This window comes from Haemaphysalis longicornis, unplaced genomic scaffold (genome assembly GCF_048455015.1).
Source record: "Haemaphysalis longicornis isolate Haplotype H1 unplaced genomic scaffold, Haemaphysalis longicornis Haplotype H1 scaffold_1, whole genome shotgun sequence".
Taxonomy (NCBI): domain Eukaryota; kingdom Metazoa; phylum Arthropoda; class Arachnida; order Ixodida; family Ixodidae; genus Haemaphysalis; species Haemaphysalis longicornis.
This window is the reverse complement of record NW_027526203.1, coordinates 394,149,608-394,221,414: the sequence shown is the minus strand read 5'-3', so window position 1 is coordinate 394,221,414 and position 71,807 is coordinate 394,149,608. Positions and strand designations below refer to the sequence as shown.

General features: G+C 50.0%; 1 protein-coding gene across 2 annotated transcripts; it reads left to right on the top strand.

The window, feature by feature from the left end:
• Positions 1–44,103: 44,103 nt before the first annotated feature.
• LOC144155310 (protein argonaute-2-like) lies at positions 44,104–67,838 on the top strand. 2 transcript variants are annotated; one of them, XM_077686658.1, is made up of 3 exons: positions 44,104–44,259; positions 53,746–53,869; positions 65,078–67,838. In XM_077686658.1, exons 2-3 carry the CDS (start codon positions 53,749–53,751, stop codon positions 67,717–67,719), a joined length of 2,763 nt encoding a protein of 920 aa, XP_077542784.1. In that variant the 5' UTR covers positions 44,104–44,259; positions 53,746–53,748; the 3' UTR covers positions 67,720–67,838. The 2 variants fall into 2 exon arrangements, with proteins under 2 accessions (XP_077542784.1, XP_077542785.1); XM_077686659.1 differs by lacking the exon at positions 44,104–44,259 and adding an exon at positions 53,534–53,552.
• The last annotated feature ends 3,969 nt before the right edge of the window (positions 67,839–71,807 follow it).

Sequence of the window (71,807 nt, the reverse complement as noted above, 5' to 3'; positions counted from 1 at the left end):
TGTTCTTGTAGGAGTGGCTCCCTCTTCACAGGAATCCATGAGCTGTCTTAGCAGCGGCTGCCCTCTCGATGAGCAGGAGCTGGTCCGAGAGGCAGGGGCTGGACAGCAGTGTCTCCCACTGCTCTGGGGGATTTGAAATGCGGGGAAGGGGTGGTGGGTGCATGTTTTTTCGACACTCTAGGATGATATGTCGTAGTGTACCAGGTTCTTGGCAGTATTTGCATTCTGCTGGATACTGGGTGGGGGATATCCGGCGAAGCCAAATTGGATGCGGGAAGGTGTTGGTTTGTAGGAGTCTAAGTGTTGTTTCTTGAGATTTCGTGAGGTTTGGGTGAGGTAGCGGGAAAGTCCGTCGATTAAGCTTGTAATGTTGTGTTATTTCGTGGTACGTTAGAAGAGGTACAGGTTTCTCCACATCCTCCGAGGCCTGGTCGGCAAGTTCTCGGGCCTTTTGGTGGGCAAATTCGTTGCCCTCCATTGAAGCATGTGCAGGCGTCCATACAATTCTTACTTTTCTGTCAGGCAATTTGGTTGAGAGCATGCGGTGCGTTGCTGGTGCCACCCAACCCGACCTGAAGCTCCTGCACGCTTCCTGGGAGTCTGTCACGACCACCGTGGCTTCCGTCTGCGTGAGGGCCAGTGCCACCGCTAGCTCCTCCGCTTCTTTGGTTGATGCGGTTAGTACGGTGGCACTGACAAGAAGTAGTCTCGGATGAGTATGCATGAATGGCTGCAGCCACCCCTCGGTGACAATAACCCAGTGATGTGGCCCCAAAAAGTAGTAGTACGGGCATGGAAATAGGGAGACGAATTCGTTGTAATGGCGTGGCAAGGTGACATTGCCCCATCATAGAAAAACCGCGGCAGTGCTCTGAAGTCTCATGTTCACCGCAAACAGCACATCGGGCGGAGGAGGCGAGACAGCCCGGTGCATATAAAAGTTGAGCTGGTGGACTGTACATCTGAAGCTAGTTAATGTGACCTCGCTTGACGAGGTTTACGAGAACGGGAATTCCAATTATGTTTCGATTGGACATAATCCTCAAAATTAGTGGCGACCCCTTCCTGCGCTCTTTCTATGTGTTGATAGGTACGGAGCCTTGCTCCTGCTACAATAAATGGAACAGGTCATAGGACAACCGGAAGGCCATGCGACGACAATCGCGCCAAGAAGCCCTTAGGGACCGAAAACAGAAATGAGGCAGATGTGCCGCAAATGGGAAGGTACGAGGGAGTTTAATGCTCGAATAAAAGCTGAATTTTCGGGTGCTGACAGAGCAGAACTCGAGCAGAAGTCGAGAACCCGTAATTGCAGCCATGTTTGCATTGAAATGCTGCGGAGGTACTTCTTTTAAGGACAGAACTATCGCTCGTAATTCGGCTTGAAATATTGTGAAATCGGGCAAACGCCGCGAGACAGACCAATTAGGGTGCGGACTACAGATTCCCACATCTGCTCGCGCCTCACGTTAGGTTACATCTGTTGCCACCATTACATAATCATTGAAGCTTGCCAAATGGTCGTTCAGTAGTCCTGTTAGTAATCGCGACGTAAGCATTTTGCCGTTATTGGGAAAAAAATATTATGAAAAGTTAGAGGAGCAGTAGTCACAGTGCCTTGTCAGTATTGTGGGAATGTTTATATTCTATGGAGAGTGTGGGTGTCAACACAATGTGGGCGTATTGGTCGAGGCCACCAAGGGCTGTAACAGAGTGCCGCCTGAACATCCGTCAATGAAAAAAATATGCACTGAGGTGGCGAGCACGAGATACCACGCTGCGATAACACGCGGAGACGACGATGACGATAATGATGGCAGTGATTATGATGATCATTATGATGACGGTGAGAAGGGGTCATAGGAGACCACGACAAAAAACTATTTTTTAGTTAGCTGGATATGCCAGGTAGCTATTAACTACTCGAGTTAAATAAGTGAACCGATCGTTACATGAAATGGATAAGGCAATAACATAATTAAACTCAAGTTTAATTATGTTACATGGTTTAGTGCATGGTTTAGTACATGGTTTAGTGCAACCATGTAACCAACCAACTCAAGTACATGGTTTAGTGCAACATCCTCGAATGATGGTACACGGTTCATACCGAAAATTTCACTGTCAGCTGTTCGCAAACTCGGGATAAGGGAGAGAATGTCAACACAGATATACAGCATGTAATCGGTGACAAAAATGCCCATTAAGTGCGCCAAAGGTTAAATTATTGATATTTTCCTTGTGATACACAAAAGAGTATCCTTATTTGGGAGCTTTGTTCAGCTGCTTCTCCTTACCGGTACATGATGGGGATAAATAAATTGATGCAATGTAAAATGGAATATTTGCAATCTCTTAGGTATCCAGTGCGAGATAACATGCCATGGCTCAGTGACTCCACTTATCTGGCGCACCTTTATCGTTTTACGGGGCTAAGTTGATTTATTTATTTTTAGGTTTAAAGCACCGACGCTACACAAGCCATGAGGCGTGCCGTAGTGGAGAGCTCCTGGTTAATTTTGACTACCTGCGGAGCTTTAATGTGAGCTGAAATCTTGAACACACGGGCGTTTTCGCTTTTCGCGGCCGCCGCGGCAGTAAAGCGGTTGCTGCGGCCGCGAATCGCACCCGGATCCCGAGTCTAAGAAGTCTAACGCCATAGCCACTCAGCCACCGTGGCGGGTACGTCTTATAGGATAATTGCGTGTGGTATAAACTTTTACAAAACGCCCGGGCGATGTGTCAAAACAAGTAATCTGGACACCTGCTTAGCATTTTCTCCTGTCACGGAACAATGTTAAGGTAAAGTTATAGAGTTACTATTTCGGTTTTTCCTGTACAGCAACGTCGCAATCTCTCTGTCTCTTTATTTTCGACCTCAGTAAAAACTAAGAGAACAGAAAGTAGAGAGAGAGAAAAAAGAAGATCCGCCACACTGACTGACATTCTGTAGAAGGTTCAGTTTTAGTACAGCGTTTGTTGCCTTTGCGTACGCTAAACGCTAAATTTTCCCGTCCCGCTACGTAAACACCGCGAGCGGAGTTTTACTAGAGCGTCTCATCAGTTTTGCGTAGCGGCACGCTAATGCATACGGCGCCATCTGTCTAATGTTTTGCGAAATGACTCGCCAGCTGATCTGCGAGCGGAGTGCCGGAGTGCTTGGAGATTTTACGACTTTCCAAACAATTGTAAACAAACGCTTTCTCGTTAGTATTGAATGCAACACGGCCACAGCACGGCATGAATATTCTCTAACCTGAGTACGTTCCATAAAGACACCGTTGAAGTCCAGCGGAACTTCTTTCGTGCAATCGCACAGAACGCCATGAACCGAACGCCCGGGTTTGACGCATACATTTTATTCAACTTCAAAACAATCCAGAGAGGCGTTTCGAACGAACACAACGTCACGTCATGCGTTGCAAGTCTGAACTGCGATCGGCCGGCGATCGGTTGCCTCCTCCTGCCCGTCGTAAATTCGGCACTCACCTCGCGCGCGGTTTGCGGGGTGGAACAGCAAGTCACTTAAGCCGAGAGGGCTTTTAGCCACGCACACTGTACATACCCGATGCGAGGTTGAGTCGTACGTCGCTCGAGAAAGATAATCCAGAGTATGGGAAGCACTGTCCACCCGCAGAAACACAACGTCGCATTTCATCGCGAACGCGCCCACAACACACACACACACACACACACACACACACACACACACACACACACACACACACACACACACACACACACACACACACACACACACACACACACACACACACACACACACACACACACACACACACACACACACACACACACTCACGCGCGCACGCACGCACGCCGCTTCGGTCGCTGGCCTGGCTACAAAGCTTCGTTCGTACAGTCAGCGATGTCAAGACGATACGAAGCTGCGCGAGGGGCGATGTGCTAAGCACTCGACGTATTTAAAAACACAGGGGCAAAGAACTTGGTTCATCGGGAGCAAATTACTGTCGACAGAAAAACGGAATCGTGGATGCTTGCCGGGCTACTTGCCGCAATGTTGGAAACGCGAGCGGCCTCACGTACGCAGGCTATTTCGCTGAAATAGCGTCCGCTCGGCTTCCGTCCGCTAAACGCAGAGGCGGCTTTACGTACGGCACATTCGCAGTGAGAACGACGCAAAGAAATAGAGTTCGCTAACTGTTTGCGTACGGTTGCGTTCGTTATTCTGAAGTTCTCTAGTGTAGCGGATCCTTTTCTATCCACAGGACACTCTCTCCCGGCTCGGGACATTCACATCTTGCTCAAGAAAACGGCCCTCATTTGTTATCTTGGCGCGCCTGCTTAAGGCCGCGGTCGCCGAAGAACCCTGTTTGCCTTTTGCACTCGCGTACTGTCACGGTGACGGGGTTGACGGTCACATCCGTGCAGGTGACTTCGTCCACCGCCGGAATCTGCTTCTGCCAGAAGTCGGGTGGGACAGCTGACCCGCTTGTCTCCGGCCCGGCTACGGATAGCTCCGTGCTGGCTTCCTCGGTCGGCGCCTCCGTGGTACGAAACGCAGCCTCAACATTGTGACAGGGCAGGGGCTTCTCTTGCGTTACCACCGGTAGGACCGGCTTCGAGGCTGCCGAGCCGGCACGCCCTCGCATCTGTTTGGGAGGACGGCGGCCAATGGTGCCGGCCGCGGGGTCAAGCGGACGTTCGGCAGACTGGAGCGTTGGGGGCTGGGGGACGGCATGGTGGGTACAGTAGGGCCATGGGCGGAACCCACACTGGCGGCTGGATGGGCGACCGGCGAGGACGTAGTGGCGGGGCTCCCAAAGGGCGATGGCGACGGGGACATTCGCTCATCCGTATCCGGCCGGAGCCGTCCAGCAGCCAAACGGACGGGTGAGGGCTGCAGCTAGAGGCGTGGTACATGGACGTGGTAGCTGTGCTCGACGGTGTGCTGAGGCACGTTGCCGGCTGCCAGTTTCATAGTAATAGTCTTAAACTTGACGGGAGGCCTTGGCCGCGCAGTAGCCGTGTACCCTTTGACAAAAGGCGACGTCGCAGCCACCACCGGAACGGTTGTCCTCGGATCAGTGGGGGCCGGGACCTGGTCAAATGGTATCGACAGCCTAGGCACATTGGTTGGAGGCTACTGGTTTGTGGCGACGACAAGATCCTGAGGAGTGAAATTCGATTTAGCTGGGCACGTTTTGAGTGGAGGCAAGGGCGCTGCTTCGGGCGTGTTCTCCAAAAACGGAGTTGCGAAGGCTAGTTCCTTGCCAACCACAATCAATGGTATGTCATTCCCGTCCTGTTGCTTCTGTTTGATAGGGTGAGAAGGCTGAGGAGTAATATTGCAATGCAGCACGGGGCCGGGCGACTTATGTTTGCTATGAGGCTGTCTGCCGTCAACTGTAGACGGCTTTGCTATCGAAACTGAAGCCTGCTGGGTGGCCGGCACTTGTGTTTTTTCGGGCGCCGCTGCACATGCTGAAATCCGTGACGTAGATGGCGTAGCAGAGTCACCATTTTCCGAATGTTTTGAAGCTCGTTCAGCAACAGAAGACGGGGCGGATGGAGGTCTGCTTGAGGGACAGACACTGGAGTTAGTCGCCGCACTCGAACTGCCACCGTGGAGCGCATCCCGTGTATCATTGCATGCGCCATCTGTGGAGGTACGCGTGAGCTCAATATGCTGGCCACAGTTTTTCTGATTTCTTTTTTTCTGTTCCTGTTGACCTCGCTTACCGCGACCTGCACCTTTTTTTCTACTCTCGAACACTTCGATCAGTCGCACATCCAAAATCTTTTCCTGAGGCTCCCATGTGTTGTACCTTTGGCTCCAACCACTCCACTTGACTAGGTACTCCACCTTACCCTTGCGAATTCTTTTTCTCTGGATGAATTCGGCAGCGTATACACCTTCGCCGATTGAGGTCAACTCCATCACATGGTTGAAAGGCGGTGCTGCGTAGGCCTGCGCTGTTTGTAGCCCCCGGCTTGTTCGTGAATCCAGCCACGCTTGACGTACTCAGGCCATCTCCGAGGCCTGAGGAACGGTGCGTCCCAGACCCCCTGCGAGCGTCCTCCTCTTTCTCTGAAAGCCTACGTGCCGCTTCACTTCCCGGTCATCGCAGTGGCACCTACCCGCAGGGGCGGAGTTTGCCATATGAGAGTAACAGGCAAGTCTGAGCTTCGAGAATCCGTTCTCTTGTGGGTTAAAGTGATGCTTTTTATGTGCGCACGCGGCGACATCTACTCGTTTACTTAGAACCAGTAGATGTTTTGAACAACCACTAATATAACTGTGCTGTTCAGCCTCAGTATCCTAGGACACTTAACGGTCACTGTGTATATAGCTCCTTTCCTGGAGTATGGGTTATCACGAGTCAAGAAGATGGCTGCACCAGCGTCCGTGAAAGCCTGTTTTTTAAACTACACACCGGTACACCACCTGTTAAAGCATGGATGCAGGAGAAAGGCTTATTTGTTGCCGGTATTATAACGGTCCCTTTGTGGAACAAACCGAGAACTGTTGAGCATGCTTGAGGGAGTGTTGGGACGCTATCTTTTTATGGGTGTGTTCCAGAAGACCTTAAAGAAAGGCCTGCCCGCTTCACCTAGAGGTATGAGATTTCTGTATGCACTTAGCGACAACAGTGTATTATGCGATCTAATCATGGCTCTATTACTGCGCTCATTTGAAGGTCGAAGATGGCGGTTCGGCACGCTGACCCTCACTGTGAGAACATACTTTGCACGTATTATAAGTTTACTCTCTGAAGACTATAAGTTGCTAGAACCTGATTTTGAATGGTTCCTAGTTCTAGACCTGTGTAAGAGAGACAGAGAGAGAGAGAGAGAAAGAGATAGCGAGAGAGAGAGAAACGTTTATTTGAGCTTTCTGAAGTGGGAGTGGTTCCCTAGTGTAGGAATCCATGAGTTGAGCAGAAAGCCTTAGCCCTGGATGCCACGTGGTTCCGTACGTCCAGATGGCTGCTGGTCACCAGGTCCTCCCACATCTCAGGGGTGGGAAGAGGGGATCGGAGAGGCGGAAGTTTGCGATTGCGCTCACACTGTAGTATAATATGAGGTAGAGTTCCGGGTTGTGAACAGAACTGGAAACATGCGATGCAGGCGAACTGGGTGAGAAAAGGTATTAGTTTGTAGTCTGCGCAGTAGCGATTCTTCTCCCTTGGAGAGTGCAGGGTGAGGGGGAGGAAAGTGTAGTCTGTCGAACCGGTAATATTGCGTTATGTCCTGATAACGTACGTTTGATGGTGTTATTTTAAGTTCTTCCGTCACCTGAAGTTCACACGACGATTTTTAGTTGTACCTTTGACGTGACTTCTGTGTGTGTGGAAAAGAAGAGTAATAGAGGAACACATAAAAATTGGCGCAGCTTGCACTAGTGGTGCAAGGCTGGTGAAATGCAGAGTCGACCTAGCTTCTCCCCAGACTGACACGGGATCCCAGGACAGAGGGAGCAGCCGGGGCCCAGCAGTGCAAAGCCGATTTAGACGGCACAGTAAAGCAAAGACTATTAAAGTATGTACATTGTTTTATTCCGTAGCAGTTGCCGTCACCCCTTTCGTCGTCGTCTCCCGACGGCACAGCCGCGCAAGGCAAATTTTCTTGTAGCGCGTCCTCGCCTCGGTTCGGTATACATCCACTTCTTCGCGAGCTGGTGAGGTGACCGTCTGCACGCCATCTTTTTCGATGCAGCGGACCCGTGGCACGCCGGCCGCTACACGATGAAGACAAAGGTGGGAGATCACTACGTGGCGCAAGTCCGCGCGCAAGCCTGAACGACGCCGGGTGGTTGTCGCGAGGCAAGCGCTCACGTGCGCTTGGTATTTTTTCTTTTGCTAAAGCCACTGCGCGAAGGTCGTGTCCGGAGCCTTGCGCCGGGGATGCTGGGCAGTCGCCGCGAGTCACGCGCTCACATGCTCTCGGGGTTTTCGGTCTCCGCCGGATGACTCTGTGTTTGCCCATACAGCACTGCTGTTAAAAAGCCTCAGTATCCTCGGACCTCATGACTGGGGAACGCCAGCCACGCCAAATTTTTTACGAGACCCGTGATTTTTTAAACGTAAAATGATCTCTTAGTTTGATTCTTGGCATTGTTTTCGTAAATAACGGTAGTTTTGTATCTTAGAGGTGGAGTGAAGCATATCAGCCCGTTTAAGTAACGCTCTGCCTCACACCGGAAGTGTCGGATTGGTACTTATCTTAAAATGGAACGTTGCGTCTGAGCTCCGTCACTCATAGCGTCACGAAAGGACAAATGCTAGTGAGTTGACCCGTGACGGCGAAGATGTCTTGTCGAAGCAAACGACGGGAAATGCTCAGTTGGGAGCTGGTTGCGGAGTTGTAGGGCTTTCGGCGTGAGGCATGAACCAGGAACGACTCGGAATGCCGAGCTGAGGGCGACAGCATGGGCAGCCTAATTTCTTAGGTCATCGGAATAACCATGCGGGCAACGCTCTTGGCCAGTTCAACACGACAGTAGTTTTTCATATAGCCCAACGGGGCACGAAAGGGAGAAAGCTGTGATAGCCGTAAAAAGCATGGGGCTGAGAACACCCGCAACATCTGGCTGTGTGGATTGATGTGCCGTCTCATCGTGGTTCTTGTGAGAATGTCGCTGTAAAGATTAGGATGTATCCTTAAGCACCTGTCAAGTTAAGCAGTTTTGTGAGGTTTCCGTTCCTGGAGTGCTTTCGCATGCGACTTACTGGTTGGTGTGCCTTGAAGTGGTGTGTCTTTCGATGAGGACGTCACCGCTGTAAAACAACCTCTTGGTTCGGCGGAGGATAACGTCATGTGGTACTTTTGCTCTGGCTTTGCTCGTCCCTGCGCGCAAGAGTGGCAGCCTTTTTCTACGGCCAGCTCCATACGACGCGGCATGTAAGCTTTCACAATTTGCACACTGAGGTTGCGTCCAGGATATGCAGTCCTTTTGTGACGGAGGACTAGAGTATATATTACAACGCACTGGGCTTCGAGTTCTCGACGACGTGACCATGTCTCTGGCATTTGAAACATAGCCTTGCTGACCCCATATTATCTGTGACCGGAAAACAAAAGAAGCAAAGGAACATATGTTCCGGCTGGGGTGAACCTGATTCCGGCTGGGGTGAACCCGTCGGCGAGATTTAGTGACGCCGCTGTCATCATAACACAGGTAGGAAACTTGCTTTTTGGTGGATATCACGCTTTGATCGCGTAGGTTATCTCCAGGGTCCTCGTCCACATACTCGAGCGGAACACCTTGCATTTTCCCCGTAAGTAGCCGTGTAAGAGTGGGGTTCACTTGCTTCGACAGCTATGCCAACAGGAGTAGAGCTCTGAAGAAGGCGGTTCACTGCGGCAAGAAACCATACTGTGACAGTGAGAGTGCCGCCCTTGTTCAGTCGATGCGTGCAGACTTTCTCCTGTGCCGTCGCCACGACGTCTATAGACAAGACGTTGTGGCGAACTTTCCATAAAGTACACATTGCTACTGTCGCTTGAAACACGACCAGAATTCCGGTAGTTCGCTTCTTCTTGAAAGTGACAGGCGTGAATGGTATCTGGCCCATTTCAGTCCCATTGGAATCAGGGTCTGCAGAGACCTTTGGAGTGAAGGGTCCGCAAGAAAACTGATGTGCCAGGGGATTATGTACACACTTTGTGATGCTGAACATATCCTAGATTATTGGGTTCGTGTGATGCCGACATCCTGGGGCAGGCATCCATGTGGACAAAACCAGCGCGGACGAAGGCGTCGCCACCATACTCCTACTCCGGTGTCAGCATCGTCTAGTCAGAAAACGCTCTCCTCAGCGGCAAGTTATACGTGCACGAACAAATAAGGATAAAGTAAAGACAGCTATTGCCAGCGGTGTCGAGGTGGTATGCATTGTAGCCGAATGTAACGTAAGGTTTGGTAGGATAAAATGCACCAAAAAGGCGGGTCGAGCAACAATAATACGCCAGACAGCGCAGGCTAAGAGTCTTTAAGTTTATTTTACCCTCGCACATATATTACTATCCTTTCGACACGCGGAAGTGAACACGTGGAGAGAGTAGTGTCTATGCGCGTAGAAGCAAGCAGCCCACTCGGCTACACGGGAGGGAGTGTATAACCTCTAGGCCTCCGCTGCTACCCGACCTGTCTCCTTCACCGCCTGAGTCCTTACCGCCAGCCATACAGCTTCTACGGTACAAAAAAAGATGACTGCCTCGAGGCCGTCACTCCAATTGGATTTTTATCCGCTCTGCCCCCACTCCCAAGATCAGCCAAAATTTTCATAAATATTTTTCCAATGCTAGCCTAACCCCAGAGACATTCCGTAAATGGTACACCCCATCACTACCACCTCGACTTCCCTTCAGCGCCTCCTTCACACCCGCCAATCTCCAGCAGCTACTTTGGCACTGTCCGAAGTTCGCGCAATACAGAACCTTCAACCCTCCTACAAATGCCTCCTCATACATGGACCGTCATACACTGGAACCATCCATGCTGATTTGAATTGCGCACTACTCTCTAGAAAGCGGTCTAGCGGGAGCAGTTTAAAGCCGTGTGCCTTCTCTCCTCACCCCACACAGCTTCTTACACCTTCTCAAGGAGCCTACCAGTTTCGGTTGGAACTGTCCGTTGTTAAGATGTCCCAAGCCACAAACAACCCACCCACTACTCCCACTCCCCCCACTTGACCTACCGTCTTCCTGCTGTAGTAAGGGCTATCTCTCTCTATTTCTCTCTTTGTCTAAGTTTCAATGATGCCTTCTTAAATCGCATTAGGTATACTAAAGCTTCCGCCAAAAAGAGGGATTGGTAAGGGACTTTGAGGCTTAAATAAGCTTCGGCAAAAACTTATCATCTTTTTTTCGATTGGGTAATCTGGCCAAAGAAAGCTTGTTCAGGGGGTGACAGCCGGGCAACGTGCATGTTTATTTGTACAGCCCTATAAGTCCTGCGGACTTCAAGTGTCCCAAGCCCAGTGTTTCACGTGCAGTTCAAAAGAAGGTAGCTTTTGGCGTGCGATGTCATCTTCATGATTAAAGAGTAGGTAAAAATGCCAAGTTTTTGGTCCAAAGATGTCGACCAGTTCCTTGAGCAGTTGTCCCCGCGAATCAACCAGAAGGTCAATGATTCACCATTGTCTACCATCCTACAGCAGTGCCGCAATCTCTCTGCCTTTCTAGCGTTGAGGTGAAAAAAAAAAGAACTCAGGAAAAAGAAGGATACAACCGTTAACGAGATTATAACGTGGGGTCGCCCGTTAAGCTATAACCTTCACATGCATAAAACCCTGCGACATTCTCCCAGCGCCTCATTCTCGCGCAACAAAAGACAGTGCTCATTCATTATTCCCCGGGACTTGCTCCCTGCCGCGGTTGCGGAAGAACCCCACAGGTGTCTTACACTCGCGTACAGTCACCGTGACCATGTTGTGGGTCACATCCGTGACGAGGACTTGATTCCCTTTAACGTTCGGTTTCCGCGACAAGTCGGGAATGATATCCGACCGGCTGTACTCCGCTCCGTCTACGGCTGGTTCGGTGCTGGGTTGTTCGGGCGGGAGCTCCAAAGGAAGAAATGCAGCCTGGTGACTGTAACTGTGTAGGCGTTTTTCTTTTGAAACCATAGAAACTGCCGGATCGTAGGCGGGAGACCCACTTCGAATGCCCTGCAGAGCCGGCGTTCGGTCTCGTCCGTTGGCGACGTCGATGCTGACGGGCTGTTTCAGCGGCGCCCTCGCCACAGACCCGCCGATAAAAGACGGCGTCGCAGGCCCCACTGGAACGGTTGGCGGCGGAGCTACGTGGAGCAACGGCGTATTAGGCTCTTGAGACAGCCTAGGATTTTTGTTAGCAGGCTGATTGTTTGGTGTCGTGACCGGATTCTGGGCACTGGAGGCCGGTGATGGATACCGTACTTCGTCGAAATTGCGCTTGGCAGCAGCGCGATGTTGGTTGGTCTCTTCGGAGGCTTCCAATACAGGTAAAGCCGAGCTGGATTTAGCTGGGTTAATCTTAGGGAGAGGCAAGGATGCTGTTTCGCACTTCTTATTTTCGGGCCCGAAGGGTGCTCTTTGTCCAATGCCGATCGCTGATTGACCCTCTTCAACCCGTTCCTTGAGCATGGTGTCTGGCTGTGGCCCTTGTGGAGGACTGGCGGTAAGCGTAGCCTGGCAAGCGGGCTTGGTCTTGGTGAGAGGCTGTTCGAGTGCATTTGCTTGCGCCGTGGGCGCCGTGTCCAGAGCCTGCTGCAGTGCCGTCAACTGCGGTGTTATGGCGGGTCCCCATGTAGGTTCCGAAAGCTGCGACCCAGTTGGCGCCGCAGAGCCCTCTTTTCCTTCGGCTGTTCCAGGGACGGCAGCTGGCATGGGTGGAGGGCAGCTCGGAGAGCACACCACGGAATGTGCCGCCACGCTTGAACTTTCGCCGTGTAGGGCAGCAGGTGCTTCTTCTGACAGGACGTCCTTACGCGCTTCTCGCGACCGAGCTTCCTGACCGCGCTTGCTGCGACCCTTCCGGCGACGGCTCTCAAATGCTTCCAGTAAACGCTCGTCCAAAATGTTTTCTTCTCGTTCCCATGTGTTGTATTTTCGGCTCCATCCCCGCCACTTGACGAAATATTCGACACGACCACGGCGAATTCGCTTCTTTTCAATGCAATCGGCGGCAAACACGTTTTCGCCGATGTGCGATAATTCCATTATCGCACATCTTTGTCCAATGCCGATCGCTGATTGACCCTCTTCAACCCGTTCCTGGAGCATGGTGTCTGGCTGTGGCCCTTGTGGAGGACTGGCGGTAAGCTTAGCCTGGCAAGCGGGCTTGGTCTTGGTGAGAGGCTGTTCGAGTGCATTTGCTTGCGCCGTGGGCGCCGTGTCCAGAGCCTGCTGCAGTGCCGTCAACTGCGGTGTTATGGCGGGTCCCCATGTAGGTTCCGAAAGCTGCGACCCAGTTGGCGCCGCAGAGCCCTCTTTTCCATCGGCTGTTCCAGGGACGGCAGCTGGCATGGGTGGAGGGCAGCTCGGAGAGCACACCACGGAATGTGCCGCCACGCTCGAACTTTCGCCGTGTAGGGCAGCAGGTGCTTCTTCTGACAGGACGTCCTTACGCGCTTCTCGCGACTGAGCTTCCTGACCGCGCTTGCTGCGACCCTTCCGGCGGCGGCTCTCAAATGCTTCCAGTAAACGCTCGTCCAAAATGTTTTCTTCTCGTTCCCATGTGTTGTATTTTCGGCTCCATCCCCGCCACTTGACGAAATATTCGACACGACCACGGCGAATTCGCTTCTTTTCAATGCAATCGGCGGCAAACACGTTTTCGCCGATGTGCGATAATTCCATTATGGTTTCTGAAGGTGATGCTACCTGCTATATCGCTCCACGTTGCCACGGGGTCGAGATCATGGATGGATGGTTCACAAATAAGCAGCTTCCCCGCACTTTGGCAGGGCCTCACAGGTCGGCAGCCACACCTGGGAACCTGGGAACCTCCGAGCTCCGACTGCGCGCAAGCACCCCTCCTAGCGTCTTTTTCTTCCTTCCCAAGGCTATGTGTGGGCCAGGTTCCCGGTCAGCGCATTAATGGCGCTCACCCGCAGAGAAGCAGTTGGCCATAGCTGACTGGCCGACTAATCTTAGCTCGGTCCCTGAGGTCTTTTGCGAAGGGACTATAGCACTGTACAAGATCCTCGGGTGCAAAACCACCGACCAGGTGCGAACAAGGGAACGAGCTCAGGGGCAAGCGGTATGACACGGGAGTGAGGCTCAATTGAGGCAGAAGCCGTGCACATATTGCGACATTGGTAGCGGTTATAACAGCGATGGCGTGACCGGACCATTTTTGTAGGTGAGAGGAGTAACCTAGCGTGAAATGTGGTAGGGGCCTACGAAACAATACTATAGTTTGTGTGCTAGCCAAATGATGTTTGAAGGGGTCTGATGGAAGAGTAAAATGCGAGATGAGTAGACAAAGTGCGATAGAGCTGATCCTAGCGACACTTCTCGGCTACTTGGGGTGTCGGAATCCTGGCGCACGAAACCTGGCGGGCCAAAGCAGCAGGACGATGGCGTCGCCTACATATTCGGTTATGGGTGGAGTGTTGTCCGAAAAAACTGTATACAGCGGGAAGACCTGTTCCCGGACAAAAAGGGAAAGAAAGGAGAGTACCGGGAGCGTAGAGACATGAAGTGTAGGTGAAAGTACGGTAAGGCAGTGGAACGTCCCTGTCACAAAGGCTAGAAAACTAGTCATGTTCGAAGATATTAAGTATGGCTATGTTATTAAGTTAAGTTAAGGCCGGGGAGTGTCCTGGCCTCCAAACACTTCTTTTAAAGTGTCTCCCGCCCGGAGTCCAGTGGCGTGAGGACTGGTCAACACCGCTGCAACGCGCAAATACATGGCAGACGCTGCTTCGTCTATGGGAATCCGCGCGCTCCTCGGGTGTCGACCGCCGAGTGTAAACTTTAAACCTTTACCCCCCACCACCCCCAATTTCCTTCAATATCCAAGCCGAGCGACGTGTCCACCCTCTCCAATAAAGTTTTGCTATGTTATTACACGTGACCCGATATTTATTTTCATCAGCCTCCCAATTTCACCATCTCGTAATGTCAATGACAGCCAAATGAACTCTGCAAACAAGTTATTTGCGACGCAGCTTTTTCAGTTCATGCTGCATTTCTATAACTGCAGACCGACGGTAGCGCTCCCTATCATGTTAGGGGTTTTGTTGTTGTCCCCTCTCTCTCCTTCAACATCTTGATGTCTGATCTTCTCAGGGTGCTTCGCAAGGTTCCGTGGCTAAGAAATACTATATATACCGATGACGTGGTGCTCTGGACGACAAAAGGTGATATCATAACACAACAACGAACCAACCAACAAGACATTGACGTCACAGTGTAATTTCTTCGCAATCGTGGTCTTGAACTCTCACCAGAAAAAAAACAACTTACATGGTATGTACACGTATGCAGAGACCCCCGGACATCCAACTCCACCTTCAGGGCCAAGCTGTGCACAGAGTTTTTAAAGCCCGCATAATGGGCCTCATAGTCGGCGCCAACCTACGCAACCAAAGTCAAGTAGGCGCACTACGAGATACCTGCCTACGAATTCTCGACATGCTGAAATGTTTCGCCGGTTATGAGTAGGGTTGTTCTACCAAGACGCTCTTTCGCCTACACCGAGGACTCATTCAATCTTGGATACTATACGTCCTAACGTACCTCTGCCCTACCAAGACCCAAGCTAACAAGCTCGAGGTTTTGAGCAGACGGGACATAAAAATAGCCTTTGGCCTTTCAGCCCGGTCTCCCAGCTTGGACCTCTACGCAGAGGCTAGCATGAACGCCCTTGCCGACTTCACCTCCGACAGGCATCTAGCGCAGCAGCATCGCCTAGCTATGACACCAGTCGGACGTTGCATCATAAAACAACATCTCAAACGGCAACCGCAAGGACCCAGAAGGCAGTTCCCACAAGCACCGTGGACAGCAGATGTGCCCGCATTTTTTCCAATTCCTAGACAGCACAGGCCTCCATGGCAGGAAGGCCGAACAACGGAAACTGAACCGAGATATTTGGCACTTAAGCGACTAGATGAGGATTACAACACGGCTCTCAGAGTTTTCACCGGCGGCTCAGTTGACCCAGTCACTGGGCGTGCGGGTGCTGCCTTCGTGTGTCCAGAATGCGATGAAAAGCTTAAGATACACCTTTTCGACAACACGACACCTGAGATTGCCAAGCTGATAGCCATTCAGCGAGCTGTTCAATGGCTAGAAACGCAAGAACGTTTCAAAGAATCGGTGATTCTTACAGACGCAATAAACGTCTTACGCCGTATAAAACAATCAGATGAAACCTCCGAGGTCATCTTAAATATCTGGCAACGAGTCAGCACGCTGCGGACCCGCGGACGTCTTGTGACCATTTTCTGGTTACCGGCTCACGCGGAAATATCAGGTAATGGCAAGGCCCACGCGCTTGCGCAACAATCCACAAGGGGCTCATCAACTGGGCGAAGCTGCATCACCCGGGTTCACCCCTTGTACTCTGAGCATGGAAATTCTGTTGAGCTTCCTTCGGTTATAGCGCCATCATCTGTATCTCAGGACAAGCAGACGGATGGCAATTGTGCGAACACAGCGGAGGAACCTTCACCTACCTCGAGCTCAAAATTATACACCCGCCAGAAGGTGGAAAGGAAGTCGCGGCTACGAGCGGCTGTTGGCGTGAAGCGTCCAGGCATGTCTCAGCATCGGCCCAGGAAATGACATACTATCATTCACATAATTAGGACTGGGTCGGCACGAACCCCACACTTTCGCGCTACAAGATCCGGCAGTCTAGATGATCACGAGTGTTCACAGCTCTCAGCCAATAACGACACTGCACGCATCCTGTGGGGCTGCCCTCGCTTTGCCGACTGTCGAAAACAAGCCTTTAAAGACATTGGATTGACCATCCCACCCAGCCTTAATGCTTTGCTTTATCCAAGTCGTCTCAAGCAGAGCGAAGAACGGCGCCTGCTCACCGCTCTACGAAACTTCCTCGAGACATCTTGCTCCCACCATTTTCTTTAGTTTCGTACTCTACTCGATGTATTCCCATTCCCATTCCCAATTCCCATTACCAAATCCGTCTCCCCTAGACACCAAAATTCGCTAAAGCGTAACATGGCGTCTTTGTATCCCTTGTAAATAAAATAGATGCGACGACCGGTGACTGGCAGTCACTGATTACATCGAAATATATTTCATGGCACGGCTTCTAAGCAGCCTAGATGATGCGCCCCGGTTTTATTTCGGTTTAGGTCAGCTAGTGGACGCTCCAGGCATGATGCTGTATTCCTCCCATTCCCAACCACCACCCCCCTACCCCCTTCCCCCAAAGAGCGATGGGAGATCCTACGGTCCAGCCCCACCGCAACGACCCACGCGGCCCTAGTGGCCCGGGGCCTGGAGGTGTTGGCCGTTTATGGGCCCTGTGAATAAGGGACCACCCCGTCGGAGGCCGCCTCAACGGTGACCTCAAGGGCTCGAATAAAGTTCTATCTATCTATCTATCTTCCCTGTTACCCTGCGCATCGTCATGATCGGTTTATAAAAGTGCGCTCATGGACGAAGACTTCTTCCTTAGATTTTTAACCGCTATATCCACTTCTTTCCCTCGAGTTTATATCGTCCTCCGTCAAGTTATCTCTCTAATATCTACGTCTAGTCTTTTTACCCCGACGAATTTGATTTAGGTTGGAGTTTTCTTGTTCTAGGGGCGCTGAAGCATTCTAAAGATAAACTTGTTGCTGTCCTCGTAAACAGCACGTCTGTCATTCGATAAATCGGCGTTTTTTGCTTCGTCTACTCAGGTTTTCCCTCTTTGAATTTGCTCCAGCGCCTCTTTCACATCGTATTTATTTCTTGCTCGGAGTTTTGAGATCCAAACTAGTCCGTTGCTTCGTCCACAAACATGTGCACAAATACTCATTTTCTAATTAGGCAGATCCTGCCACCGTCAAGTTGATGACTTCATGAGGGCGGATTGTTGTGCATGACGTTTCCACATGTTCTGAAAAAAATTTTTCGAAGTGCCTGCTGTACAGATTTGCGCTATAAATAGTTCAGTTAGGCTTTCAAAAACGAGTAAATAAAAAAAGTATTTCCATTGTTCTTTATTGAAAATTTGACTTGACGCAGTTTTTCTTGGTTTATTAATTTGTCAAACTAACATAAAACGGCTGAATATCGATTAATGTATTGAATAATATTCAGTGTTCACTAAGGTCGGCGAGTTTGACTGGCGGAAATACTGTTGTTCGGAGCTGGGCGGCAAATGTAGTGAGGCTGAAAAATAATTCGCCTATTTTTATTTGAACTTTTTTGTTAAATAATTGATTGTAAATTCCGGCATACAAGCCGTAGACATGCGAAAAGTAGCCTTTATTCGACGGCGACGACTCGGTAGTGACCAGCGTGACGTCGAGGCTCCCGGAGTCACTGTCGTCGTCACTATTTTCGCCACCCCAGGGCGTCACCACGCAGTCATTTTCGTTCTCGAGCTCGTATTTTCCGGCTGGTGACTTTTTGAGGGCGTTCACCAACGAGTGCATACGAGGTCTGGCCGGCTCGTGTTCATTGTGAGAGTCTGGAAACGAGGTAAACAAAACGAAAATTTATCAGCCGCGGTCCAGGGCTTGGGACTGGTATAACACTATGGACGAGTTCACGAAGCAGTTCGCATGGTTCAATCATGAACTCGAGGTGCAACAAGCCGCCCAATGGTTCCATGGTTGCTGGTGCAATTTGTTATTTCGCGTAGATGGTGTGATAGGACTGCATTGCGGCAGAAGGGGCAGGGGCCAATCACCGAGTAATCTTGCACCGAGTAATCTTGCACTGCACACTAAACAAAGACTTATGAGAGAGCACAGGCACAGGCATCTCCAAGAAACTTAAGCAAGGGGAATAAACACATCGTGTGACTTGACCGCTGCACTGCAATAGCCGTGAACCCTGCCATTCGTCCACCACACAGTGCTCTGGCATAAAAAAAAAGTGTGTGTGTGCGGGGGGAGGGGGGAGAGGGGGCGGCCCCAATATCGTACCGCCGATCACTGCAAGACACCACGTGCCCCATTTGAGGGTTAATTAGAGCGGCAGATATTTTTGAAATGTGCTAAGAAAATAAAGCTGTTGGCCGACATATAAACTAAACCGCATGAACAATACAATCTAAATATGCGTTATAATTTGTGCAGCAGCTAGCATTTTAAGGCTCGTTTATTTTAACCCATCTAAACAACCTAAATCTAGGGCTTCTTGGTGCATATGAATTGAATGTTTTTACACCAAAACGAATTATGAAACGGCACAGAAAAAAAAAACGGAGCCATCTCACTCTGTTTAGGATGGCCACTGAAGCTGAGTAGGAACACCATGGACCACCGATTTCGAATTTCTTAAAGGAGAAGGTAAAAATTCCAACAGCTGTGGGGATCCGTGTGGTGTACAGGCAAAAGACAATCTTAATGCTCGCCACATATCCCCCCACACTGAACTGTGACATCGATAACTTCGTGCGCACGCACTTTGCGGCAATCTCACTCCGATGATAATTGTATTCAGTGTGGATGTCTCCAAACCAGATTGCAATGGTTCCTTCAGTCTTTGCTGGAAGAGTTTCACGAGGGAAGAGTTTGAAATAGGTAGAGGATGAGGCTTATTTTGCGTGAGTGGGTACCAGCCAGAGGCAGCCCTTCGCCAAAGGTGAAGCGCGGTATAGCCCATAGTTTCTGTTGACGCGCGCTCTGCACCAAAAATTCTTCCATCCTAAATACTACACCTTTGTTTCAGAATCATTTAGGAAACAATTCATACATCTCATAAGAAGTATTGGGGCTCAGTAAAGTATCAAGGCTTTGTATGGCAACTTCGATAGTGGATTTCTGTTCGAGGCAAAATAAAACCGCGTCCGTAAATTGAGGTTGGTATAGTCCACACATGCGACAATCAGTCCAAGTAAGATATACTTTGCCGCACCCAATCAAGAGATCCAATGGTTCAACCTAGAGCCACTAGATGAAGTTTCGCTTATTTAGTGGCTCTAGTTCAACCATTTCCTGCTGAGAATTGCTCAGGTGACCTCAACTATTCTGTATTCTTGAACTGATTTTAGGAACCGCCAAAAGGCCGCTCAACAGTGCATCGCGAGATCTACTTAGTGTTATATCCCTCATGGACACCAATAACGCCATGCATATATCTGAAATTGCAGAAGATGTAACAGTGAAGCAATGGTTAGCACACCGTTGATAGATCATCAGATGTGTACGTCGGGTGGCAGAACACGCCAATTAGAAACTAACGGGACTTAAAAAAGTTTATTGAAGCCAATATTACATTGATGTGGATATTCCGCTCTCAACTTTGTTAAACAGGTGCTAGACAAGGATACAAAGTGTTACGACACTCAGCGGTGTGTGTAACGATTTCTAAAGCGAAATCCTTCTTAGTGAGACCGATGGCGTCCTGTCAAAAAACAATACATTTTCCCATAGACCGGTTGGTCGACAGAAAAGGTCTGGTACGATCTCTGGACACACAGCGCGTGCGTGAAACCGGGCGTCCATTGTGTCAAAAGGGTTACTTGAAAATCGCGAAAAAGGAACGCTTCTATGTAAGACAATGCACGCTTCGATCATGAAGAAGGAGTACAAAGCCTATCTGTATCTCATAAACCACGCATCGTTATACATTTAGATCGTTCGTAAATGCGTTTACTTAGTGCGCAAAAAATTGTCGCGTGGATTCGTTCTTCATTTTCTATGGGGTCGTTAAAGGTTTCACGATTGATTGGACGCACATTCAGCGCATGTTGGACGCACTTTTAGCTTTGGTGCTTCTCCCGACTTTCTTTAAGTAGACACTGTACGTTTTTGAAGATTATTATGCGCGACCAAGATATTCCATTTTATGAGGCGTCCGGTTACCCCCATTAAACTACGCCTACTACAGCCAAATGGACTCTGCGTGCAGGATCAGTTGGCGTCACCGTTCTTCGACTGCGGCCTGACGGCGGCGCATACCGAGCCCGTTTCCGCTGTCCCCACAATCCCTCTTCCTCTCTCATCCGCTTATCGCGCGGTTGAGCCCTCGTGGCAACTTCATCGTACGGAAATGTTGGGACGTGTGCTTGCACTGGTGGGGACAGAGTCGCCTCAGAGATGGCCGATATGCTTGTTACGAGAAGGAACTGCACACAAGGGATGCTACGGCCCAGGAACAGACAGCTTCGATCCGGCCGTGTCAAGGCAATTTCGGCTGCTGGGCAACGGCGCAAATCCTAGCGTTTAGAGTATGTATTATTTTTATTAAAAGCAGACGAAAGTTCTAGCCGGTGTGGTCACAGCGGGTATAGTTCTGGAGCGATACCCACAGCGTGTGATAAAGCTATCGAGACCAAGCTCCCTGTACCCGCGGCACTGTAAATAAATATCGAAGGTGGTGTATTTCTTCGAAGTAAATGCGTTGGGAAGATGGAATAAAGGGGGACCATTTAGACAGCACTGGCCCTTATAGAATCGGGAACATTGATTTTTCCGGTGTGCGTAAGGAGCCGCCCAACCGGTGTATCGCTACTCTGGCGCTCAGTACGTTATGCTATGATCGCAGAGGCATGAAGGAGTAATGAACGACTGCTGAACTAAATTGCGAACTTTTTCCCAACCGAACGTCACAATTAAAAACACGTCGTTACAAATGCATACAAAGCAAATAACTTGCGTATGTTCCACCTACATATGTATATCCAGGATAATAGAAACATTCCAAATGGACGAAAACGAAGTGTAGTTTTAGAAGAAAAACAAGCATAGACATCAGAATATACAGGCGAGAACGTACATGGATGCCAACATACGGAGGAAGGTAACTGCACAGAAATCTAAGAACGCAATAGACAAGGTACGCTGAAGCAATTCTTGTAATGGTGGTGTACGAATTATTTTGTCGCGGCGAAGATCCGTACAAATGAAGAGGAAAAGGACAACACGAAAGGAGAAAAAATTAGAAAAGAAATAGCACACACAAAAAAATCTCTGAAAGGAATCAATGCGTTATATAAAATAAATCCTACCAGTTCCGTGGCGTATTCTATATGTCCTTCCGAATGTCTTGTTCCTTTTTTCCATGGGGAACATTACAAAATGAACAATTGTCGTGTCGAGAGAACACACATAAACCGTGTATAATTATTGCTTATCTTGAAAAATTATAATAATCTGTAGTGGTTATTTGATGTTAGGCAGAGTTAGTGTCCTTGCTTATTCGTATCCGCTTGCTGGGCTCGATAACTTCTGGGGGGCGGGGGGATTTAACAGTCATCATTAAGAACAGTTTCTTATAAGAGATATTTTAGATACGTTGGTCGTCGACACAGTCGAGCAAACTGTAAACTGCTATAGGCGCTCACCTCTAATGAAGAACAAGTGCGCACGCGGTGTTTGAAGACCTTTGACGTGGGGCTGTGCCCCTAAGCTTACGAGAGCACAAGGGGGCGGTTCCACAAATTCGAAGCTCCACAAGGTTACGGCCGCCTTGGGTTCGGATAATGCTCCGCGCTTCAGGTGCTGGCAGCGGGGTTGCCGGTGCGTTAATGGCCTGCCGTACCGTACGGTCCCCGCAACGAACCGCGCCGGTGCCTACGAAAGGCCATGAAAAAGAAAGACAGCAAAAGGAGATTGGTTAGGCTTAAGAAAAAGATTGTAAAGGCACAGGAAATGGATTTCTGTGGAGTGTATGCCCTCTGCCTCGTATGAAAGCCAACGTTTTATATAGCGGGCAACCACAACCCATTTTGAAATAAATTGGTCGAAATAATTTTAATATCGCACAAAACTAGAGGAAATCGTAAGGGTGGCGCTTTGCATTGTCTAAACGGGACACTAGCGTACGTATGCAAACAGCTACGTCGGATACAATGCGCGATTCAAAAACCGCATAAAGGAATATTCGAGCCTGCACTTCATTATTGTTTTAGCCGGGGACAAGTTTTAAATACCCCTCTTTTCAGCTCACGTGCTGTTAAAAGTATGGTGCTGCCCGGCTCATGTTCACGGTTGCCAGAATTCCTTTTTGGCAGCATAATTCAGGCTGGTAGGTCAGAAAATTCCGCTTTGAAACGTTCTAGGTCCCTATCACGGAAGCTTTTTTGGTTCAAGGTATTTTAAGTGATACGCTAATTTGGTATGGAGAGCACATACTCCACAAGAATCGGTTCGGTGCCTTTAAGTATTAGTATGAGCTATGCCATTCTTGTACAGGAACATTGAAAGAATAAGCGAAAATAACAAAGCAATGCAAGCTGTGATTCTTTTTTACAATTTTTTTTAAACTTGTGCTGAGTCTTGTTCACATGCAGTTTAAGACACTGGCATTTTCTTTGAATGCGTGAAGCCTATTCCTGGTTTGTATTCACTGGTGAATGTATTTATCCCCTGCACCATGTTTTATGTTTCTGCACCCCTACTATGCATTCTAGGACGATCCAGGGGTTTAGCTTCACCATACTGCACGCGAGTGACCAATCGATGCCTCTGATAATCCGAATTTAGTGAATGACAACAACGTGAATACCGTTTGACTAAAAAAGCTGACATCCCCTGTGCGCAGTGGAGAACGTCATGCTTGCATTGCGTAACGGCTGAAGGCGTTGTCATTCACCGAAATTTTGGTTGGCTGCATGAATCGGTCTATATAATGCATTGCGGTGAAGCTGAACCACAGGATTGCCTTAGAGTATAGTGACATAAATTGGGCGCTCTAAGTATTCATAGAAACAAAATAAACAAACGGACAGACTGACTAACAGACCGCCAAGAAGACAAGCAACCAAGCAATAAATAAATAAATAAATAAATAAATAAATAAATAAATAAATAAATAAATAAATAAATAAATAAATAAATAAATAAATAAATAAATAAATAAAAAATAAATAAATAAATAAATAAATAATAAATAAATAAATAAATAAATAAAAAAATAAATAAATAAATCTAAAAGCAATTCAACACAGTCTGAAATCTGCATAAATATCGTAGCTGTGGGTTGTCTTTACTAAGTTTTCGTTTAGCTTCGGCTTCTTTTAGCAATATGTGAGAGTAATTTCAGCGGATAATTGTCATATAATTTTTTTTTCCGGATAGTTCTGGTAAAACAGACGTTACAGTCGTTTCGTGTAACCATACTCCCTCCGTAGATGGTCATCTACTGACACCAGGAAGTACTTCTGTAGCGTTTACAACTGCACTGTAAACAAATTATGACAAGTAAATAAATCTCAGCATAATAGTAAATTCGTCTTAGCGGCTAATTTTGATATAGTTTTTTAGATGCTTTCGATAACACAGGGGTTAAAACTGTTTTCTGTAATCATTCTCCCTCCGTAGGTGATCATGCTTCCCTGCGCCACGGGAAATGTGAGAAAGCCAGCTTACAATAACCAAGCTTACACCAATGTTCGTAAAGTCGGGTTCACCTCTAACGACAAATGCATTGCTGAGAAAAGATTTTTCCAGGGGCAACATAAGCCGTTTTACATCGGAATATGAAGGCCCTGGGACCCCCTTTATTTTTATGACCTTTTTTTTCTGTATTGGGCGCAGTTTTTTTTTTTTTTTTTGGGGGGGGGGGGGGGGGGTGAGGAGCAACCTGCTCAGTAGGGAGCGTGACATGACACCAGCAGAGACCATAGTCAAGGCCGGCCCGAGAACAGCTCCGCTGTTAATAAATTGTAAGGACGAGGGATCGAAGAGTGCGTGCCGCTCGATTCCTTTGAACGACCGTCCAATTTTTTGCATGGGCATACGCCACCCGTCGGCAAATGTCGCCTGAGCGGCACGATCCTGCCGCTCAGGTGACGACAGTTGCCTCGATTCCTCTCTTGGTGGTCTTGCTGACTACAATTCCCTTTCCATTACCCTACAATTAAGCTTTTTTTAAACATTCCCATTCCATTCGCGTAATCGTCTGCAAATTTGTTTAGCCAATATTTCTTTTCTATGAGATGCAATACGCCACAGGATTTGATACGGATTGCGCGTTAACATCCCGAATGAGAATTTTAAATAGAAAAGTACGATGGAATTATCCTTAGAAAACCCGCAAGGCGTGCGCCTTTTAAACGTTTCTGTCTGCGTGAGAAAATGGGTCTCGTACATTTATACAAGTCAGGAGCCTTTGTCTTGTCTACTTCAATGTGGCAAACAAGTGGCGTCGAGACTCAACGTGTGTTAAAGACATTGGCCCAATTTAAATGCGTAACGTTCGTAGATGTGTATGAAGTCGGTGAAGCGCCTTAAAAACGATGTTTCAATCCTAGACGCTGATTTCTCCAACAGGCCCCTGAGTACGGCCTCGCCTGGGCTTTCAACAGGAAAACTAACGTTCCCGTGCCCGTCGTTTCCACGGTCAACTTCAAAGCCATGCGACGAGTTACAGTTGAATAACGCGACGTGTGTGCCCTTAATTGACCATACCTGTGAGTAGAGTGACGTCAGCTGGCACAAAGTACGACCGTTTCACGTGCACAACACCATCGCCTCAGAATTTGTCAAATATTATTTGCATCAAGCCTGCCTCTAAAGAGTGACATCAAAGCGGCTTGCCTGTTGGCGCCGTCGGTTCCGTTTCCTCCCTCGGGATTCCGTTGCGCTGTCAAGGAAGCGGGCGAGAAATGCAAGAACTCGACTCGAGGTTGCCCGCGGTGTTCACGGTTGGCGTGGCACCGGCGAGTCCTCTGGCCGCCATTGAAGGGAACCGAAGAGGAGTGGGTGGCACCTCGGGAAGAACAGCTCGCGGTAGAGGATCTGCGTGGACAAGGCGGTTACAAGAAAAAAAGAACCTCTTTTTCAAGGACACCCGCATAGACCGCCATGAAAAGGGCCCGCTCCCACAGCCAGCCAGCTAGCTTACCGCGTTGAAAGCCTTTGCCATGCCGGAGGCGATGCGAAATCAAAGGAAGATTCCATTTCAACTCTGACGCGGTGGCGAGCACGAGATGCCACGCGCCGGTGACCCCGCGTAGACGACGAATAAATCGGGAATGACGATGATGATGATATCAGCTCGTGAGAATAAACTTCTTTTGAGATGGGCTGATATGCCAGAAAACTACTAAAAAGACAGTTAAATTACTCAACTTCGAAATGTTGATTGAATAAAGGATTAACACAATTAAGGCCCGTTCACACTTGCAACTGGAGCGACAGAAGCGAACGATGCAACTGGAGCCACCGCTGCCGCCCTCGGTGATCCCCCTTGCACTTCTTGCTTGCAACACTGGTAAAGACGACGACGTTTATTCGCTGTGGTCGCCGTTGTTTCTCGATTACAATGATTCCTAAGGGTAGTTTCCATTTCATTTAAGGCAGATCTTAGCTTCGTTCTTGGGGGTAAATAAACGGCACCTGTGGGCCGCGTGCTGCAACCGAGGCGCTCTCTTTGGAGCTGGGTTTCTGCCTGTTGCTAATGGATTCCGCCTGAGATTTCTCAAAAATGTCTTTGAATCGAGGCTTTTCAAAAATACGGCAAACGTGTACGTACCGCTCAGTAATCGACAAATGCACCAGTTTCTATAAAGGTTTAATTTTTGGGGTCTGTACCCTAATAAAACTGCCGTTGGATGTCGAGAATCGCTTTATCGTCTTTATCATTCACAATGTCTATTGCTGACCTTAATAAGAACGCCACTGCAGTCGTTTGCGGCAGCGCTCAAATGCCGATGGGAACATATCCTACAGCGCTCAGCGGCGTCAAAATACCGGGACATTTTGGCAGGATGGCATGTCTTAAAAAAGTGTGACGCAAGCCTCCCCTCTCCGCTGCAAGAGCGAGGGCTGCGACGAAAAATAGCCGACACCAATCCCTCTTGTCGCCGCGACAAGAACGACTTGAGCAACTTGAACGACTCGGGGCGACTAGAGCAACAGAAATCGCGTCCCCTTTTTTTTTTCCTCCAGTCGCAAGTGTGAATGGGCCTTTGAGAGGTGCAGAGCAGTGTGACGTCATGAGAGTGTGTGTGTGAAAGGGGGGGGGGGGAGGGGGAAGCTGTTGCGTGCGGCGTTTACATTGGGCCAGGGAAGTCATGTGACCTTTGGACTGTGTACATTTTGGGCCGAACAATAAACCAGGTTTATTCTTGGTCGTCACGTGCGTTGTCTCCCGTGGTGTTAGACGTGTGGCTGATGGTAGATCCTCGTAAACGTCGCAAGAGTTAGCGAAGAAGAGTCAACGAACAGCGGCAAGTGGAAGCAGAGCCCACCCTTGGAGCAGGGAGCAGCAATGACCGTCATTGTCGGGTGCTGGCGGGAATCGCGCCTCGAAAGCCGTTCAACTAAGGAGTGCTTCAGACTAGCATTCCGGGATGGACGAATTTGATGGCTGCCAGTGCGCATCGGGTAGGCATGAGAAGCCTGCAATCAAGGCTGGCCGGAAAGAAACAGCACACTGGGCCGAACATGGCAATATCACCGTTCGTGAAAAGCATCTCCTGAAACGTTATCGTCTAGTCATTCCCAGATCACTGCAGAGAAAATACCCCACAGAGTTCAGGAGGGAAATCAAGGCATTGTCCTATGGTGCGCGAAGGCTAGAGAGTCTGTCAGGTGGCCCGGCAGTCTATCACGGTACTTCCACTTCGGCGCCGTCACGATCTCCCTACATTTCTAATCTCGAGCTAAGCAGAAAAGAAAAAAAAGGAGACAAAGAATACTCCACTGCACACTGACGCTAATTAGGCTAGGACATAGGTTAGAGTTAACTTTTTCCTTTCTAATGCGCAGGACACTGTAACAGGGCGTGCAGAATTTTGTTCTGTCTCAACAAAAGACGGCCTTCATTTGTTACCCTTCGGGGCACACCCACTGCTGCCGTCGAGGAAGAACCCCACCGGAGTTTTAGACTCCAGCACAGTCACCGTGAGGAGATTCGCCGTCACATCCGTCACGAGGACCTGACCGCTGCCTCTGCCCGAAGTTCGGTGGTATGGCCGAGCGGCTGCCCTCTGTTTTGTCTTCAGCCGGTTCGCTGTCTTCTTCTGGGGGACGTAGCCTGGACACAGACTCAAGCTGGACACTGTGACTGCGCAGGGGTCTCGAAACCTCAGAAACCGAGGTACTGTAGGCGGCCGGGTCACCGCCAGTGCCCTGCATAATAGGTGTGCTCCCCAGTCCTTTGTCGACGACAGGAGGCGTAGCGGCCAGCAGCGTGGTCACGGATACGGTCGGAGAAACGGGGCCGGGGGTGAATGGCTTGATCATCCTCGTGCTGTTCCTTGTGCACCTTAATTGGCTCTGACGGTTCAGCACGGCTGGTGGGAAACCGAAGGGGGCCAGGGGACTTGGCATTAACGACAGCCTCTTTCAATCCAACGTCCTGCGGGTTCGGCGTCGTGTCAAGATCCGGCTCGTTTGCCGCCGATTGAGGAGTTAAGGCGCGTTTATACTCCGACGTAGCGTAGGCGCGCGCGCGGCACGGTTACGCTACGTCGGCGAATGCCGGTCCCTCTACACTCCGGCGTCAGATAACCGCCGGCGTGTCGGACGGAGTTCGGCGCGGTTCCGCGGCACGGGCGTCGGGATAGGACATGTCTCTATTCCACGCGGGAAACGTCGGGCTGCGTCGGGCCGCCGGCGGCTCCGTATCCCGTCATGCACCTCGCCAACCCGTCCGGACCACCCGTACAGCGCCCGCGCGCGTCCGTTTGCTCGACGGTTCTCTCGGCGCGCTCTTTTAAATGCAGAGCACTTCAGTAACTCACGATGTCACCCGTGTTGGCGTCCGTAGTCCGCGTCCGCATCGCTCCCCCGCATCGCTCCCGCATCGCTCCCGCATCGCTCCCCCTCCGCATCGCTCCCCCTACATGTTGCGGTACTTTGCATAGAGCGAGAGCTATGTCTAAAAATTCGGCCATAAAAATGGGTGTGTAATCTGGGATTCGTAACAAATAACTCCAATCTAGAGATTGTGAAAAAAAGACCAATTCCAGCTTTCTCGCCATTTTGAGATTCATCAGTATAAATAGCAGAAGAAGCAGGATACTTGGATAAATATTCATTTAAAATAGCGGCTAATAGCGAGCGGGGGAGAAGTTTTGCAGCCGAAGGGAAGGGGTTTTGAAAGAAAAACTCAGTTTCTCGCTCAATTGTGGATACCGGAATAACTTCATATAGCTTAACAAAAATACAATCCAGGCATGATTGAACGAATAGCACTCAGGGGGAAATACGTTTAGGCCACGGAGTTGTAAAAAATAAACTCGGATCACAAATAAATACAGGCTTGGCAGCTCCAGAGGGGGCTTCGTACATGCGGAGGTAAGTTTGCACCGTCAGCAAGAGAAATCAGACTCTGAGTTCAGGAACGCGAGCCTCTAAGTACAGAACTCGGTTCGATACGAACCGGGGGAGGCCAAGGCAAAATCGAAGAATGCGCCTTTCCAACAGGTATAACGGTCGCAGTTTGTAGATAGGGCAACTGCAAAACAAGACGCACCCAAACTAAATGACTGGGCGGACGTAGGCACACCTCTAGTTTGTGGAAATCTTCCTGAAAATAGCCCTCCGTTCGTACAAAAGAATTCCCGATCAGCCCAAACCTCTCTAATCCAAGCAAAAAGGTATGTAGGCAGGTTTATGCGCGCTAGTTGGTTAAGTAAGATACCATGCTCGACACTGTCATAAGCTTTAGCTGCATCTAAGGTCACTAGTGCCGACACCAGTATCCCTTTTTGTGCTAAGCGGATCCTCGCCTCTAAGTCCACATGAGCGTTCCAAATAGAACATCCCCGCCTAAAACCAGTCTGAGCAGGACTGAGTAGTTGCCTGTCCTGCATGAAAGAAGTGATCCGTTTAAAAACTATTCGCTCTATTAATTTTATCATGTTGGAGGTCAGAGCGATCGGCCTCAAGTGGTCTAATTCGAAACCCTGACCTGGCTTTTTTTAGAGCAAAATTATCTCGGACACTTTCTAGTTGAGTGGAATCCAACAAAGCGTGAGGGATGGATTTATTACATTCAATCGTGCGGGCGGGAACCTCTCAGAGCATCTTTGTCTTCCTTTGCAAGGCTATGTGGGGGCTTGAGCAGTGGTTGGCCAGAAATGAATAACCAATTAATCTCAGCTCTTTCGCTGAGACCTGCGAAGGTACAAGAGTCCGGGGCATGACCCCAGGGTGCAAAAGCTGCACTTTATGCCCCACTTATAAACCTGTATCATGTACGCGATTTTCACGCTCACATCAGCAATGATTGCTGAGAGTGAACCAACACATAAGATCTGGTGTTGAAATGGTTATTTAAAAATGTGGGGGAAAAAGGCGAAATTCGTCTATAATCCGCAAGGTTTCAGTGCTTTCTCCTCATTATTCCGCTGATTCATGCATTTAATTAAAAACTGCTCTGCAACGAGAGCAGAGTTCTTGAAGGAACATGACCAATTCCCTGCAAAATCTCTGCCGCCGCTTTCGCATCAAGCGGGCTACGCTGAATGCATGAGTGCGCTTAATTAATTATTTTGAGGGGCCTTGACCAGCTCACAGAACGGTTCTTCTACATGCCAATAAGCCTACACAATCCCAGCGTAAGATTTTGTCTACGTACCATGACTCAAAGTTCTTTTCACAAACTGCCGAGTTCTCTTCAGTGGCGGATTTAAACTGGACGACACTGAGGGCGCTCCCCCTCCCTCAACTACTTGACATAGCACTCAATTAAAGGGGTCACGAAGGCAAAATTGAACTTTCTCCAAATTGAAAGGACTACACATGGGTATATCACTCAACCCCACTCCAGGCACGAAAGAGGCTTTTTTGACGGAAAAACACTAAAAAATATTGAAAAACTTTCAAATTTCGCGCTGCAATGTATTATAGGCAAGATTGCCGTCATTTGGGCCAGCACTCAAAATATTTTTGTTCCGGCGTTAACTGTAAGTTAGTATTCAAGTGATGCAATCAAACGGAACTAGAGGCCCCCCTACAATTGCCCAGTCGTGTGTCGTAGCTGTGATTTAGGTCGACGGCCGCCAATCGCACAAACAAGATTCTGTGACGTCATAGAAAAGTTTTCGGGAAGTGGATGGGGAGACACCACTCCTTAACATGCTTTCTTATAAGTAGAACCTCGTTGATACGTACCTGGTGCATACGGTTTCCCGATTACTACGCTCTCAATTGTTAACACTAAAAATGCCCCATGGCGTTACCGTGTTTTTTTCCCGGTTACTACGTTCCAAGATAACACGATTTCCCGGTATGTTCAAAATTTAAAATTTTTTACCCAACTACGACCGGATGGTACGTTTTACGGTGAACAAAGAACGTGCTGACGTGCGTTCGGACCGAGCCTCAGCGGGCGCGATGCAATTGCGGTGAAATGTTTTAGTAGCGCCCTCTTGCTCTGACGTGAGCTTAGGGACTGGCGCGGCTGTGGTCTGTTAATTAAACTCGCGCCTCTGCCGTCAGCTGGTGAGGGGCAGCAGTGCCTGTGCTAGAAATCGCCCGCTTTGATGCTTTGGTGCATTAAAAAGCGTGTTCACAGTAATTCCGTTATTTTGCCAGCTTCTCACACCTCTAAATAATTTTAAGCTGTATCCCGTACAAGTTCGCAACACACGTTCGCAAGTTCGCAACAAACGACTTTCTTCAGAGCATCCGTCGGATGATCATGTGTAACTCGTCCTTTCTAGCTTATTTGAGAGGCTCAGTGCTTAGTACTTCTCGGTAAGTACTCAAAATGTGTAGGCTTCCCTAAAGTATTTTTGAGGTGCTCTAACGAAGACACGACGGTCTATTGCTACGCACCAAGCAGCGGGTCCCTATACGCGCATCGCGTAACAGGAGGTTAAACGGCTGTCTTTCATTTTTTCGTTGTTGTTGACTAGTATCAGATGAATGTTTTTTTCTAACGCAATAATTTTTCTGCCCCGTCCCAAACGTCTTATTATGAGGTTTGAGGATGTTTGGGAGGCTCACAAAGTTTGTGTGGATATTTTTTTCAACCTGTACGGCATAGAGATTCTTCAGAAATTGGATTTCGTTATGGCTGCGTACTAGAAGGTGCATATCCGCAGCGTGCGTTATTTATTCACATGCAAATGCAAAGTTTGTGATACGCCACCGCGAAACGGCGAGACAGCGTTGTCCAGAGCACTCGAAGGCGCGTTTTCTGTCCCGAATTTCTATCGTAACCATTGTTATCGTAACGAACTGAACTGCCACCTTCGAGGTACTGGATGACAGGTCGAAGCTCGGGATCATTTCGTTGGTCTTGAGGAAGGTCAGATGGAAGTATGGCTCCAAGAAATCCGCCATCATCGTCTTCATCCCTGAAAATTCGATCAATCGGGGCGCGGGAGAGGCAATCTGCGTCACTGTGTTTACGGCCGGACGTATAGACAACACTAACGTCAAACTCTTGCAACCTGAGACTCCAGCGAGCGAGACGACCAGACGGGTCTTTTAGGTTGGCCAACCAGCACAGAGAGTGATGGTCAGTAGCCACCTTGAAATTTCACCCGTATAGGTACGGTCGAAGTTTAGTGGAGGCCCACTCAACAGCTAAGCATTCTTTCTCTGTTGTGGAATAGTTGGCTTCGGCGCGAGACAGCGGACGGCTCGAATAGGCCATAACCCGCTCCACTATCTTGTCACTGTACCAGTACTGCACCCAATCCGATGTTGCTTGCATCCGTATGCAGTTCAGTGTCAGCGTCCTCGTCGAAGTGGCCGAGTATAGGTGGACCCTGCAGTCGACTTTTGAGTTCGTCGAACGCTGCACACTTTTTTGGGCCCCAATTGAACTGCACGTCGTTTTTTGTTAGTTGAGTTAACGGCTCGGCTATGTTGGAGAAGTTTTCCACAAAGCGGCGGCAGTAGGCACAGAGGCCGACAAAGCGGCGTACGGCGTTTTTATCCTTTGCTGTTGGAAAAACGGTGACAGCACCTGTTTTTTCGGGGCCAGGGGGGATGCCTTAAAATCTGAGCATGTGGCCCAAAAATATTAGTTCTTCGTACGCAAAGTGGCCCTTCTGTGGTTTCAGTGACAGTTGGGCGGAGCGGATGGCTTCAAGAACTGCGCGAAGACGGATCAAGTGCTCCTCAAATGTTTTGGAAAACACCACAACGTCGTCCAAATATACAAGGCACGTCTGCCATTTCAGTCCAGAGAGAACAGTGTCCATCATCCGTTGGAAAGTGGCGGGGGCTGATCACAATCCAAACGGGAGGACCTTAAATTCGTGTAATCCATCCGGGGTAACGAAAGCTGTTTTTTCGCGATCTCGCTCATCCACCTGAATTTGCAAGTAAGCACTGCACAAACCGATAAATGAGAAAAACCGGGCATGATGTAGCTGATCAAACGAGTCATCAATACGTGGCAATGGATAGACGTCTTTCTTTGTAACTGTATTGAGCTTCCGGTAGTCGACGCAAAAACGAAGCGTACCGTCCTTCTTCTCAACGAGGACGACCGGTGAGGACCGCAGACTAGTGGATGGCAGTCGTCTTGCTGTATTTCGTTTACTTGGCGGAGAATAGCCTCCCTTTCTTTTGTAGAAACTCGGTACGGGTGTTGGTGAATGGGTCGCTCGTCTTCGGCGGTGATGATACGATGTTTGGCGATTGTTGTTTGTCGTCCCTTGGACGTTACAGCGAATCAATCGCTGAACGAGTCGATAAGGCTGCGAAGCTGTTACTGTTGTGACGCTATCAGGTGCTGATTTACGTCTACTTTGGCGACCTTCTCTGTTTAATTCTGCCCGGACAACACACTTAGGCTACGTGGTGGGTTCTCGTCACTTAGTGCATCGAGGTATGCGACCGCTGTCTTGTGCGATAAATGCTGGTGTTCTGTGCTGAAATTCCTGAGTAGTAATTCTGTCCGTCCTCTGCTGACATCTACTATGCCCCGGGCCGTGCAGACCTGCCGTACAAACAGTGAAACATTTGGTTCAGCGATACCGCCACTGACAGTTGATCGCTCACACTTCAGAGCAACGATGTGCTGGTTCGGGGAGGTAAGGTAGCTCATTCCTCAGAAATACGCAACGCAAGTCTAGATGGGTCACTCTCGTCGAATAACAGTGCAGGTCTAACAGCGCAGGTTGTAACAGCGCAGGTTGTAACAGCGCAGGTCTACATGGGCCACCTCGTCTTTGAATGGCCGAGGGTTCGCAAATGTAACAAAGAATCTTTCAAGTTTATCCTTTGCCTGATGCCAACCCCGGGTCCGTTTGACACCATTCCCGCAGGAAGTTCAAACCGAGGATTAGTTGCTTCGAGAATTCTCGCAGAACAACAAAACAGCCGGGGAGAGTCGAATCGGGGATTTGAATACGGGCGGTACGCACGCCAGTCGGCACCAGAAGGTGGCCACCAGCTGTGCGGATTTGCGGCCCACACCATGGCGTCGTGACTTTACGCAGCTTATATGCGAGTGACCAGCTGATGACAGAATAATCAGCGCTGCTGTCAACGAGAGCGGTTATCGGGCGATCGTCGATGAGGGCAGGTATGTCGGCACAAATAAGTTCGTTCTCTCGAAAAAACATTCTGTTTTGGGGGCCGTGCGAATGTCGGAAAGTCGTCGGTGGAGGTTCTTGGGCTTTATCCGCAGCGGCCTCACCCCCGGGGGTTGCTGGTTTCAGTTTCCCCAGTGTGGGCTCGGGGACCGGTTCCTGGTGGATCGAGGAGGTCCGGGACGGATGGGTGACGAGTACCTGCGGGGTGAAGACGATCGGGGATGATGAGTTGCGGGCGAAAATGAGGACAGCTGGTGGACGGCAAGGTACTTTTCGATTTCTTAAGGTCGTTCCCCGTAGCGCCATCTAGAGGCGTCCGGCGAGTTTCCACGAACGATACGGGCAGTGCCGCAGTATGTGACCTTCTTCGCCGCAATGGTAGCAGAGGGGCCGATTGTCAGGTGTGCGCCATACAACGTCTTTCCTTTGAAGCCCTCTGGGTTCATACCGAATGGCCGTACTGAAGATGCACTCTGTAACAACGGGCGGAAGCTTGGGCGGTGCCGAAACCGGCGGGCGTAGCGTATCCCGGTAACTCGCAGCGGGGTGTTCCACTACAGGTGGCGGTATGCGAGGCACATCAGTGTACGCTGGAACAGGGCGCTCAACTTCGTATGGAGTATCGGGTGCCATTGTTCGTCGGACTTCGTCTTCTGAAGTGACGGGTCCCATTGCTCGTCAGACTTCTTCGCGGATAACGTCGGTGACAGCAGCAAATGTTGGCCGGCAGTATTCCTCCTTAAGCATTCGCAGTTTTTCCACACACAACACTTCGCACGATCTCACAAAGTGTTTGTTCGTCGTGGATTGGGAAGCCGCAAGCAGCCAAAAGTACAAAAGTACAAAAAACACGACGTGGCATGCCCGCTTGCGTGTCCTGATTGCAGTGCTCCCAAATGTTTCGCGCACAAACAGCCACCGGCGTGCTGCCGCTTGAAAGGCGACGGTTCAGCGATGTAGGTGTTGGCTGTGCGATTTACGCCAGCAATGTGCTCCCCTCGCGACAGTTCGTTATAGCGATAAGCACAGGCAACGGTTATCGTTAGCGTCGCTGACCTGTCGCTTTTAAATGCAGAGCATTTCTTTAACTCACGATGTCACCCGTTCTAGGCGTCCGTAGTAGTCCGCATCGCTCGCCTCGACATGCCCGGCTCAGACGTTTCGCTATCGGCGCGATCAACATTCGATAGCGCGCCCAGGCACGTTTCAAGGACACTCTCTCCCCTCTGTCGGACTGAACGTGCGCCGAGGCTGCCAATTTTACTGCTGACGAGCGCTCTCTCGTCAGCAGTTGCCACAAGTGCAACAACATTAACGTAACGCAAACTACTTAACGTCGTGCGCCCCCGGAAATGCTCTGCATTTGATCGTGCCCCTCGCGAGGGGGATGTTTCACTGCGTCGCCATGCGAACAGTTTGCCACGCTTTAGTTTCGAGTTCGCCGTATCTTTCGCCGCCGCTCGCTTCTTCGTTCGTGGACCGGCTGCGGTTGTCAGAGAAGGCGCTTCAAAACCTACCGCGTTGGTCGCCCCTTTGTAATCGGCACTTACGCTACTATAGGTTTTTTTATGCAGAAATGCATTATAGTCGGGGGTTGTCGTGCGTCCCTTGGCCGGCGTGCGCAGCGCGTCTGATGATGATTGTGGCATGATGCTCCTAGGGATTGGCCAACCAAACAATCCATCACGAGATAGCTTCGCGTTCAACCACCATCGTCATCTTCCCGTAGGGGAACCGCTGAAGAAGAAGAAGAAGAAGAAGAAGAAGAAGAAGAAGACAAAGCTGCGAAGAGGAGAGAGAGAAAAGACTTTATTCATAATTCCTGCGTGCGGGAGCACCCCAAAACCGCGCAGGGCAGGGGGTCCCTGTCTTGCTAGACCTCAAGAGATGCCGGCCGGGCTCGAACTACTAGGAGTTTCCTCCGTTCGCTCTTGCCTAGACAAGGCCCTCTCGAGCCGATCGATGGCTGCACGTTGCAGTTCGTGGTTACCCGAACGGAGCAAGCCCATGAAGTCCACCGGGATTTCATCCGGCACACATGGCCTCACGCCATCACTGCTGTTGCTAGTGTCACTATCACTACACTCACTCAGTAGATGTCCGAGAGTCGTGGGAACCGTCTTGCATACACTGCACAGATCACTCTTGTAGAGCCCGGGAGCGACGTGTCTCGCAAGGGCCGGGGTAACGACGGAGTCCGTCTGTAGCCGGCGTAACGTCACTTCTTGTTGCTTGGTGAGCTTCGGGTGCGGAGGGGGGAAGGTCCTCCTCTGTTCCCGGTGCCACCGCAATAGTTCACCGTAGCTGAGCACAGGGTCTTGGTCTTCTTCTGCATCTTCCTCGTCATTGGGGGAGAGGTGCCCGTCCCGTACTTGAAGATCGGGGGGTGTCGCCACTCGGTGTGCGAGCTCACGGGCGGCGACGTCCGCTTCTTCGTTCCGGTTCGGTACTCCTCCGGGAAGACGGCCCATATGGGCCGGGAACCAGCGGAGGTACACATGGCTTGGTAGTCCCCTGGGAAGAAGTCTGAGCGCCTTCGGGCCCACTCTCCCTCTTCCGTAGTTCTTGATTGCCGATTTCGAGTCGCTCAGGATCGTCCCTATCCCGTTTGCGCTCTTGAGGGCCAGAGCAATGGCGACTTCTTCCGCTTGCTCCGGCGAATCTGCTTCCGCGCTGCAGGCATTAACCAGCTGTCCGCTGCTGGCCCGCACGACAGCAGTCACGTACGTCTGTCGTCTGCGAGGAACTCGAGCGACGTCCACGAAGTAAGCATGGCGGTCGTCTCCGTAGGTGTGTGCCAGCGCCTTGGCCCTGGCTGTGCGTCGTTCCACGTCGTGGGTGGGGTGCATGTTCTTCGGTAGGGGATGAACGACCAGTCCCTGAAGGAGCTGTCGGTCGATCTTCCCTTGAGGGGGGCCGTCTGCGTCTTCCGCGGTTCCTAGCGGGTTCATGCCAGCAGCCTGGAGGATGCTCCAGCCCGTCGTTGTAGTGCCCAGGCGGACGAGCTGAGTGATGCGCTGGGCCTCGCTGATCTCGTCCAAGGTGTTGTGCACCCCCAGCCCGGCTAGGGCACTATTTCTAGTGCATCCCAGCAGGCCGAGGGCAGACTTGTAGGCTTTTCTGATGGCCGCGTTGATCTTGTCTTTTTCGTGTTGCTGCCATCTGTGGAAGGCACCCACATAGGCAACGTGGCTGACCACGAAGGATTGAAGAAGTCGGAGAAGGTTCTCTTCCCTCAACCCGGATCTCCTCGAGGTGATTTGTTTGACTAGCCGGGAGGCGATTCCGATCTTCGTGGTTATCTTGGTCAGGGCAGCGTGGTTACCCGTGCCCGTGTTGATGTGCATACCTAGGACCCGGATCTCGGATACCCGGGGGATGTCTGCGCCGTCGCTCGTTTGGACGCTGATCTTCGCAGCTTCCGCTTCGGCCGAATTGCGGTTGCGTCCCGATGGGGGGAGGATCAGTAGTTCTGACTTCTGGGGAGAGCAGTGGAGGCCGGTGCCTCGGAGACCTTCTTCTACCTGCCTTACGGCAGCTTGGAGGCACTCCTCGATGCGGCCGGTCGGACCTCCCTTGACCCAGATCGTCACATCGTCCGCGTATATCGTGTGGCGGACGTGCTCTAGTTGACTGAGGCGGCGGGCCACCGGAATCATTACTAGGTTGAACAGGAAGGGCGAGATCACCGCTCCCTGTGGTGTGCCCATGCTGCCTAGCTTGCGTTCTTCCAGCTGCAGTTCGCCGACTTGTAGCCGCGCGGTTCTGTCAGTTAGGAAGGCCCTTATGTAAGCGTACGTGCGTTTGCCCAGACCGAGCGTTTCGACTTGCTTGAGGATGGCTGAGTGGAGGACGTTGTCAAAAGCACTCTTGACATCTAATCCGAGGATGGCGCGGTTATCCACCTTGCTGGGTGCTTCCAGCAAGTCCTTGTGGATCATGAGCATCGCGTCCTGCGTGCTGAGCTTCGCTCTGAAGCCCAGCATCGTGGGGGGATATAGCTCCTTTGTTTCCATGAACTCTGTCCATCTTCGGTTCAGTACGTGCTCCAGCACTTTGCCTATACAGGAGGTGAGGAAGATTGGCCGGAGGTTGTCGATCCCCGGGGGTTTGTTCGGCTTGGGGATGAGAACCGTGAGGGCCGTGCGCCATTGCTTGGGCACGAATCCTTCTCTCCAGCAGCGGTTGTAATACCTTGTCAGCGCTGCGATCCCCGTGTCGTTGAGGTTTCGCAGCGCCTTATTACTGATTTTGTCTGGTCCGGCTGCCGATTTACAGTTGAGGTCCTGAAGCACTTGCCTCACTTCCCACTCCTGTATGTCAGCGTCCAGGTCCAGATTGTCGGGTCCTTGATATTCGGGGTGGCAGTATTGAGCCGTGGCCGGGAGATAGTTGTCGTTGAGGCGTCTGCAGACCTCGCTCTCGCCGTGTTCTTTGATGGCGGCGTGCATAATCTGCGACAGCCGGTGCTGTTGGTATGATACAGCTTCACGTCAGCCGGACGTGGAAGTTGCTCCGACACCTCAGGGACGAAACGCAAAGCAAATGCGAAGAGGAGGGCTGCGTGAGTTTTGGCTACCATTAACCTCCTCGGCCGGCGCATCTTCCCGATCTGAACCCGGTCGAAGAGCGGCTCATCGCGCCTCGACTCCCCTTCATGAGCATCAGGCGGCTGACTCGAGGCAACGGGCAGTTTGGAATCAAGGGACAGGCGGTGAACGTGCCCATCGACGTATCGAAGGTTGTGCGGTGCCTTCCTCGCATGGTACCCGAGGACGTTGCGTTCGACGTTCACACCAAGCAGAGGCTGATGAGTCCGGCAACGTACAAGCGCGGGTTGGTGAAGCGCGGCAACATCCTGGCTTGGCTCAAGCACCTGTAACACACCCCTCTGTATCGCGCCATCAACGTTCGGGTCGATTGGAGTCGGCTCGATCACTTCGATGACGGTGGCGAACGAGAGGAACCGCAGGAAGACGACGTCGATGATGCTGACGGTGAGTTCGAAACGATTCCCGACGACTTTGACGTGAACGATCCTCTGCAGTTGGCGGTTGCGTTCAACGCGGTCTCGAAGACGCTTCTCTATAACGAAGCGGAAATGACGGGTGTGGGAAAAGAAAAAAATAAATGATTACGCTCACACTCTCGCCTCTCTATTCGCCATTAATCGCATCACACTCATCGGTGCACCCAATGCATTTCTGCATCCTCACAATCCCCCTCGGGGAGGTGCGGGGATTTTTTTTTTAAGCGGCTGCACGCCTGTGGCTGCTTGTGCACCGAACGTTTGGGAGCACTGCAATGACGAGGCGCGAGCGGGCATGTCACGTAGTGTTTTTGTATATCATGCGTGAGTAAGCTGGATACTATGGAAACTATTTATTCGGAAGTTTTACAAACGGCTGTGCAACTTTCTATTCGAGATTTCTTGTCTAGCTTTGCTGCTTTAGAAGTTGGCTAAATAATATAACTATCTACTTAGGCAAAATACAAAAAATTGTTGCTGCAATCCACGCTACGAATGTGGTTCGACTGCGAAGCTGTAAACGAAACCCACAACGGTTATCACTATGACGTCACTCGAATTCTCACACGGGGCTCTTCAAAGAGTGAAACTAGAGACAAGTAAAATGTACTCAACCAACCTTTCTATTACTGCACAACGACATTTACGATCTTCTTCTGGCTGCTCTACTGCCGCCTTTACTATCCGTGGTCTACCTAGAGTAGCCTGGGATGAAATTAAGAATGTTCACGCACGCACGCACGCACGCACGCACGCACACGCACACACACACACACGCACACACACACACACACACACACACACACACGTGCACACACACGCACGTGCACGCACACGCACGTGCATGCACACACTCACGCACACTCACGTACAGCCGTGAGCTGAAGTAAACGGACCACGGGAGCGGTGGCCAAAACTAATCGCTGCGCCGTCTGGTTGCGCGGCACCTGTTGTCGAGACCGCGCACAGCGCAGGCGCGGCCTAGCAGTACAGCACACATGCCGCTATCCCTCGCTGCTTCGCGATTCTCTCACGCTCCGATAAATTGACGCCAGGGGAATCACGCCGCGCAGTTAGAGGAACACTGCCGGGCACCGCCCTATCATTGAAAACGATGCGACTCACCTGATAAGTGGCAATGGTGCTACGCTGCCACACATAGCGTGCTGTGGCTGCGTTGGTCTCGTAGCCTTTTTTTATTCAAAAATCAGGAGGTTTCTTTTTTGTTAAGTGATGAAGTTTCTCAGTTGATATCCGCTGTCTTTTTGTTTGTTTGAGTTCGTGTTTCGTGTTGTTCGTGTTTTTCGAGTTTAGAGTTTCTGCATGAGAGTGACAGAGTTGGGTCCCATAGCTATTTGTGTACACAACAACAATTGACTGTCTTTGTGGCCGCTCAGCGGCCTATAGTATTGGCTAATTGATAGGTCCTCCTCACTCTCGGTTGAGACGTCTCTTTGGGAGGCGGGACTTTTGTAATTAAATAAAGATTATGGCGTGGTGAAGGAAAGGGCTGCCCGCAGGACTTGGGATTTGCCCGACCTCTGATTTTTTATGCCAGTGGTACTCGGCCGGTAGCGTGCCAAAGACTCCTTCTGGGCTTGCAAAAGTGGTGAGGGACCCCACGATTAAATATGTTGATACGTGTCCTATTGTCGCACAATTAACCCTTGCAGCCAAAGTCGCTCATACACATATCTCTATGCACGCCCTTTGAGTGTGGCTTTTCTGCATAATTTAAAAGTTGTGCAAAAAGCCAGCTTTAAAATTTGTGCTGTGCGGAGGCGTTATTCTAACATGTCATGCGGCAAATCCACTTTTTTTAGTTCGTGGCAGGGTTTGGGAAAAAAAAATTACACCATCTTCCCGTGGGGAACCCTGATGAGGATGCGAAGCATCGTGGCGGTTCCGTGTGGTTCCATTGTGTTGCCGTTATGTTGAGTGATCTGGTTTTTACTAGCGCCAGAGGGAATTCCGCGTCCGGGTCCACACCGGTGGCAAAGGCACGCAAGTGCTGTGTTACGGTGAATAGGCGGTGGTTCTCGAGTCGTCCATCATGTTCTTGTCGATGTTGTCTCTGTGGTAGAATCGGTAGTCTCCGTCAGCTTTGGCGAGATAAAGGTTGTTTACATTGGTGCACCGGCTGAGAGCAATGTACACGCCCTCCTCTTCGCAGCTTTGTCTTCTCGTTCTTCTTCTTCTTCGGCGGTTCCCCTACGGGAAGATGACGACGGTGGTTGAACGCGAACCTATCTCGTGATGGATTCTTTGGTTGGCCAATCCCTAGGGGCATCCTGCCCCAATCAGCATCAGAGGCGCTGCGGACGGGGCTGGTTGAGCTGCAAGGCGCGTGGCGCTTCCCGCCACAGCTTTCCCACAGGAAATTCAGCACCCCCCTCTAAAGTTTTCAGTTCGTCGTTTCCGTTGACGTTCAGCTTCACGTGCCTTCGTTGTATCAGTAGCTTCTTGACGTAGTTTGAATGAGTCAAGGACATAAGGCGCGTTCGTAGCACTTGCTCCTGTCCCGGATTTGTAGCGTAGTGGGAAGAGCACCGCGTACCTCCCGTTGCGGCCAGAGAGTCGTGGGATCGAAACCGGGCGCCGTTAACTATTTCTTTTTTTTTTATAGTGTGGTATCGCGGAGCTGTGGGTGTAAGGAGGAGAGTTGCGCATGCGCAGTGAGCGTGTGGACGGCGCCGCCATCAACGACGCAGGACCAGGCGAGCCTAAGAAATGCTCCGCATTTAAAAAGGAAGTTGGGAGTATCGCGGAGGGACCCACCGAGTTCCTCTTCTCCCACGTTCCTCTTTTTGTCTGCGGACCCCCATCTATGAACGACAGCCCTGTGCAATGCTTTGTAAAATATTACGTGTAAATAAACTTGGCTGTTTTGAAGTATACCGTCGTTTGTTTGCCGCATGCCGTCGACCATAAGCTAGTAATCTTTTTATCTTCAATCGTCGACTGAACGACCCTCTTTGAATCAAATCCTTCAATTTCAACTCATGGCACAGAAATGCGCAAGAACTGTCAGTAATGTTTTCAAGTGCAAATAAATCTAATCGAAAAATGTAGTTTGCATGCAGTTCGATAGTCGCTGGGAATTGAAGGCGTGGTTCAATGGTATCTCATATCGCAATATAGTTTTTGAACATAAAATGTATGTGTCGGTGCCTCGAACTTGAAAAATTGCGAAGCTGGATTTTCCCGAGCAATTGCGAAATGGCACATATGCCGCATGCGGCAAACGAAGTTTCATAAAGCAATGCAGTACATACCTAAACACAGCAGTATTTGTCAAAACCTTGGCATGTAAGGTTAGCATCAATAATTTTCCCAGTTCGCTGATATTCTCGGGAGGCTGTGATTTCGCATCTATCCTCAAAACCGACAAAGATGGTGTTGTGTTTTATTTTCTTCGACTGTCGGGTGATTTTTTTCTGCTTCATTTCAATATATGACGGGGGGAGGGGGGGGGGTTGCAAAAAAAAAAAAAAAGCGTGAAGCCCGAGATAATCACCAGCGCGCCAACTCTGCCAGCGGAGCCGCGTTGCTGCCGATTGCGCCAGCGCGCCATTTCAACTGAAGGTGTGTGACCCGCAGGCAGTAAAAGTAGGGAGCCTAAGTAAAAGCGCAGCGCGGCTCCCCTGGCGTCAATTTATCGGAGCGTGAGACAATCGCGAAGCAGCGAGTGATAGCGGCATGCGTGCTGTACTGCTAGGCCGCGCCTGCGCTGTGCGCGGTCTCGACAACAGGCGCCGCGCAACCAGACGGCGCAGCGATTAGTTTTGGCCACCGCTCCCGTGGTCCGTTTACTTCAGCTCACGGCTGTACGCACACAAGCGCGGACGCACTCACACACCGACGATTCGTAAAAGCACCCAGAACTTGTACCACCACTTGGCTTTAGCCTCACATTATCCCTTTCTTATACAACGCACCTGTAAAGCGCGTAGGCATAAAAGAAATGAAACTTATTTGGAACCCCGAGAGATACAACGACGAGGCAAAGCACCCACCGAGTGATCAACACCTGGTCTGCTCCGGGGACGGCAGGAGCTTTTCCGCAGTGGTTGAAGATTCTCCGCAATACTCACACTTTAAACACTTCAGGGGAACCTTGTGGAACCAATATACTCAAGCCATGTTTTATAAACTGCTAGTATCCACTCCCAAGATGAAACGATAAGAAAAATATCGCAGAAAATTTCGAAAATTGTGAGTAATCGTGCTGAAAAGATCACCGCCCATATAGTTACGCTCGTTCCTGAGCGCCTGGTTGCCGATGGCTGAACTAGGCGTGAGCCGGAAAGCTGGGGATGTGAAGTTTAAACGCATCAGAATGAACGGTTTTCTTTGACAAAAAAAAAAAAACGCTTATAGTGGCAATTAGGGGGGGGGGGGGGGCATTCTGCACGCTATTCCAGTCTTCTCGTCTGCTTACCACATGGGCACGTCTGTAGCGGCAATCCAGCAGTGGCGTTTGTATGGAGATTGCGGTTTGTTTTTACGTTTCGTGCTTGAATGGCCGTGCGAAAACTACTTGCTGCGTTCGCTGTTGACGAGTGTTGTTACGTTTCGCGGTGACAGCTATCGGTCGAATTACGACTCCATATCACTGACACCAAAAGCAATTCAGCATGAGACTGATCCCCGTTATACCGCCTGTATGGGCAGTGTCCGTTCTTTGTGGCTACGCAAATAAGAGGATTGTTGACGCTTCGGCTAGGTGGCATTCGCTACTCTTTGTATTTTGCGCGGCTAATTTCAATTGTAAGCAAGTGGGATCCAAGAAAATTAACGAAAGCGCCCACAAACACAGTCTGCTTATTTCTAAACCTATTTATGATGACTTAATCAAATTTAGACACCTGGCGCCGCCCGTTTGAGCTGAATTAATTTTGGAACAAGCACTGAAAGCTGTTTGAAGCGCGCCCATTTTTGATCTCTGCTGTGATATGTGATAGTGCGGTGCAGGGCATGCGCGCCTTCTACGCATGCGCCAACAGTATCACATGGTGTAGATGTTGATGTTACTTCCGAGCCAGCGAAAAGCGATTCCGTCCGCGTTCAGTCAGTTCAGTCGCCTTGTTCTGTGACAGTCACGTCTGCGGACCGGCGACCTACGTTTAGTGCGCCGCTTCAGCATAGCCAAGCGGCCCTTCGCGGTAAGTTTCATAGCTTTGCGATGCACGTGCGTTACTACCCTGTATGTGCTGTTGTGAATTCTAGTCCGAAGGAGCACGCAGCTGCTGCGTTAGAAGAGCAAGAAGCGGTTTAGTCCCTTGTCCGTAACGTCAGTCTGCCAAATTAAAATGGCTTGAGTTGTTCTGGGAATCTGTAGGTCAACCTCAAGCAAACGGGGTTATGTGAGCGTACGATACACCGATGTTTGCGATATTTTAACCACAGTATTTCGTTGCTGGCGCAGCCAAACCATATGGCCAAACCGCCTGCCGTTTTTCTTTGTTACAATTGCGCATTCCGCCATTGCAGACACTATGCGGCTTGCCCCTCGCGCTCGCTAGCTGCGATTCTAGCATGTAGTACGTACGTTATACTTTTTATTTTCGTGCACCGTATACTAAACGGCTAAGCGGGCTTCACTCAGGCCATATCTTCGCGGGGAAAAGTGTTTTCGCCAAACATCTTGCTTATTGCTGCGTTTCAACCTGCATGGAATAAACAAGATGCATAACCACGAAGCTTGTCCATTCGAAAGAAAAGAACTGTTTGAGAGTCCGCGGCTGCATCAGTGCACTTGTTCAAGTGGAAGGAAACGCCCACCAGCACTTAAGCGAGGCTTCGCGGATGCTTCCGGTCGAGCGGCGCCACCATTTGAGCAGTTGCGTCTCTCGGCTGCGGCAGTTGAACTTCGGACGGCGTTATTAGAGTATTGGAGGCTAAAACTCTTCACTTCCGTTCGAAAACCGACTTTAAGCAAAAAAAAAAAAAAAAAAAGGCAGCATCTCCACTCTGTGGATGATGTCGTGGGTGCGGACGGAGTACGGGACTCCAAATGACAAGTTGCGCCCCGAGTGACATCCGATTTGCGCCCCGACCGTCATTTGATTTGAGCAGTGAGTTGCACCTTGATTATGCCCTGAATGAAACTGCAACTCGCGGCTCAAATCGAATTTCCCTTGATTTTCGCTTGATGGTGGTATGCGCATGGATGAACGCGGACGGACATTGGAAGGTCCTCAGGTACAGTCGCGTGCGATTTGAAGGTAATCGCGCGAGCTTGGACCGTTAAAGGCGATAACGCCCCCGCGCGGCCTTTTTCGCAGCGACTGGGACCTAGTTTATGCATTCTCCTCTCTCTCGGTCGCTGTTCCATCAAGCAGTAATCACTCCCGCGGCTAGTAAACCACCCTTTCCGCTTTTTGGTGATCTTGTGTGGTTGCAATCACGTGTGCGTTTTTTTTCTTGGTTATCGTGAGCAACGATAGCACCCATTGTTATAAATGTCCAGTATTTCCCGAGAATGCGTTTCTGCGCAGCTTTTCGAGAACTGCTGTAAAATACCACGAGTGGGACGTCGTCGCTGCGTGCGCGATAAAAAAAGAGGAAGGGGTTATTGATTTTACTGCTGGAGTGATGGCTGCTGGAATAAACAGCGACCGAGGGAGAGAAGAATGCGTAAACCAGGAACCAGGCAGGAGCCGCGTGGGGGCGTTATCGTCGTGGTCGGTCGACACTCGCGCGATTACCTTCAAATCGCACGCGACTGTACAGTGGTAATCTCGCTAAGGGTGAAGACGGGAGTGCGTGGCCACCGGTACTATCAGAGCAGCCTACCGTGCCCAGCTCGAACCATCACGCATGCGCTGTGCGTGCCGAGCAATATTTTGATTTCAGCGCGCGCATCGCACCATCGAAGCGTCTGCTCGTCGTCTATGCTGCGTCTCGTCTGCAAATGGTACCTTGTTTTGATTTGCGATTCCTGGATTTTTGCATGAAAACGCCCAAATATAAAAATGTAAAAGATGATAGTTTTCTCCCGTGTATTAAATGAAGGTCGTAGCGCCTGCGCCTCCTTTGAGTGACCAAGTTGGAAGCCTTGAGTTGCGTGCTTCTATGTGCATTTAAAAGAATTTTTGCAAGCACTTGCAAAAATAGTGCTGTTAAAATCTGCGTGATCTTTTTGAGTCTGTTTGAAACAAGTGGGCGAGTTACGCTGCTGTGCCGTAATCATTGTATTGGAGCTAAAGAACGAATTACAGCTCACACGGAAACATTTTAAATGCAGAGCATTCCTTTAACTCACGATGTCACCCGTTCTAGGCGGCCGTAGTAGTCCGCATCGCTCCCTCGACATGCCCGGCTCAGACGTTTCGCTATCGGCGCGATCAACATTCGATAGCGCGCCCAGGCACGTTTCGAGGACACTCTCTCCACTCTCTCGGACTCAACGTGCGCCGAGGCTGCCAATTTTACTGCTGACGAGCGCTCTCTCGTCAGCCGTTGCCACAAGTGCAACAACATTAACGTAACGCAAACTACTTAACGTCGTGCGCCCCCGGAAATGCTCTGCATTTGATCGTGCCCCTCGCGAGGGGGATGTTTCACTGCGTCGCCATGCGAACAGTTTGCCACGCTTTAGTTTCGAGTTCGCCGCATCTTTCGCCGCCGCTCGCTTCTTCGTTCGTGCACCGGCTGCGGTTGTCAGAGAAGGCGCTTCAAATCCTACCGCGTTAGTCGCCCCTTTGTAATCTGCACTTACGCTACTATAAGTTTTTTTATCGGGTGTGCGGGCCCAGCAAGCAATGAACGACAAAGGCAGTGCGTTGGTTGGGAGTGGGAATCTCGTCCGTCGAGTCAGGCAGACGAGAGTCGAGCAGCAACTGCCGGAGGAGCTCTGTTGCTGCTGTCAGCTTCTTCTCGGATCCTCGTAGAGCTCGTATGGGTGCCGGCTCACTCTCAGGTGGAAGGCAACGAACTCGCCGATTACTACGCCCGAGAACTGACCAACCGGGCTGAGGACGAGCCGGGACTACCATGCCAAGTCACTAGCTACAGAGACATTATCGAGCTACACGGGGAAGGCACGTGTAGGTTCCCCGGACCTCACCGGCAACTCAACAGGAACTAACAGACAATCGTACGCAGAGTACAGGCGGGGCCGCTCGCGCATCCCGTCCTCTTACGCAGAATGTACCCGGAGGAGCACGATATCAAGTGCCTGTTCTGCAAGAGCGAAAAAGGCACCCTGGCACACGTCATAGCCATGTGAAGGCCCTAGGGACTCTTTTCATGTAAACTCTAGTTTCCACTCATCCATACAGTGGCTGATAGCTCCACCGCTACACGCTCGATAAACATAGCAGACGACGCGCAGATGCTCCGATGACGCTGTGCGCGCGCTGAAAGCATAGTCTCGCTCGGCACGCACAGCGCATGCGTGATGGTTCGCGCTGGGCACGGTAGGCTGCTCTGATAGTACCGGTGGCCATGCGCTCCCGTGTTCACCCTTAGCGAGATCACCACTGTACTTCGCACCGTCACAGGCAAGGGAGTAAGCAGTGTGACTCTCGGGTACTAAGTCATGGTCGTAGCCCAATGGGTAAGACGACTGACGCTAACTCTGTCTGGTCTACCAGACACAAGCTCGAATCCTGCCGGTGCATGTAATTTTTTGCGATTGTAAATGCTATGCGCACGGACGCGGACGGCCATTTTGCGGTCCTAAGGTACCCCGCACCTAAAACTCGGGCGCTCGACTGGAGAAAACTGGAACGCTTTGACTGCAACTTCATAGAATCGCATGGACGAACGACACGGAGGCAATTTCTTGGTTATTCCTCGCCCTAGCAATGACAACTCCTTGGTCCTTCCGCACTTGATCTTTTTTTTTAACGTAGTACCGGTGCTCTAAAAGTTAATCGGAGTGCGTGAGCGGTGGCCGGAGCGGGCAAAAGTGCATGCCATCGCTATCTATGAATAGATGCGCCGCAGATAGCGAGAGTGCGTGGTACATGCGGCTGGCTCATCTCGATACGCTGACGCTCGCCTTATCGCCGGCTCAAGCGAAGCCGCGCTTGTCATCCCTGCACCCTGCTCCGTACTGCAAGAGCGACGTCGGCTGATAGTGTGTTAGAGCTAGAAACTCAGTTTGCCACGCAAGTGAAGATTACGCTGCAGGCCCGGTATTCTGATCTACCCACCCTCTATCCGGGCACGCCACCCCAGCCTGAAACCATTTCCCCATTGCCTCAGCACGGCAGAAAAAGGGTTTAGCTCGGCCAATGTAGATAGGTGCTGTTACATTAATGGAAGGCATCCAAGAACCGACCTCCGTCATGCAGGGGTAGCGTGTGGACAAGCGGCCTGCACGGGAGTGCCTCCGTTTTGAAGATGCTCAGCCAAGAGTAAAACGCAAGGTGACCCTGCAGCACTTACCACCGACTTAGCAATCTCCTCCTGCAAGAATTGCAAAAATGCGTCTAGTGTCACCATAGCTACGCGGGATGAAAAATCGCACATAACCGCTCCCTCTCAACTTGCCCTCCCACAACGCCACGAAGGATACGCGGTCTCCCCCGGAGCGGGGGGTGGCTCGGGTCACTGGCGGCCTTCTCGGCAACGTCTGCGCTCAGGCTGATAGGACTTTTTTGAAGCAATAAAATAAACGCTTCTTCTCGAGTGATCTCGTTCTAAGTGAATTGAGTTCGTCACTGCAACCCCGCGTGCTCTGGAAGCACAAAATGCCAAAACTGTACAGTCATGGACAAATCAAATGCGAACCGCGGAACTCGCGGCTGAAGATATCGGTGAAGTCACCTGGCAGCGGCCGTAGAAAACACGGTCATGCGCAGTAGATGTCTGGAGCGAGTCTGCGTACACGCACACTCTCATGTCTGCGTCACATCACCAATATAGCTTTGCATGTGTGGTGCAGTAACTCCAGCAGCTAACGGTGGACACTCGGGTCACGCCCAAAACTATGTTCAGCGCTGCCCGCTCGGGAGATTTCTGCAAGCACTGCGGTGCCTGCGAAAAAAAATTGGGGCAGCTTGCACTAGTGGTGCAAGGCTGGAGAAACATTTCCCCTTTCCCTTTGTCGGCGATTGGCTCTTGCACCTCACATGGATTTCCAAACTTGCCGCTGAAGGTTCTCCATGACTGCCAGGCCCGGATCGTTTTGTACGCAACCTTTCACATCTCTCCCAAAGTGGACCGCGTTAGCACGCGCTAGAACCCGCGGCAACCGGCTTCGCGAACTCTGTCTGTAGCGCGAACTGTCCTGTGCTCCACATTGAAAGATGCGGACGCACGTGAACGGTTTTCGCGGTTTTTTTCGAGCTCATCACGTAGCGCAACCCCACGTGGACGACGCCAGGCGCCGTACCAAGCTCAAGCCTAAACACCTCTTCCTGCGTAAAGCGGTAACGCCCGTGTGATTGAGATTTCGGCGCACGTTAAGGATCCCCAGGTGGTCAAAATTAATCCTGAGCCCTCCACTACGGCGTGCCTCATCGCCTGCGTAGTGTCGACGCGTTAAACCTCACAATCAAACATCTCTGCTGTTAAGAGAAGCTCAGTTGCAGCAGTGAGGCCTATGCGAACAAGCGAGCGAGTGAACGCTCACATGAAGTCTAATGCCAACGCTACGAATACGCGTTCGATGAGCACGACTGCAAATGTACTCACTGTAGCCTTTTTTTTTTTTTTTGTACACTAGACTGCAAGTGTGCAATATATACTGTGCCCGCACGCTGCCTGCCACCGGAGCAGGGGCCCTAGTCAGGCTCCAAGCCTTTAGCCTCTGCTCCCCTTTCTGTACGGAAACAATAAAGAACGAGATATTGTGCTCCCGAATGCAACGATAGTTCAGTCGGATGGACGCCGGTTTCAGAACGGGACGGACCTAGGTTCCATTCCCTCCAGAGAACGCATTTCAATTGGAGGTTTGACTGTTCGTGTTGGACAACTTACGGCCGGGTTAAACAGTTTCGCGGTTAAAACGAAAACATCGGGCCGCCAACATGGCTGTGCAAGGGCAACTGGCCTGTAGAATAGTTGGAGCTGCCTAACTCAATTTTTGTGAATACTACAATTCTGCTAGTAATTATCCAAGCCCGCACAATGCTTGCAGGTAATATATATTTATAATTGGACACGAATTCTGGTGGTATATTGTTCGCTACAAGCACCGAATCTGCGTAGTGACTCAGCCATGACTTCGTCAAACAAGGCATGTTCTTGGCGGCCAGCTTATTGTTCAATTCCCTAGCCACTGCACCACGAACGCAAAACAGTGTAGTGCCATGAGAAATTAGGGGGCATGCTATTTTTGTCTGCGTTTCTGTGCGCTGGTTTTCGAAAAAAGCATGGTGAACTCGAACGAGAACGTGAGCGCGTTTCCCGCGCAAGCACTGGCCGCAGGTGAAAGCAATTACGCGCCGCATTGCTCTCAGCGCGACCAACACTCAGTTGAGGGGTGGTAGCACTTGCAGTGTTTACAGCGCTCTTGTGGCGTGGAGACAAGGCAAGCATTCGAGCGAGGAGAGGGCGACGTATCGCAGTGGCAGTTTGTTACAGTATACATTATAGAGGAATGCGGCACTAGCGTCTATGCGTTTCACATCAGGGCCGTCTGTGTCATGGGCGACCAGTATAACGTACGCTCGCTCTAATTTCGTCGTCTGCTTGTATTGAAACGTTTTAGTGGCCGTAAATTCAAACGCAGTGCGGCAAAAACGCCAAGAGAACTGTGTTATATATCGGCAAAAACGCCAAGAGTGCTGTTATATATGTAGAAAAAAAACGCGCTGTTTTAAAACCAAGGAAAAGAAGTCAAGCGTACTCCTTTTAATGAAACTGTAAGAACGGTTGTCTTGGCAAGTCAATGCGAAGAAAGCAACCCCCCCCCCCCCCCCCCCAGAAAAAAAGCTTCAGAATCAAAATATCATGCAAAGCCCCAGCCAGCAGCACTGATCTCCCCATAACCCCCCACGCCGACATGGATTCCCAGGCGCAGTTTCCTCTAGCATACTTACTAAAACTATGCTCAGTGGGACACACGGCCTCGATCCCGACATCTCTACTGCGCGTGTCCGTGTTTTCCGCGGCCGCTGCCGGGTGACGGCACCGATATCTTCGGTCGTGCGTTCCGCGGTTCGTATTTGATTTGTACATGACTGTGCAGTGTACGTACCTCAGGCCTGTCTAGGGCATGCTAGCGCACGGCTTCGGAGCATGCTCGCGACATCTGATAGTTGCTCGGTTGGAGATACCTTGCCACTGCGCGTGCGCGGATCTCTGGACTGGGCGGGCCGGTCGTCATTTAGCATGGGCACCTCAAATTTAGACTCCACCACCGCGAGGGGCGCTTCTGTTCTACAGTGCAGCCGTACGCGGTGACGCTCTTAAAGGTCTTGGTATTCACTAACGGAACACTAACAAGTTACTTGCCCCAGTAACCACTAGGTACTTAGTAAGTAGAGGTAGTAAATGCAGCACTAATAAGGGTTACTAACTGAAGCAGGCAATAAGCACCACTACCTTCACTAGTAAAGTCCTAGCGATAACACCTTTCTGCGCTACATGCGCTTCACCCAATTTCCTAACCATGCAGTTGCTAGTGGCAAAGCCTACGTACCGTACCGCGAGGTAGTACGGTTCGTAAGGAGTTAGTAAATACTGCCGTTACTACCCTTTTACGACCTTTTATATTAAGAGTGCAGGAGATAAGTGCGCAATTTCACGCGATGCATTATCGCCCAAGGAAGCTACGTAATCGCACAAAAGGCTCGACCGAAAGCGCTGCTGTGCATTCTTGCTGCGTGTTTTTGGTTTGCTACGCGTGAGATTGAGATTAGCGCAGGTCGTTTTGCTGGATTTCATAAATGCCTGCGCTGATTTTGCACCGCGCCCAACGACTCGTCTGTCTGGCCTGTCCCCGCTCACGGCTGGCATTGTGCGAGACAAGAGCCCCTCGTGGGTGGTGGCGTGTGAAAATTAGTGGCCTATGCAAAACGACGACCGGCCCAACCCTGTCCGATTACCGCGCACGCGCAATGGTAAGCTCTCCAACCCAGCAGGTACCAGAAGGTGTCGCCAGCACTCTCCGGAGCCGTACGCTCGTTTGCCAGCCTGACGCGCACGGTACGTACAGGTTCAGGCGTAGAAGAGGTTGGTGCACGGCGCCAACGACGGCGGATCGTCACTGGAAATGAGAGAAATAAACCGCGACGCTGATCAGCAACAGCCAATAAGACGGCCACCGCGGTAATGAAGTAATTAAACCGGTGCATAATGAGTGAAATTGAATTGCGCGGTTGGTTTTTCCGCATCTTTAAGATTTGCCAGCGCACCGCTTCATGTGCGTGTGTAATATTTGACTTGTGCATTCCTGGTAGTGTAATCTAAATAAAGGTCGCGCCGTTTTATTTGCACATTTCAAAGCGTGCCGCAGGGTCCCTTTAACTTGTTTAATGCATGACAAGTAGAGAACAGCGACAATGCAGAAAGCAGCACACTGGCGTGCTTACAACATGACAACTCGAACGGACAGAGAAACGCTCTCAGCAGAGTCCAGGATGCGCACGGACTCGCTGATCGTGAAAGGTCATCCTGCTAGCTGCAATCAGCATGCTGCGCTCTTGGCTCGCGAATATAGTAGATAACAGGCACTCCCATCCTGCTCAGTGGCGAAACAGCGTAACCAGGCGCCTAAAGATAAATTACTGGCGTCGCTTCTTTATCAAGCATTTTCCGTGGGTATGCCACTCTCAAACGCTCTAAAAGAACTACGCATGCGCGCAGTTTACTGACTCTGCAGCCAGACGGTGCAGCATGCGTCGGAGGCTGTGTGCTCCGTTGTTCGTATTTCTTTTAAGCCACCCTGTACGTCCACCGTTGGTAACTGAATTCTGCCGGTTCTTGCAACCGCCGAGGGCGTGAATCATCGTCCCGAGGGCCCGCGCGCGATGTACTATTATGGGCAATATGAAAGGGAACACAGGAACGCGTGGCAAACAGCCTCGAAACAGGCTCGGAAGCGACACGCGGATGGCGCTGTGAAAATCAAAGGGGGAAGGAGGGCGCTCTTCCACTAACTGTTGGCACTCCCACCACGCTTGGATTTCTACAAAGCAGCAGCTTACGCCATTTCGCCGATAATATGGTATCGTCCGACAGCCCATTAGACGCCCTGAGAATGGGAAGAGTTGTTAGAACAGCTTCCCCCTTTCCACTTTGTTTCCGACGGCGGCCGCTGCGTATCACGCATAGCTGGGTCTGAGGGTGTTTTCTATGCGTTCCTGTGTTCCCTTTCATATTGCTCATAATAGTGCAGGCTCCGATGTGTCGAAATTTGTTCGATGCGCAGGATGAGCTGGCTTCACCGCAACGCATGCAACTTCTCCGCAGTGCACCAAACTTGTTTCACGCGCGCACAGGGTAGCGGCGGCGCACTTCCCGCTGAATCGTGAACCCACTGTGGCTTCTGAATCAGGTGCGGTCATATTAAAAGGAAACAGAATATAGTTAAATTTTCATCTTGCAAAACCCGATTATGCGAATTCCCTGCTGTCGCGAATTTTCCTTACTGCGTTCGCGATTTTCCGGAGTTCTTGATTTAACAAACAATTCGCGGGTCCCAGTCAGTGTTCAACTGTGTTGTGAACGTGTCTCCTTTCTTCTCGAAGGCCATGCAGCGTCCTCCGGTACCCGTAAGAGGCGGCCACAGACCGGGCCGAGGAAGGTCAGCTTGGGCACCTGCTGTACGCCAACAGTTCACGCCTGACCTACAGCCGGCATTGAGCGCGGAAGGTGAGTCAACTGGCTGATTGTCGCTGCACTGAACTAGAGCACATTTTCCCCGTTAGCCTGTACACTGAGGGATGAAGGCCTCTGCCTCCTATCCAGCACTAGCATTCCATTCTTTGCCCCACGCGTTCCTTGTACCGTCCCTCCATCCAGTCTTTTCCTGCCTCTAGTCCCGCCCCTCGTCAGCCCCTCCGTTGACCTGGTGGACCACCGGTCGTCGGCTCTCCTGTCCAGACTCTCCAAGTATTGCCAAATTCGAGCTAGGGTGCCTTCCACCCAAGTTTACTATCATTCTTCTTTCCATGGCTTGTTGGACCGACCAACGTCGCTTTGCTCCTCGCCGATAATCGCTTTTGTTTTCTTTTTGCTGAATGACTATCGAATCCTTCTATTGCTGCAACTGAAAGCAGGCCGATAGCCATGGTATGGCTTGAGTACGACACTCGAGACCTCAATGCTCAGATCGAGACAGAGTAAAATCTCGTGAGCGAAATTCTGAGTTATCCGGAGGGCGTAGAGCAGCAATATTTGGCTTGGGTATACGTAGTGGCCACCTAGCGAAACCAAGTACTGTACGCGCTTGTTTACTGCGTTTTAAAGACATTTGAGATTTTAAAAACAAGTCGGAAAAAAGGTGCAGGGAACCTATCGGGCGCATTGGAAAATGTATTTCTGTTGTGGTGAAAAGCCGCCATCGAGACCCCTAAGCTGCCTATCATAATTACTACCGATTGTTGTACGGTAAAAACTCATTAAACCGAACCGCAAGGGGAAGCCATATCAGATCGAATTAAAGTTCGAACTGACGAAAGCGAAGAACAGTTCCCGGTGATTGTGAAGCGGTATCAGGCCAACAATTGCTTGAAAAAGTCCGCCAATGCCGTGTCGTCGGGTCGGCTGCGTGTTTCTTGAGTGGCGATGAGCTTCGTGCAATTCTTCCGAAGTATTGTGTACTCCGAGTTGTAGTAATTTGCGACGCTTGGATGAGGAAACGGACGGGCTTAAGGAGAGTTTGTAAACTCGATGGACTAAGGTATTTAGTTTTTTTCGGCGCACATGGTAGCTAGGTATGGCATATTGTATGGGGTTGCTTGAGGGATTCGGAGGGTGTCCTTCTCTCTGAGGCGGCAACGGCCCGGCGAAGCGTCATGTACGAGGGTGCATTGTAATAATGCAAGGAGGATTTGAGTCACTTCTGTTTTTGTGGATGCTGAGGCCGAGTATATGGAGGTGGGCGACGTTGGGTACGGGTGTTGTCTGTCAACTCTGGATAAGTGAGGGGGTCTGTTCGTTTTTCTTTGTAAATGCTGACCCAGTGTGAGGGTGGGTTCGTAGGGAGCAGCATACAGCCGCAGTTAGTGATCCTCATTAAACTTGCTCAGAGAAACTAATCACTTTCTGTTCATTCCTGGCCATCCCGCGTTTGTCACGTGTCGTGCAGAGCATAAAAAGCCGCGCAAAACGTTTTCGCAAGGAAATTAAATGCGTTTTTATTCATACATTTTAAAGGATAAAAAATACATTTTATTATAAATATGTAGCGGGCGCATTGTAAACAAACTTCATAAATAGTTACAAGGTGTTCAGAAAGGGCAGGGATGGCTGCACACTCTTTGGGCGGAGTGGCTGTCATCGCCCGAAAATCCTTAGCATGTAGTAGTATCATCATACTCTCTCCTTGCGGCTGTAGCAATTCGTACAATATTTTATTAACGGTATGCTTCCTTTACATCCCTCCCGACTTGCAGCCCCTGAACTCCGAGTTCGAGGGGCTTGCAGATCGGCTACCCGAACCCTTCGTTCTCACAGGCGCCCTGAATGCGCGTAACCACCTTTGGGGCTCTTCCCGCACGGACGCCCGAGGCCGCCTGGTTGAAAAATTCGTAACATCCTCGGCAGCTTGCCTTTTTAACAAAAAAAAACAGCCTACGTACCATAAGACACAACTCATTCACATCTTGACTTGGGCATTGGATCTGCAGTTTTTCCGTCTCTTGAGTGGGACGCGTACACGAACCCATATGGTAGTGACCACTTCCCTACCACATTAACACAGATAGGCAAAGGCACAAAGAGTTCCCCTTACCATAAAAGGTTCAATGAGGCAATATCGAGCTGGAATACATTTACACCAGCCAACCCAAATCGTCACGGCGCACATTCTCTACGCCGCTGAAAAGTCAATTCCGCAGGTCTCCGGTGCCCCGCGCAACCCAGAGGCCCTATTGGAACGCCGACTGAAGGCGGGCACAAGAGGCTAAGAACAAGGCGTGGGGTATCCTTCGTCGATACCCCACGACACAGAACCTCATATCCTTTAAACGGGCAAAGGCTCTTTGTAAGCGTGTGCGTCTTGAGTTGGCGCGTCTTTCTAACGTCAACGCCGTCTTTCTAACGTCAACGCCTTAGCCTGCCCTTGGTTAACAGGTGACACACATTAAGATAAGGCTAACTGTTGTGCCAAAGCGTCCGACACAATTTCGCTTGGCCTGCGGATGGGCCGAATGGCTGGTCTGAATCTCGCCCCGCTGTCCAGCTACCCTCGGCAGACGTGCACCGACGTGCCTCGGTGTAGTGCCGAGGAGTCTCCTTCCCCTTCCCTTCTTCGGCGGACCGTCTGACGCAACCGCTTCGGGTCCATTCATCGAATTCAAACAGCGGCCGGAGGACAGTCCTAATTGGAGGAATTTGACTGCTCGCGGCTGAAACGGAACCCCGGGCCCGGGGATATAAAAATTACGAAGCGCACGATGGGCGGGCGGAAATCGACGGAGTCACCGAGCTGAGACGGGCTCTCGCCTTTGTGAGAGCCATGCAGCGCCCTTGCACATATTGTGTATAGATGTTGCTTTAACTCACCGTCACCTCGACAGCTTTTCCGCTCAGCTCGGCGCAGCACTGGTAGCGGGCTGAGCAACGCACCTTAAAATGTCATGTGAAAAGAAGTCTGCGTGACACCAACAGATCACACTTCTTCTGTGAGTTCTCTTCATGAGATGCGGGCTGCTCTGAGCCCTTGTAAGCCTTCAGCTCCAGGTGCAGTCATTACAAAACTATGATAGGGTCCTTACACGCAGCCACTGTTGAAACACTCCATCTATACAATAAAATAAAATATGGCTTTCGGGCGCCTTCCAAGGTTTTGGAGGGATGCCATAATAGTGGCTTTTCTGGAGAAGGATCCCTCTTCGGCCACAAGTTATCGTCCCATCGTACTTACAAGCTGCTTGTGCAAGCTTTTAGAGGATTAACAGGAGGCTTGTGTACGTTTCAGAGTACAATGGACTTCTCGAGAGCTGCCAGGCAGACTTCAGAGTGGTGCAATCCACTAATGATCAACTTGCGGGCCTACAATCGTACATCAAGGATGCCTTAGTCTATAAAATGTTTTGCGTAGCGGTGTTTCTTGACCTCTAAACGGCTTATGACACTGCTAGGCGTTACGGCATCCTAGCCACCTGAAGTTTTCGGTCGGTCTACAAACATGCTAAATACGCTCGACAGCTATAGGTCCCAGCGAACTTTTCGCGCATGGACTGGTTCAGCTCTTTTAAGAGTTCACGTGCAAGAAAATGGAGTGCCTCAAAACAGGGTACTGAGCTGCACGTTGTTCAAAGTGAAAATGACTCGCTTGGTAAGGCGTCGCCACCTTCAGTATCCTATTTTATGTATGTGAACTACGTCCAGGGCTTAAAGGACATTTGTCCTTCAAGTCCAGCTTGGTGTCGGGGAAACTTGCTAGCTCGGCAGACAAGAAAGGCTTTAAGCTGAACCCAGAAAAAGTACTTGCGTCGTGTTTTCCACGAGTTGCGGGATCCGGACTGATCCTGGAATCACCCTTAACGATGTTGCGATTCCTGTAAAAAAGAAACGAAAGTTTTTAGGTGTGGTTTTCGATGAAACGTTCACATTCCACACATTGTACAAGTCATGCATGCCTGAAAAACCGAAAATTGGGGAGGTGCTTTCACACCAAACTTACGATGCAGGCAAACTCCTGCTGCGTGTTTTGCCAGCTTAGTAAGTTCGAGGTTAGACTACGGCAGTATCGTTTATCGGTCAGCAACGAAAACGGCCATGCTTGACCCAGTGCTGCAGTTAGGCGCTCGCCTTGCGTCTGGCGCTTTCCGCACAAGCCGTCCACAGCCTATTCGTCGAGTGCAATAAATGGTCCCTAGGTCACTAGAAAATATACATGGACTTGCCGTAGGCCTCTAAAATCATATTTATTTATTTATTTTATTTTATTTATTTAAACATACTGCAGCCCCTTTGGGGCTATTGCAGGAGGGGGGTAGGTACAAATTTTAGGAAAACCAGGGTACAGCCATACATGAATAAAATATACAGACTATTTGTCACACTAGCAATGCAGGATGCGGAATGAACGCGACAGTCAAGAAAACTTATAATGGGCAAGGTCACATGAGTACATTGATAGAGGATGCATAACATACGAAACACAGGTATACCGTGCGCTCATCAATATGCCCTACAAATAACACGTTTATACACCTATGCACTGATACAGTTTGCTAAAGCAACAAAACAAAAAAAATATTAACAAGGGATAGATTAGTAATTTTCAAGTGCTTCCAAAAATGTCTGATTGAAGAGAACGGACGCTGCCTGGCAATGAATTCCATGCTTCTATGGTTCGGGGAAAGAAACTAAACTTAAACGTGTTGATGCGTGGGTGATAAGGGGAAATGTTCAGGGGGTTATTGCTTCTTGTTGTCGAAGGATTGGCCAGGGTGATATATTCGAAGTGGATAAACGATGCGTAGAATGAACGACGCGCTGAAAAAAAATTTAGTGAATCGATGTGACGGCGGGCAGACAGTTTTTAGGCTAAGCGATGGTAGGGCAGCAGTTGGGGAAAAGTTGCGGTCGTATCTGCGGCAGATAAACCGGACGACTTTCTTTTGCACTGCCTCAATGCGGTTAATGTCACACTGTTTGTGCGGATTCCATACGTTAGATGCATATTCTAATACCGGACGTATTATTGTGTTATACATTAATAACTTTGTGTGTTGAGGGGCCTGAGGCAGTGTACGTTTCAGGTAGCCAAGTTTTCTTTGTGCTTTGTTAGAAATGAAATCGATATGTTTGGACCAAGACAAATTACTGGTAAAGTAGACGCCTAGATATTTGTAGTGTGGGACCTTTTCTAATTGCACACCCTTGGAAAAGTACGTGAAATCGAACGGTGATGCGCTATGGGTAAACGACATGACTATGGTTTTACTAAAATTGATAGTCATCTGCCATGACTCGCACCATGCAAAAAAGGCTGAGAATGATTCGTTAAGACGGTGGTGATCTTGTTCTGTTGTGATTGTGTCGTATAAGACGCAATCATCTGCGTAAAAGCGAATCTTCGAGTTGATGTTATAAGGCAGGTCGTTTATGTAGAGTATGAATAACAAAGGACCAAGTACAGAACCCTGGCAAACACCGGAAGGCACACTGGAAACTGGTGATTCGGATCCGTTATAGTCTACATATTGCGATCGGTTACTGAGAAAATGCGAAATCCAATTGACGATCTTTGTTATTTAAAATGACTTTTAATTTGAAGATGAGTTTTGTGAGGCATATATCGAAAGCTTTTGAAAAATCAATGAATATAGCGTCTGTTTGCTTTCCGTTGTTCAGATTGTTAGCAATGTCGTGCGCAAATTCGGTTAGCTGGGTGATGGTACTGAAGCCTCGACGGAACCCGTGTTGTACGTTGGACGGTATGTTATTCCTTTCCAAATAGTCTATTATGTGCTTGTAAATTATATGCTCGAGCAATTTGCTCGAATAAGGTGAAAGGGATATCGGTATATAATTACTAAATAGTTGCTTGTCACCGGATTTGTATAATGCCAACACTTTTGCTATTTCCCATGAACTCGGGACTGTACTTGTTTCAAGTGATTTATTAAATATGACAGTTAGGTAGCGGCATGTACATAAAGCGTACCGAGCAAGAAACATGTTCGGAATTCCATCTGGTCCACTGCATTTTTTTGTGTTGAGGTTCAGGATAAGATTTAGGACGCCTTCCTCGCTAACTGTGACATCATCCAAGGATGTGGAAGGGTTACGGCTCACGAACTCTGGACATTGGCCGTTGTCGCGGCTAAACACAGAATGAAAGAAAGTACTGAAGGCACTAGAGATCATAACGGGATCATTGATAATGTCGTTGTTTATTTTAAACGAGTTTGACATTGTGTTTTTAGGCAATATTGATGACCAAAATTTGCGGGGATTAGTTGTTAGCAGGCGTTGTAACTCTACTCCGATAAAGAAATCTTTAGCGCACTTCATTTTACTCCCGAGTTCTTTCTTTGCCTTATCAAATTTGGCTATGCTCTGTGGGCTACTAGTAGATTTGGAACGCCTTTAGTCGGCGAGCGCGACGCGATAAATGAAGAATTTCTCGATTCATCCAGGGAACGTCAACATTTTTCTTTTTTGATTTAGTAGGAACGAAACGTTTGATGCAAGTTTTAACCAGGCTCTCGAATGTGCTGACCAACAGGTCAATATTACTATTCATGCTTAGGAGTGAAAAGGATTCAAAGGCTTCGGCTAACATGTCGATAATAGAGTTATCGTCGGCTTGGTTGAAATCCAAGAAGGAAGTGATAGCAAAGTGCGGTTTTTTTACTGCGCATGGTAGAGAAACAAGTACTGCCTTGTGATCGGAGATTCCATCGATAACTTCACAGTGGAAGCCTTTTTCGTTAAGATTTGAGCTTAGAAATACCAAGTCTATCATCATCATCATCATCATCATCACCAGCCTATCTACACCCACTGCAGGGCAAAGGCCTCTCCCATTATTCTCCAATTACCTCGGTCCTGTGCCAACTGTGACCAATTTATCCCCGCAAACTTCTTGATCTCATCTGCCCATCTAACTTTCTGCCGCCCCCTGCAACGCTTGCCTTCTCTAGGGATCCACTCTGTTACCCTTAATGACCAGCGGTTATCTTGCCTTCGCATTACATGCCCTGCCCACGTCCATTTCTTTTTCTTAATCTCTACTAATACGTCTTTTACACCAGTTTGCTCCCTGACCCACTCCGCTCTCTTCTTGTCCCTTAATGTTACACCTATCATTTTCTGCTCCATTGCCCGCTGAGTCGTTCTCAATTTAAGTTGAACCCTCTTAGTGAGCCTCCAAGTTTCTGCCCCGTAGGTGAGTACCGGTAAGATGCAGCTGTCATACACTTTCTTCTTCAGCGACAATGGTAGGCTGCTATTCATTATCTGAGAATGTCTGCCATATGCACCCCACCCCATTCTTATCCTTCTAATTATCTCTGCCTCATGGTTGGGATCTGGGGTCACAACTTGTCCTAAGTAGATATATTCGCTTACCACTTCCACTGCCTCGCCACCTATCTCAAACTGCTGTGCTGTCCCGAGGTTATTGATCATTACTTTAGTTTTCTGCATATTAATTTTCAGGCCCACGGTTCTACCTCTGTTCGCCCAGTGCGGAAAGCATGCTTTGCAATTCGTCCCCCGAGTTACAAGTCTAGTATAGCGTTTATTCGTGTTTCCGACTACTATCTGGGATAGCCCAAATGACAACGTTGTGTCTATCAGCGCATTGCAAATATTTGCTTCACGCCCGGAAGCAGTAAGGGAGGACCAGTTAATTCCGGGAGTGTTAAAATCTCCCATCAGGACCAGGTTTCGAAAGTCGGATACATGCTTGTTCATGAACTGATTAAGGCTATGCAACCCATCAATGGAAGATCCGGGGGGACGGTAAAAGACACCTACAGCAATAGAATTCCGATCCATATGAAGCTTGCACCATACAGACTCTACTCCTGGTGGGCCCGGAATGACTGAATTTTATTTCGGAACGTACGAGCAGTGCGACACCTCCTCCTTTCCCTGTCGAACGATCGGCGCGAATTGCGGCGAAACCGTGAGGGGTGAACTCTGCATCGTAAACACCTTCGTGTAACCACGTCTGTGATTCCAACTATGTGAGGCGAATACGAAGAAATAAGGGTAAGCAGATCAGGAAAGTTGCTGGCTATGCTTCTGGCGTTAATATTTAGTGCGACTAAATTCGAGGTAGTAGTATTTTGCAGTCAACGGGAAGTTGCGGCAGGTGTTGCTGGAGGGGAAGCATTGGAAGATGCGGATCGTGCAGATGGCGACGAAGAATTTACGACTGGGGATCCCTGCGTATCTGTTATTCGTTCACCGGTAGCCACGACCAGTGCGTTAGCGTCATCCCAGTTGTAGCGAACATCATCAACAAATAAGCGGTCAAAGCGCATTTTTACGGAACAGCCATTGCTGCGAAAATCAGCGGAAGCTTCCCACAACTTCTTACTAATGGCGCGTACTTTAATCGAAAAATCCTCAGTAACGTTCAAGGTGGAATCCTTAAGTGTTCGCATATTTTTCAGTATCGCTATTTTATCACCAAAATTCAAAAACCTAATTATCACAGTGCGGGGGCGCTCTTCGCGTAATTTACCGAGTCTGTGCAGACGTTCGACATGCGGGGATACTATGTTTAATCTATATCCATGGCTAATAGGGTTCGATTCCCGGCCGCGGCGGCCGCTTTTCTGATGGAGGCGGAAAGCAAAAACGCCCGTGTGTACGAGATTTGGGCGCACGATAAAGATCCCCGGGTGGTCAAAATTAATCCGGAGCCCTCCACTACGGCGCGCCTTATCGCCTGCGTTGCGTCGGCGCGTTAAAACCATACAATCAATCAATCTATATCCATGGCTAATCAACCTTTTAATTCTACCATTAACAATACATCCTCAGTGCAGATTTTTTAAACCGTCTATCCATCTCTCTGCCCTTCTCGTATAGAGACGTCTTCTTGGGGACTCCGTTTTAGAATTGTACAAATCATCTTTTAGTTATCTCACAACAGCATGGCATCTCTGCCCTGTTTCTTGCGACTTGTCGCTTATACAAACTTAGAACAGGGTGTTAAGAAGTGCGATTCTCCAGCATTTCTTGTCTCTGCAGGGGAAATCCCAATGTGCAGAATTTTACGGCGACTCTTCAAAAACTGCCAACACTTTCTTGTGCTGCTCACGGACCTAATTTTATTACCTGCATTACTATGAACTAAATTAGAATTTTAACGCCAGAAGCGGGCGGCATTTTCCTTTCTTTTTTGCTGTGTATCACATTTTCGAACATGCAATTTAGTCGTTCATATATAGACTCTTAGTGTTTCACGTGCATTAGCACCCACAAAGACATGTAAGAACCCCATTGTCAACCTTGTTCATCGTCAATCTTGTCCATGTATGCGGAAAAACTCAAACTAACAATATGCTGGGTTCCTGGCCACTCTGGCATCGCACGGAATGAGGGCATATGAGAGAGAGAGAGAGAGAAAAGTCTTTATTGAATGTTCGCCTGCAGGAGGGACGAGCAAAGGCTCCGCGGAGCCAGCCCGTCACTCGACGCTGCCTAGGGCGTCCTCGAAGCATTGCCCCGCAGGCGTCCGCCGGTTCGGCGCGCGAGGGGCCTTCCGGTATGTCCCCTCGAGCCCTCCGTCAGCGCCTCCCCGCGCTTCTGCCTGGCGAGAGCCGCCTCGAGCTGCTGGACGGCTTGCAGCTGCTCCGTCAGGTCCGACGATGCAACCGCTCGTGCGATGGGATCCGGCAGCCGCCCCTGTGGCGCGGCCGCTTCAGTTGGGTAGCCAGAACAGTCCCATAGGATGTGGGTCAGAGTTGCTCTGGCACTCGCGCACACACTGCACACGTCACTTTCGTAAATGTCCGGGCACACGTGGCGCGCGAGCACCGGCGTGATGAACGGGCTGGCGCTGCTGCCCTTAAGAACACCCTACATCGACCTCAAGCCTCATCATCAAGCCTCATCGACCTCATCAGAAAAGATTCGTAAAAGATGGCAAGCACACTGGAGTCAACAGAACCAGGTGCATGTAATAAAACCACACTTCGGGTGATACACCACCGACACACGCAACGGGTATAACGGAAGTCTCCTTATCCGCGTTACTCGTGCGACACACTAGCATCCGCTCACGGGCTCTTCAAGGCCCCTGTGCAGCAGAAGTGCAGAGGCCCTATCAGTAATCCCCGTTCTAATTCAGTGCAAAGCGCTCGACACACGACACTTCCCCCAACTCTACAGACATGTACCACTCCACCTGGCATTCTTTATAGGCAACGAACGAATGGTTTCCATTCGGCACGTTTTTGAGTATCTATTAGAAGTTAAATTTTTACACTTCATTTCTTACCACTCCTAGCTACAACCTGGCCCTCTACTCCAACAATCGTCATTGTCTGTGGTTTCACTTTCCTTTTTACTGACAGATTTAAGTATCTACGGGTACATCACTGTCATCAAATAACGTTCATTTGGAGCTATTCGCCCTAGTTAGCCTTGCGGCATTAAACACCAACCATCATTCACCTTCAAGCTCCGCCAAGGTCAAGTCGGTCCATTTTGCGGTTGCGAAGCGTCTAGTTGCTGGTTCATTCAAAGAGTATTGGCACGGAGAGAGGGGCAGGGGGAAAGTGCAAGAGCGCGTGCCATCAGAAACGATAAATGGAGGCGCTGGCTGCATGCAAGTTGGCTGCGCCGAGCGGTATGTTTTGTCTTGCGGTGTCATTGTGTGCATTCACTGCGCGCTCTCGGAGCGAGAACAGATTTCGCTCGACAAACTTGTTTCAATCACGTTCAACCACGACAAATTTACACGTAAATTCTGTGTCACATCTGTCGTTTGCTAAAAAGCTGAGCTGGTCATCTACGTTCACAAAGTGGAATGGGTCGTGATTTTTTTTTTTTTTATAATTCGGAATAATCAGGAATACAGCCTTCCTTTGCGCTGCCAAGGTCTCAAGTTTCGGGCTCGCAAGGCCGAGGTGTAGTCTTGTGCGGAATTTCACTGTACCCTATCTGACGCTGAAAGCCGAGCCACATTTAAGTAAACTCCAGTGCATTCTCTATGGTCCCGCTGTTGCAGCAAAAGACATTCTGGCTCGCCCAGATTTCTGTTCTGGTAGCCCTTGTACACATCCATGGCATCGCCTTTTATCCCCCTAGTTCGGCGTCTGCATATTTGAGAGCAGCTACCTGGGTAACTGTCCGAACATTACGTACCAGTGTCAGGTCACAACGCAGCTACCACCTTTGCAATATGCTAACATTAGCCAACTTTTCTCCCACCAGCATTCCCTGGATTGGAAACACCCCCGCCTACGCCACTTACAGGAAGTCCGGGAGAAAACTCCTTCAGTGGGCCATCCAGCACGGAGCACAGCCCCGAAGGGCCCTCAGTGAAACCCTCGGCTGCAAGTTTTTTCTTCCCCAAACGCAAAGGCTTTGGCAAGGAGGGAAGGCCCATTGAAATTGTAGCAAACTACTTTCAGATCGTACTGCCAACGAACAATATTTACCATTACGATGTTGAGATCGGAAGTGTTCGCGCGCAGGGAAACGTGCAGCCTGTCATTTCTAAGAACTGCAAACGGCGTGTGTTCCAACTCCTTGCGGAGCAGCACCGACCTGCGCTGAATGGAAACCTGCCTGTGTTTGACGGCCAAAAGAACATGTACACGAGGAAGCCTCTTGGTTTCCAGAAGATGTCGTTTGATGTAACCATGCCAGAGGAAGGTAGGGACCGACAGGAAGTCTTTAGAGTGAGCGTGCAGTTTGCCGCTACGCTGGACCTGGACCTTCTGCGGCAGCTTTACAATAAGCAGGTGACTACTCCAGAAGTACCTCAGGCCGTGGTGCAAGCATTGGACATTATCCTCCGCTATGGGCCGTCCACAAAATATGCTGTTGTGGGACGTTCTATCTTCAAGCTTCCAGTGGGAGAAGCTGCAATTGGTGGCGGCCTCGAGCTCTGGCATGGCTACCATGCAAGCATCCGCCCTGGACAGTGGAAGCCATTCGTGAATGTCAACACTCTGGTGACTGCCTTCTATGAATCCGGGCCACTGCTCACCCTCATAGGCAAGATACTTGGCGACCGCAGGAGAGACTTGGACATTAATAGTGTGAGGACGCTTTTCCCCGCGCAAGTAATCAAGCTCAACGAGAAGCTGAGACGGCTGAAGGTGTTCGTGACGCATTTACCTTATCGTCGCAAGTATACAATCGGAAAGGTGACGGTTGAGTCGGCTAACCAAATTGAATTTGGAGATCCACCTGTGACTGTAGCCAAGTATTTTGCGAGCAAGTATGGCAAACTTCAGTTTCCGCATCTTCCCTGCATCGAAGTGGGCTCGGATAAGAAGAGCTACATTCCTGTGGAGGTTTGCCACGTCGTTGAGGGACAGCACTACCGTCGCGAGCTGGACGAGAGCCAAACATCGGCAGTTATCAGGAAGGCGTCCGTGCCTCCGCACGAGCGATTCCAGAAGATTCAGGAAGACGTGAGGGGCTGCATTGCCGCAGGCGAGCCTTACTTGAGCCACTTCGGCATTCGCATCAGCGAGAAACCCCTCCAGCTTTCGGCGAGGGTGCTGCCTGCACCGCAGGTGATCTATAAGGATGAGAAACCAGTTTCCCCCAACAATGGTGCATGGGAGCTGCAGGACAACCAGTTCATCCGACCTGCCAGTATGACATGTTGGACGATTGTGAACGCTTCTCGGAGGTGCACAGAGTCGGAGCTGCGAAAGTTTGTCAACCTGCTGCTGACCATTGGCAGAAGAATGGGAATGACAATGAGCGAGCCGGCCGGATGTAGCGAATACAGGCCGCCCTCTGACATCACGTGCGTGCTCTCAGCGCAACGCGAGAAGTTTTCAAACCTTCAGATCGTTTTTGTCGTCCTCGAGGGTGATGGCAAATGCTCTCCTTTATACAGCACCCTGAAAAGAGCTGCTGAACTTGATCTTGGTATGATGACTCAGTGCGTGAGAGAGGAAACAATCACCAAGAAATGCAACCACGCAACTGTTGGCAACGTCTTGAAGAAAGTGAACGCCAAACTCGGCGGCACAAACAACACAATTCCCCCCGCTGTCAGGACCATAATTTTCAAGAAGCCCGTCATGGTAATGGGTGCTGATGTAACCCACCCAGCTCCCACCGAAATGAACAGACCTTCTGTCGCGGCCCTCGTAGCCAGCGTGGACCGACTTGCTTTTCGCTACATAGCAACATTCCGCATTCAGAAGCACGATTTCGTTGCCAAGGCCCGCCTTGAGGTCATTGAAGAAATGAAGAACATGGCCAAGGAGCTGCTGCTCGGCTTCTACAGGGTAACCAACTGCGCCAAGCCGGAAAAGATCCTCTGCTATCGAGACGGTGTCGGAGAAAGCCAGTTCAGCCAGGTCCAGCAGCACGAGGTTGCTGCTCTGCGAGCAGCGTGCACAGAACTTGAAGTTGACTACCAGCCAGCAATAACATTCGTCGCTGTACAGAAGCGGCACCACACGCGCTTCATGCCCAAGGACAGGAAAGACGGCTGCGGCAAATGCGGCAACGTCCCGCCAGGCACTGTTGTGGACACTACCATTACCCACCCGGTGCACTTTGACTTTTTCCTCTGCTCCCATTTCGGCATCCAGGGCACAAGCCGCCCAACCCACTACTTCGTCCTCTGGGACGACAACAGCTTTGACGCCGACGCGCTGCAGAGGCTCACGTACGGCCTATGTCACACATACGCACGCTGCACCCGTTCCGTGTCTATTCCGACGCCCGTCTACTACGCCCACCATGCAACCAAGCGCGCCAAGAGCTATCTGGACGCTAGCTATAGAAGCAGCTCAAATGGCCCTTTGCCACCCACCACGTTTCTTGACCGTTCTGTGCGAGTTTGCAAGGTGATTGAAAACAAAATGTTCTTCATCTGAATCATGCTATAACTCCGTGACCTGTTCAATCATGATAATTTCACTCTGTTCAACAGCAGTGCTGCAACGGCGCGAAGTTGCGTGTAATTCACAATAAATGCTTTTTTTGATCTGTTTGAGGTGAATCCTCCCTGTGATATTTTACCTCCTTCGTCTGTCGTGAAACGTACATAAAAAATATACTTCAATTGCAAAAAAAAAATCTGCCCTAAGCAAATGCATTAGTGCTGTGAATATAAATGCCACTGGCGGTAGCAACAGTTTAATAAAGATTCCAAGAGTTGGCGTCGCCGCCCCATACCTCTCCCACACTACCATTTGTGACGTCACCAATCGTAAATGGCGGTATTGGACTGACTGCATTTCTTTACGTGCTTTCTAAACCAACAAAGCGTTGCTCGGCGTCGAGCAAAAGCGGAAAGAGCGACGGGAAGCGAGATTCCGCCTTTAGTGTTATTTCGAGGGACGCATAATTGTGAATGACAAGTTAGCTGATCATATAGATTTAGATGTATCAAACACATGCATGACTCGCAGCAGTTTCAATTGCTGAGAGTAGTGCACCGAAAGTCAAACATGAAGCCGGTACCACTGCCCAGTTCGTTATAAGCTGTGCCATAAGTATACGCTCGCGTCCACACCATGCCTATGGAAGATGTCGGATCTCCTGTAAAACGATGCTTTGACACGCGTGTATATCTTGGAAGTGCAGCCAATTAATAAATCTCCAGAAACTTAAACACGTTTTGTAATCAACATCTGAAACCTAACTTGGACTTCCTTAACCAAAGTGTCTCCGAACACTGCCGCTATGAGCCCGTGGTTCACACTGCTTTGGGAAAGGTGAGTGCGCTGCTTGAAACACAGGGAACCGGTTCCTACTTTCCACTTCGAAATAGGATCTGCTCTTACGGGAACCACCACCGCTAAATTTGTTTCCTGAAGCCAGTCATTATCAACTTTACATGGTCTTACCCACCGCGGTGGCCGAGTGCCTAAGGCGGTGCTCTGCTGAGCACGAGGTCGCGGGTTCGATTCCCTGCCGTGGCGGCCGCTTTTCTGATGGAGGCGAAAAGCAACAACGCCCGCGTGTACGAGATTTCGGCCCACATTAAAGATCTCCAGGTGGTAAAAATCAATCCGTAGCCCTCCACTAAGCCTCGCCTCATTGCCTTCGTTGTGTCGGCGCGTTAAACCCTACAATCAATGAATCAATCAACTTTACATGTTCTTGGACGCGAACAAAAGTGAATGTAAACCAAAGTGCTAATGTCAACACACAATGGGCGCGTTTCCACGAGCGAAAAGCAAGACAAAAAAATGGCCGCGCATCTGCTTGCTCCTCTGCGAATGTCTTCTGCCCCCTCTGCAATGTAACGCGCTCTCCTCTCCCCATCCCTTCCTGGTGAATACAATGCCGGTACCTTCAACTCAAATTTCCCGCACTGCTCCATCTGGTGGGAGTGCGCAACTTTCCTTCCTTTAGCGGTTTTTGTAATTTTATTTCAGTTCGAACTACAGTGACCTAGAAGAGGCACTTAGTTATATAGTTATAGTTATAGAGTTATAGTTATATATAGTTATATAGTAATAGAACACTTATAGACGGCTCCTCAATCCTTGCAAGCCAGCAGTGGGCATAGGGCAAAAGCAATAAAAAGATGCGTGCAGATAGTGCACACTTGCGCAGCACAGGTGAACATGAACGTACTGCGCATCACGGGTGTGTACATCATTCAACAAAAATCTTGTGGATGACCGATGAACAGCACATAGTGCATTATGGAGTGTACTATTCAAAAATTTTGGTGCGATATAATTTAACATAGAAAAGCCATAATTGTTCGGCACTTCGATCGGTAACACACTATTAGGTTTTTAACATAATTGACGATTGGTAACAGGTAAGCGTGACAACTGAAGAGAAAAATGGCCATTTCTTAATTTTGTATACCGACTATCAAACCTGCAGTCAAATGGTCTGTTGACCGGTGCAATATGTTATCGCAAATACACACGCCTAGGGTGAGAACCATATACATACGATTCATTGACAATTCTGTAAAGTATTTTCTTCTGTGAAGTTCACAACTGAGAAACATTGGTCACTTTGGTGGTGTGTGCATTTTTACTGTAACGCATATCTGAATATTGTGAAAATATGGCTGTGCGAAATGTAACGAAATATTGCTCCAGGTCTGAACAAACATGGTGTTACTGTACACATGGCTCGCTTTCCTCAATAAGGCCCCGTCCTTTTTAGAAGCCGGGTATAAAACCAGCAGGCGCCTGTACGCAGAGTAGGTTAATTAGAACTCGACCTGCATTTTTGCGGCCCATAGAGCATGTCGGCATACTTTCATGCCATGACAACGCAAAGTGACGTGATGCAATACTTTCGAGCGTTCGGCAAGGTTGCAAAAACTGTTTTACCTTAGATGCGGTTAGCGGAAATCGTAATGATTCTGCCGAAGCCGACACCCCTGAAGGCCTGGGAATTTGTTTTGGTCTTGAATTTTAGCTGTTGTCGGTTATTAGCAGCTGACTGTTCCCGTTGTTCGAAAGATGGCTGCATACAGGAGCTGACGAATAGCTCCGACTTTTTGCGCTCCGCACAGGACCGGCTTCGAAAGGAATGGGGCGATGCCGGCAATGTTTCTTCCGGAGCGGTATCAAAAACTATGCTTTAAATCATGCCGTGAGCTGATATATGCGATTTTAAGTTTTGATTATGATAAAAAAAATACAGAAACAAATTCTGGTGGGGACAAGCATCCAAAGTGAACCGTGCGCAAAGAAACAGCAGGGAGATCGAGCCCGAGTGAAGCAGACGACAAATATGCGAAAATCCCTAAAACGACGCCGGCACGGAGCCGCGCTTCATAGCGCCGCCCGTGGTCGCGCTCACCGTCAATAGCTCCCCTAGTATTCGCCGCGATATCGACATGTAGGTGGCGACAGCGTCGCGCTGATAGTGTGGATGCTCCGCTGAGCGGCCCGGGAGAATACACATTGTGGGTGCGCTTCGTGCCTTTTTCTAGCCGTATGTGCGCACGAAAGGCGAAGACAAAAGTGGTATGCTGTAGTTCGGTTCATCAACGTTCAATGTATAGCATGGAAGCGGCAATAAGTTTTCATTACTACGCAAAAAAAAAAAAAAGCGACGACCCATCGGGAATCTCAGAACTGCCGCAATAATGACAATGAGCTTGTACGCCGTGGTTCGCAGCAAGATCGATCTTTCCAGACTATGGCTGTGAGCCTTCAATAACAGCATAAATAGAAACAAATAAAGAAGCCTCGATCTCTGGAATTCAGTTTACAACAGCAGTTTCAATCGCTTTCACTGGTAGCATTCTTGCATTTGTGGGATGCCCTGGAACGGTAACACCACTTAACTGCCCTGAAATGTTTTAGATGCGACGCATCTCTTGCGCTGGGGCATGTCCCTCCGCCGTCGGCGTCGGCGTCCGTACACCACCTCCGCATGCGCAACTCTCCCCCGTTCTTCTCCCCGACAGCTGTGCGCAACGCTCTCACTCCGTCGCATTAGCATAACAGCTGCGCGCGCGCTTCGCTCCGCTCGCGTCTGCTCTGGTGCGCAAGTGCACGCATGCGCACCTCTCCTCCGCTGTCTTCTCTCCTTCAGGCGCTGTGAATATAAAGCGGGTAGCGCGCTGCGGCGGTTCAGTCAGCGCTCGCTCTCGTTCGACTCCGCGTGACTTGCTTGACGACTTCCTGCTTGGCTTGATTCTTCCGATGAAGACGTGATGGAAGCGACAGTCCCTTCAGCGAGTGGACTGACGCAATCCAATACCAGCGTCAGTTCAAACGCTCCCCCTGATGCGTCGCATCACATCAGGGTTCCCTCGCGGGAAGATGGGCGTAAGTTGGTCTTCCAGGGCGGGGCTGGTCAGCAAGATCTCCCATCGCTCATCCTCTATGCTCACGGAGTCAACAAGAATTGGGGGGGACTCGAGTTTTGTGCATTCTAAGTGCTTACGATATTTTTTGTGCGTTCGAAAGGCAACATAACAGTACTGTATTTTAAACAGCGCAGAGATATAAATGCAGCCGTTCTAACGGGT

What these genes read in the sequence shown, in the direction of transcription:
- LOC144155310 (XM_077686658.1), top strand. Translation starts at nt 53,749, where the DNA reads ATGCAGCGTCCTCCGGTACCCGTAAGAGGCGGCCACAGACCGGGCCGA. An exon ending in GCCGGCATTGAGCGCGGAAG is followed by an intron (nt 53,870 to 65,077) that starts GTGAGTCAACTG and finishes TTCTCCCACCAG; the next exon opens with CATTCCCTGGATTGGAAACA.